At 38.6% G+C, this 72089-nt stretch overlaps 1 protein-coding gene across 1 annotated transcript; it reads right to left on the minus strand.

Annotated features, from left to right (window-relative positions):
• Positions 1-1698: 1698 nt before the first annotated feature.
• Positions 1699-36072, minus strand: B4GALNT2 (beta-1,4-N-acetyl-galactosaminyltransferase 2 (SID blood group)). Its single transcript, XM_020997268.2, has 9 exons — positions 35847-36072; positions 30244-30350; positions 18209-18246; positions 17670-17850; positions 16558-16644; positions 14063-14250; positions 11681-11821; positions 4550-4769; positions 1699-3478 (listed from the first exon to the last, which is right to left on the minus strand). The coding sequence occupies exons 1-9, from the start codon at positions 36011-36013 to the stop codon at positions 3267-3269; spliced, it is 1341 nt and encodes a 446-aa protein (XP_020852927.2). The 5' UTR covers positions 36014-36072; the 3' UTR covers positions 1699-3266.
• Positions 36073-72089: the final 36017 nt, after the last annotated feature.

A 72089-nucleotide genomic window follows, 5' to 3' on the forward strand; every position in this document is an offset into this window, starting at 1 on the left:
GGAGATCTGTGGATTCTTTCAATTTCTATTTTGCCCTCTGGTTCTAATATCAGGGCAGTTTTCCTTGATAATTTCTTGAAAGATGATGTCTAGGCTCTTTTTTTGATCATGGCTTTCAGATAGTCCAATAATTTTTAAATTTTCCCTCCCGGATCTATTTTCCAGGTCAGTCTTTTTTCCAATGAGATATTTCACATTGTTTTCTAATTTTTCATTCTTTTGGATTTGTTTTACAGTGTCTTGATTTCTCATAAAGTCACTATCTTCCAATTGCTCTATTCTAATTTTTAAGGAAGTATTTTCTTCAGTAAGCTTTTGGACTTCCTTTTCCATTTGGCCAATTTTTCTTTTTAGGGCATTTTTCTCCTCATTGGCTTTTTGGACCTCTTTTGCCATTTGGGTTAGGCTATTTTTTAAGGTGTTATTTTCTTCAGTATTTTTTGGGTCTCCTTTAGCAAGCTGTTGACTTGTTTTTCATGATTTTCTTGCATCACTCTCATTTCTCTTCCCAGTTTTTCCTCTACTTCCCTTACTTGCTTCTCAAAATCCCTTTTGAGCTCTTCCAAGGCCTGGGACTGATTCATATTTTTCTTGGAGGCTTTGGATGTAGGAGCTTTGACTTTGTTGTCTTCTTCTGGTTGTATATTTTGATCTTCTTTTTCACCAAAGTAAGATTATAGTCTGACTTTTTTGCTGCTTGCTCATGATCCCAGCCAATTACTTGAGTTTTAAACTCTTTGTTAAGGTAAGAGTCTGCTTCCAATGTGGAGAATGTACTGTCCCAAGCTTCGGGGTTTGTACAGCTGTTTTCAGAGATACTTGTAGGGACCTGTAAATTTTCAGTTCTTCCAAGGTGGTATGATAAGGGGCAAGGTGTTTACTCCTTTCCTGGCCTGTGACACAAGTACTCCTTTCTGTCCTGTAACTGTGAGGAGGGGTTTCCTCTCCACAGCCACTACAAGCTCCACCATGCCAGCTCCTCCTCACCCCAGCACTGCCACCCAGAACTGTGCCAGATAACAGGGCAAAGCAAGAGATTCCTGCCTCAGCACTGGCAAAGAGATCCCTGCAATCCCTCTCTGATCAGCCACTGGATTCCCCCTCGGTCTGTGGGCTGGAAGTTCGGGAAGCAGCTGTGCCCCCCTCCCCCCAGGGCCATGCTCTTGGGGAATAGAGTTGAGACCCCGCCTTCCTTTTTCTGTACCGACAGAAACAGACTTTTCCCACTGACCTTCTAAGTTGTCTTTGGCATTGGTGGATTGAGGAGTCTGGAAACCTCCGCAGCTGCCCGAGATTCAGTCCTCTGAGGCCTGCTCCAGGTTTGCTGTGGCCTGTGTGCCCACGCAGTGCTGCGCTTTGCTCCCAGCCACTGGGAGCTGGAGCCTGCGGGCTGGGAGCACAGCACAGTCTGGTGTGATACACCTTTCTGATCAATCATCCAGGTTGTCTTGGGCTGGAAATTTGTTTCACTCTGTCTTTTTGTGGTTTCTGCTGCTTCAGAATTTGTTTAGAGCCTTTTTTTATGAGTATTTGGAGGGGTTTGGGGGGAGCTCAAGCAAGTCACTGCTTTCACTCCGCCCTCTCTGCTCCGGCCCCCCCCCACCCCAGCCCCAAGAGCTGAGCACCCAGGACTGAGTATCTCCTTCTAGGATAATTGAAGGCTTCAGTCGATTCTTTGAGGGAACAAAGCACCAGAAATTGTTTTTTATTGGTCTAAGGGCAAAGTTCTTTTGCTTTTTCTAACAGATTTTGGAAAAGCCTTTATTTAAGAGTATGGCAACCACTTATTTGCCTAAGGTTTTTTAAAATTAAAGATATAATTTAAGAATTAAAAACTCTTTAAGAAGATCATCTTAGAACCAAGAAGGAAAAACAACTTTAAAAAGATTCCATGTCTTCCTGGATTAAGGAATCCTTTTACCACCCATGCCCCCATGAATCTAGAATAACTGAGAAAAACTCTCAAGAGCTGTACTTAAAAAGTCTAGAATAGGAGGTCTTAAACTGGGGGTCCGGAGATTTTTTAAAAATAAATAACTGTATTTTAATATGATTGGTTTTCTTTATAATCCTGCATGTTTTCTTTTATGCATCTAAAAATGTTATTCTGAAAAGAAAACAATAGATTTCACCAGACCACCAGAGGAGTCCATGAAACATGGAAAAGGTTAAGACCTCTAATCTAGATGATCCAGATGACAGATGGAGATTTCTCCCACTATTGCTGTATCAGGTCCAAATCACGATCAATGATCATCCCCCATTGTCAGCAAACTCCTTCCTCAGTTCTCTTTTGTTAGAGTAGCAAAAACATAGAGTTATTTCTTTCTCCTAGGTCAGGATACAAGGACAAAGATTCACGTGTGGCTTCTTGTGCTAAGAGCATCCAGCATCCTGCTACTTCATTTTGGAAATTGCATCATGGAAAAATCAAAGTGACTTTGTATAAAAACTACATCTGGACTTGGGGTCATTGAAAAATTTCTTAAGAATAACAATGATACTATCAGTTGATTTTTTAAAAAAGTACGCATATAATTACTAATATTCTTTCAAGAAGAAACCACTGCTTCATAAATTATTCAAATATGATAAAACTGTTTTTACTACATAAAATTATTATACTGTCTGAAATTGTGCTCAATGAATATTATATCAACCTCTATACCAACATAGTTGGGTTACTGGAATGTTGCAAATATGGGCCATGTAGCTAATGTCCGCCAATATTCTGTTGCAGTTATTCTATATTTTCTAAAAAAAAAGGATTCTTAGAACCTCTATGTTGTGAAGTATTGTTATTAGTATTAGCATTATGGCTGACATGTCAATAATTCTATCAACAAGTCTGATGTGGTTCAAAGGAAAGGTAACTATGGCTTTGAGCAAATCTGATCCTCATCTTTCTCATGTATAAGATAGGTATGATAATATTTTCATTGTATATCTCACAGTATTGTTGTGAGTAAAAAACTTCATAAATATTAAAACTCTATGTAAGTGTCAATATTATTGTTGTTATATTCCATATTACCTTGACCACTGGTAGGCTCACAGCCCTAACCAAAGATTGATCTTAACCTAATTGTCCTTCCTACCTAAGCACCCATTCCATGGTTCTTTTTTTTAATCAGTTAGTCTATTTTTCTAGCTGCCAACTCGAGCCATTTCACTACTGAGTGGTCTGTTCCATACCCTCTTTTCTATTGATTGGAGGTAAGTTACATGGAAGAGTCTCATTGGCCCATTCCACATTACCCACAACCTCACTTCTGAGTGTAGCACTGGAGATGGTTCTTGAAGTAGTGGAGGGACAACTTGAACTTGACCTGATCCTGAGTGTTAGTTCGGAACTTCTTGTAGGCTTTTTCCAGGGTAGCTTTATCTGGGTCAGAAGATTGGGCACGAGTCTGGTGATTCACAACCACATTTGAGCATGATCCAACACGAAGACTCCCTAGCCCATCGATGAAAAACTCTGTGAAGGGAGGGGAAATAGAGAGAGGGGATGCTGTGAGCTTTGTGCCAAAGGCCCCTGTAGTCAGTTCTCAATCCATATTAGCACTTGCTTTACCAGAGCCCTATGAAGAACCCTGGGAAATACTCCATGAGAAGGGTGAGACACAGTTCTGTTCTCAGGGATCTCTCCTTCTGAGGGCAAGACACAGCCTCCTATACTTATTCTTCCCACCTTTGAGGTGTAAGCTCCTAGAGAGAAAGTACTGTCTCTCCTCATTCTTTCCCTTCTCTTCCCCTACCTCCTCACTCTTCCCCTTCTCTCTCTTTCTCTCTCTCTCTCTCTCTCTCTCTCTCTCTCTCTCTCTCTCTCTCTCTCTCTCTCTCTCTCTCTTTCTCTCTCAAGAATCTCCCAATTCTGAAGGAGGAAGTTGGACACAAGCCACTGACAAACACAGACCTAGAGACAGATGTGAATAGATACTTCTTGTTGGACAGAGCACTATGCATTACGCCTGAGGAATGGGAAAGGGAAAAATGGAGACCAGATGGAAATGAGCAGTGAACTTGGATGTGGTGAACCTGGGAAGACTTTCTGAAAGAAGGGTGGTTCGGAGGGAAGGACAGGGTAGATATACTTCCACTTCTAAATGTTCTTTTTGAAATACAGTATTCTAGATGTGGATTGGTCAGAGAGGAGGATAGAGAGTGTCCCAGGATGGAAAACATTGTCAAGACTCAGAATGAGAAAGGGTGAAGAGGGAAATTAAAAATCATGGGATCATAGATTTAGAGTTGGAAGGGACCATAGATGTTCAACCCATCCCCTCACCTTCAATATTTCAGATGAAGAAACTGAGGACTGACAGATTAAAGGCTTTCCTAGGGTCACCTTGCTAGTGTCTGAGGTGGGATTTAAATCCATACCCTCCTGATGTCAATTTTGATGCCCTTTCTACTACATGACACTGCTTTAGTTTGAATTGGAATACTTTTGAAAACTGCCTGTGTTTGTAATAAAAGAGGGTGAACAAGCTGCTAAATGTGGTTTAATCTGAGGCTATGCCTCAGTCTCCCCATGCAGCCCCCTTACCTGTGTGTGCCACTCTCTGTAGTCGGGGATCAAATCCAACTCTTTGGAGGCTCTCAGTGTGAGCCAAGAAGAAATTGATAACACCACTGGTCACCACACAGCTGGGGAAGCCATCCAGGGCATGGAAATAGCCTGACCTCTTGTGTATGCAGTCCCCATCCTCACCTTGTTCCATCAGTAGCTTAAACTGGAATACATTCCCAGACACACTGCCACCAACCTGGGAAGGGGTAGGGGAAGAGATCAGAGAAAATCTGCATCTGATTTAATAACCAGTTCGCCTCTCTTGGGAAACTTTCTTGTGTGGTATTACCATGTTGAATTATTCCCCACTCCCACCCTGTCTTCCTTCCTCTTATATGATTCTACCTACCTACTCACCTGTCACTATACTCCAAGGTCTCTCAGTTTTCTTCCTCCCACTGCATCACCTCCCTTTCTACAGCCCATATCTTTCCTCTAGAAAAGCAAAACCTTTTTTTTTTCTGTTGCTACAACCACCTCCAGATTATTGCTGATTGCTTTTCAGTTTCAACTCCCTGGGGACTATCTCAGTACCCCTAGGTTAAGCTACAGGGACAAAGTTCCAAGGAACCATAGAGTGATAGAATCTCAAGGCTTGGGGAGAGCTCAGACAGTAACTGCTCCACTCTTCACCTAAGCAGCAATGACCTCTATAGCACCTCTGAGAAGCGGTCACTAAGTCTGAAAATTTGTATTGATGGAGAACTTACCACCTCTTGAAATAGCTTATTACATTCTACCTTTGGACTGCTCTAATTCAAAGGTTCTCCCAATACCAAGCCTAACTTTTCCTCTTTGTAGCTTCTCTCCATTGCTCCCAGCTCTGTAGCAAGCTCTGTTATCTGTAGCAAGAAGCCTTTCCTGCTGTCCCTTAATACTGGTACCTTCTCTCTGTTGATTTCCTCTAATTTGTTCTGAAAGGATTTCATTTGTACAGACCTGATTGCTTGCTGTCATCCCCATTAGACTGTGAGTTCCTTGAGACATGGGACTGGTTTTTTTATTTGTTTGTCTTTCTTTATATTTTTAGTGCTTTAGCACAGTGCCAGCATGTGTAGGAGGTTAATAAATGCTTGGTGACTTATTGGCTTACACTATGCTAGTTTGACCCCAGTGTCAGTCTTGTTCAGGCTGGCCTGCCTTCTGTTACATTAAAACAGCATTAGTGACTCCATTTTGTCTTTATCCACCATTTTGTAAAGCTAAGTTTCAGCTGCTTGTAAGTCACCTGGTTTTGGAGAAGTCATAACCCCCTTCCAAAGGTCACTTGATTTAAGGAAAGTCACAAAACCAATCATTTCCCTGTCATCTCACTGTCCCCTCCACCGATAAGAAACCAGGTATCTCAATCTCTATGTCCTTCACTCCCTCCAAATTGTAAATTAACTCGCAGAAACCAATGGTTGATGTCCTTGGTGGACTGAGAGCCTTGGATCTGATTTGTTTCTGCAACTTCATGTATTACTAAATAAGACATTATTTTAAACATGTTTTTAAAACTTTAGGTTTCAAATTTTCTCTCTTCCCTCCCTCCTCACCCACCCTCATTGAAAAGGCAAGCAACTCAGTATAGCTTGTACATGTGCAGTTATGCAAAACACTTCCACATTAGACATGTTGTGAAAAACTAACTCTATTTCTCTTAATCCTATCCTGCCCTCCCATTTATTCTATTCTTTCTTTTGACCCTGTCCCTCCTCAGAAGTATTTACTTCTGATTACCCCCTTTCCCAATCTGCCCTCCTCTCTATCATCCCCCTGCTCTCTTGTCCCCCTCTCCCCCTATTTTCCTGTAGGGTAAGACAGATTTCCATACCCAATTGAATGTGTATGTTATTCCCTCCTTAAGCCAAATCCTATGAGAATAAGATTCACTCATTCCCTCTCACCTTCCCCAGTTTCCCCTCCACTGTAAGAGACTTTTCTTTTCTGTTTTTTTTTTGTGAGATAATTTACCCCATTCTACCTCTCCCTTTCTTCTTCTCTGAGTATAATCCTCTCTCATCCCTTAATTTTATTCTCCAGATATGACCCCTTAATCTTCAACTCACCCTGTGCCCTCTATCTATCTATCTATCTATCTATCTATCTATCTATCTATCCATACATATAATTTTTTTCCTCCAACTACCCTAATACTGACAAAGGTCTCATGAGTTATAAATATCATCTTTCCATGCAGGAATGTAAACAGTTCAATCTTAATAAGTCTCTTATGATTTCTCTTTCCTGTTTACCTCTTCATGTTCCACTTGAGTCCTGTATTTGAAAGTCAAATTTTCTATTCAGCTCTGGTCTTTTCATCAAGAATGCTTGAAAGTCCTCTATTTCACTGAATGACCATTTTTTCCCCTGAAGGATTATACTCAGTTTTGCTGGGTAGGTGATTCTTGGTTGTAATCCTATCTCCTTTGCCCTCTGGAATATTATATTCCATGCCCTGCGGTCCTTTAATGTAGAAGCTGCTAAATCTTGTGTTATCCTGATTGTGTTTCCACAGTACTTGAATTGTTTCCTTCTGGCAGCTTGTAATATTTTCTCCTTGACCTGGGAACTCTGGAATTTGGCTATAATATTCCTAGGAGTTTTCCTTTGGGGATCTCTTTCAGGAGGAGATCTGTGGATTCTTTCAATTTCTATTTTGCCCTCTGGTTCTAATATCAGGGCAGTTTTCCTTGATAATTTCTTGAAAGATGATGTCTAGGCTCTTTTTTTGATCATGGCTTTCAGATAGTCCAATAATTTTTAAATTCTCTCTCTGATCTATTTTCCAGGTCAGTTGTTTTTCCAATGAGATATTTCACATTGTTTTCTAATTTTTCATTCTTTTGGATTTGTTTACAGTGTCTTGATTTCTCATAAAGTCACTATCTTCCAATTGCTCTATTCTAATTTTTAAGGAAGTATTTTCTTCAGTAATCTTTTGGACTTCCTTTTCCATTTGGCCAATTTTTTTTTTAGGGCATTTTCTCCTCATTGGCTTTTTGGACCTCTTTTGCCATTTGGGTTAGGCTATTTTTTAAGGTGTTATTTTCTTCAGTATTTTTTTGGGTCTCCTTTAGCAAGCTGTTGACTTGTTTTTCATGATTTTTCTTGCATCACTCTCATTTCTCTTCCCAGTTTTTCCTCTACTTCCCTTACTTGCTTCTCAAAATCCCTTTTGAGCTCTTCCAAGGCCTGGGACTGATTCATATTTTTCTTGGAGGCTTTGGATGTAGGAGCTTTGACTTTGCTTTCTTCTTCTGGTTGTATATTTTGATCTTCTTTTTCACCAAAGTAAGATAATATAGTCTGACTCTTTTGCGCTGCTTGCTCATGATCCCAGCCAATTACTTGAGTTTTAAACTCTTTGTTAAGGTAAGAGTCTGCTTCCAATGTGGAGAATGTACTGTCCCAAGCTTCGGGGGTTTGTACAGCTGTTTTCAGAGATACTTGTAGGGACCTGTAAATTTTCAGTTCTTCCAAGGTGGTATGATAAGGGGCAGGTGTTTACTCCTTTCCTGGCTGTGACCACAAGTATCCTTTCTGTCCTGTAACTGTGAGGAGGGGTTTCTCTCCACAGCCACTACAAGCTCCACCATGCCAGCATTCCTCCTCACCCCAGGACTGCCACCCAGAACTGTAAGCCAGATTGAAGCATGGGCAAAGCAAGAGATTCCTGCCTCAGCACTGGCAAAGAGATCTCTGCAGTCCCTCTCTGATCAGCCACTGGATTCCCCCTCAGTCTGTGGGCTGGAAGCTCGGGAAGCAGCTGTGCCCCCCTCCCCCCAGGGCCATGCTCTTGGGGAATAGAGTTGAGACCCCGCCTTCCTTTTTCTGTACCGACAGAAACAGACTTTTCCCACTGACCTTCTAAGTTGTCTTTGGCATTGGTGGATTGAGGAGTCTGGAAACCTCCGCAGCTGCCCGAGATTCAGTCCTCTGAGGCCTGCTCCAGGTTTGCTGTGGCCTGTGTGCCCACGCAGTGCTGCGCTTTGCTCCCAGCCCACTGGGAGCTGGGAGCCTGCGGGCTGGGAGCACAGCACAGTCTGGTGTGATACACCTTTCTGATCAATCATCCAGGTTGTCTTGGGCTGGAAATTTGTTTCACTCTGTCTTTTTGTGGTTTCTGCTGCTTCAGAATTTGTTTAGAGCCTTTTTTTATGAGTATTTGGAGGGGTTTGGGGGGAGCTCAAGCAAGTCACTGCTTTCACTCCACCATCTTGGCTGCACCCCCTAAATAAGTCAGTGTTTAGATGTAATTTCTCAGTATCTTTATCCTATCATAACACTTCTTTATCCATTTGTGTTCTCAGCGAACTGCAACAGGAGCCTGTGTTAGCACAGCAGGGAAGGACATTCAATGGAATTGTTTTTTGAGGAAGGGAGATGATATGGCTTTGCATTGGGAGTATGCTTCTTCAATATTTTTATCTCTTCTTCGTATATCTTGAGCTGGAGTATTTAATCAGGAAGAAGCAGTGGAAACTTTCTGACATAATTGAGATAAGACTTTACAAATCTTGCCAGAGTACTACCATGTGAAAAGAAGGCGGGAAATGAGGCAGGTAAGACTCTGGTCTAAGTTATGGAGGTGCTTGGGTCCCTGGACTCTTCATAATATTGTGTGTTAGAAGGTGTCCAAGGTAGTGAGTGGTATCTTGTATACCTGGTGCTGTAGTGATATCATCATCATCATAGCTAGCATTTATGTAGTGCTTTAAGGTTTGCAAAGCGTTCTACAAATATCTCATTTTATCTTTACAACCACCCTGAAACTTAGGTGCTCTCATTACCCTTATTTTACATATGAAGAAACTGAGGCAGCTAGAGGTTAAGTGACTTGCCCAGGGTCTCTCAGCTGGTGTCTGAGGCTGATCCTCCTGATTCCAGGTCCAGTGCTCTGTGCCCTATGGCCACCTAGTGGCCAACATTGCTAATGGTCCATTGCCTCCACTGTTAAACCTCTATTATGATCTTTCTGTGGCAACATCTGTTTCAACATTGAAACAGATGTTACACTATGCTCCCCAAATTGATTCCCTTGACCATTCTCTTCAGTAAATGCTCTGAAACCTTTGCACTTCTTTTGCCTCTAACTTCACTCTTCCCCACCACCCCCCTCCACATATTTAGAGCAATGATTTAACAGCTATTTCAATTAGAAGATTAAACCATATTCTGTGACCTCCCTGAGCATCCTCCCCTTGCCCACTTCTTTGAACAAATATTCTTTACCTGAAGACCTAGAATTTATTTTTAAAAATACTTTGATGACTCTTTTAGCATAATTGGTTCCCTTTATAATTCTATTTATTTTATTTTATGCATTCAAAACCATTATTCCTTTTTTTTTTTTTTAATATGAGGCAATTGGGGTTAAGCATACATACAGAGTCATACAGCTAGTGAGTGTTATGTATCTGCATCTGGATTTGAACTCAGGTCTTCCTGACTCCAGGGCTGGTGCTCTATCCACTGTACCACCTAGCTGCCCCCAAAACCATTATTCTGAGGAGTCCAGAGGTTTCACTAAACTTCCAAAGGTGGCCATAACAGAAAAGGTTAAGAACCTTTGCCTTAAAACTTTTGGGCATAGTGACTCTTTTTCTTTTTCTTTTTTTTCTTTTCTTTTTTTTTTTCTGGGTAGGCAATGGGGTTAAGTGACTTGCCCAGGATCACACAGCTAGTAAGTGTCATGTGTCTGAGGCTGGATTTGAGCTCAGGTCCTCCTGACTCCAGGGCTGGTGCTCTATCCACTGCACCACCTAGCTGCCCCCAAAACCATTATTCTGAGGAGTCCAGAGGTTTTGCTAAACTTTCAAAGGTGGCCATAACAGAAAAGGTTAAGAACTTTTGCCTTAAAACTTTTGGGCATAGTGACCCTTTTTCTTTTTCTCTAGTCACAGATGTGTGTCCTCACTAACTTGGATTCCTCTACTAGCACCCATAATGCTATTCCCTTTAACTTCCTTCCAAATCTTGCATGTTTAAGTCTTCCTAAAGCTTTCCCTTGACCTTTCTACCCCATCCAGCTACTGTTCTAACCCTCCTCTCCTTCACTGCAATGAATCCTGGGGCAGAGCTGACCTGAATTAGGTGAGTACCTCAAATATGCCTCACACCTCCATGCCAATCTGATTTCAGACTCCACCAACTTCTGTCTTAACCATTAGGCGTGTCCATGGTTACTGGACACCTCCCTTGTTGCTGTGCATTTACTCTTTGTCCTCAACCTTACCCTCTTCCACCTCTTTCTTAAGAACTGACAATCAAATCAACATTTTCAACACTATTCTGAAAGTCATGGTAATCTACTTCCTCGTGGCTAGATTGTCTATGCTGAAACTCTGATCAATACTTCTTGCCCCCTCATCTTCATCCTTGTTAGCCCTATTCCTATCTTCTCTCTCTCTCTCTCTCTCTCTCTCTCTCTCTCTCTCTCTCTCTCTCCTCTCTCTCTCTCTCTTTTTTTAGGCAATTGGGGTTAAGTGACTTGCCTAGGGTCACACAGCTAGTAAGTGTCAAGTGTTTGGTCTGAGGCTGCATTTGAACTCAGGTACCCCTGACTTCAGGGCCAGTGCTCTATCCACTGCGCCACCTACCTGCCCCTATCCCTATCTTCTCTACCCTTCCATCGTGCCCTCTGAAATTGCTGTTTTATTCTTAACAAAATGTCTTTTATACTATACCTGTCCCTTTCCTTGAAAATCTCTCCATATATAATTTTTATTTACTTATATGTTTGCATATTATTTTCCTCTAAATAGAATGTAAGCTCCTTAAGGCCAGGGACCATTTTGTTTTTGTCTTTGTATTTCCAGAGTCTTGGACAGTACCTGGCACATAGTAGATACTTGATAAATGGTTGTTGAATTATAATGCATTTATCTACATTCCATTTTAGGGATGGAACAACTGAGGCACAGAAAAGTTAAATTTCTTTCTCAAGATCTTAAGATAAGTATGTGGTGAAATCAAAACTCACACCCAGTTCTTCTAACCCCACCTTCAATCTAGGGTTTTCACCACCAAGCCAAAGCTAGCTGAATTCACTCACCTCCCACATTGTGTACCCCACCCCCACTTCAGTTGGGGGGGGGGGATGAAATAGTAAATATTTCTTACCACATCCAGCTCTGTTTTCTCTAGGACATCTACCAGTGCCTCAATCTTGGTTGTTTTTGTGAAAAGAAAGTCATCATCCACCCACAGCACATACTTTGTGGTGACCTGAGACACAGCCAAATTTCTGCCAGCAAACCAACCCTGTGAATGAGAGGGCACATGAGTCACAAGCTCAGGTTCTAAAAGAAAGCCTGGAGATGGGGATGATGACTGCAGAGTTCGGGTACTGGACCTTGGCTGAGTTGGAAAAAGAATCATAGGATCAGAGATGGGAGTGACTGAATCAGCAACAGCAGCAGCTACTTTCTCAGCCCACAGAGTATGAGGGGGTTAAACAATTGGGAACATCAGAGGATATCTAGCCCAACTCAACTATAGTTAGCTACATGAACATAAATATAGAATACTCTTTAAACAAATAAAGTCAGATTTAAATAACTGGAGAAATAGTCATTGTTAATAGGTAAGTAAAGCCAATATAATAAAAATGACAGCTTTATTTAACCTATTTACTCAACCTATTTACCCAATTAAATTGCTAAAAATTATTTTACTGAGTCAGAATAAATAATAACAAAATTCATTTGGAAGAAGAAGAGGTCAAGAATTTCAAAGAAGCTAAGAGAAAAAATGTAAAGAAGATTCAGCAGTACCAGATCTTAAACTATATTATAAAGTGAGAGAACTTCTGAAGTGTAAAATGGATAATTTCAATTATTTTAATTTAAAACTTCTCATGTAAATAAAACCAATGGAGCCAAGATTAGAAGGGAAGCAGAAAATTGGGAAAGGATTTTCATAGATAATCTTAGATAGGATATGATAGCAATGAACTACTGTTGTGATATGAGAAATGATGATCTGGTTGATTTAGAAAAACATGGAAAGACTTGGACCTACGAAGGAAGTTGCTATTCATCTTTAGAGAAAGAACTGACAAATAGAAATATGCATAGTGTAGTCTTACATATATGTATATGTAGATATGTGTATGTTCAGATAGATATATATATATGCCTATATCGATATGTGTATATATATATATTTACATTCAATTGTGGCGGGAGGGGGTGGGGAGAGGAATAAAAAGTACACAGCAGAGAACAAAAGAAAACCTAGAAGGAAGCACAGAAGAGCTGGGTTGCTTTGAAAACAATGTGTAGGATTTATTACATAGGTTTTTGAGAAATAGAAATTTATCATTTTATGTTGAATCGTCTCTTATGTTCTGCTGTGTATATGGAATTGTTCTTTTTTTTCTTTTCTCTTTTTGTATTTAAGTTTAAAATGAATAAAAAAATTTTAAATAATGAGCAGGATGCTTTCAGAAAAATCTGGACTCATATGAACTGATACAAAGTGAAGTGAACAGAACCAGGAGAATGTTGTACACAGTAACAGCAATATTGCATGAAGATCAACTGTGAATGACTTAGCTATTCTAAGCAATACAATGAACCAAGACAATTCTGAAGGTCTTATGATGAAAAACACCATCCACCCCCAGAGAAAGAACTGATGGAGTATGAATGGAGAGTGAAATAAAATTTTTTTAAATTTTATTTTTCTTGGGGGGGTTGGTCTGTTTTTTCATGACTAATATGGAAATTTGTTTTGCGTGACTGCACCTGTATAACCTACATCAAATTGCTTGCCTTCTCAATGAAGAGGTAGGGGAGGGAGAGAATTTGAAACTCAAAAATTTTTTTAATGAATGTTAAGCATTTTCATATGTAATTGGGAAAATTTAAAAATTTTAAGAAATAAAAAAGAAGAAAAGTCTAGCTAAAAAAAATTGTAAGGATTGTGTATAGTAGATAATCTGATATACGGATTCTCTGTTCCTTTGGGGGAGGGTTCTTTCACCCCAGATCCTTCTAACTCTTCTCAGAGCCCACAGGCAGGCATGGGATGGTCTTTGAGCTTAGAGAAAGGGTAACTGCTAAGGTTGGAGCTATGTCCGAGAAAGTAATGGTGCCATCCATTGTCAGCAGGAAGGAAAAGAAATAGAGAGGCAAGCAATGGAAATTAGTCAGGTTTCCATCTTGCTCCCCTGACACAGGTCTTCCCAGCATCTCTCTAGACTTGGATTAAACAGGCTGTGAATCCACAAAACATTAGATACCTTTAGTCAAACACCTGGACCAAAATGAATTCTATAGACCAAGAGGAGATTAGCCACATCATTAGTGCAGATTTGAGAGTGACCTTTTACTCAGACTATGAAGGGTGGGCAGAGAAAGAAAAGGACCAGGACTCAGGGTGAGAAACAGTCTTCAGCTCCCCCTATCTCTATATCCTTAACCTTCTACTTCCTCATAAAGGCAGCTCTATCCATGATGGGATTTGGGGATCCAAGGGTCTGGTGCCTTGGATCTGTACCTTTCCAAAGGGCATGATGTAATGCTCCACATAAATATCATCAATCTTTTCTGGCTTCTCACTGTCATCAGCCACAATCACAGTCACATCTGGGTAATACTCCCGAATACTCTTAAGTAAAATCTGGAGTTTGTGGGGACGAAGGAAAGTCTTAGTAGCAATGGTCACCAGGTTCCTGAGCTTCCTCTCTGGAGAAGGAAAAAGATAGAGAATTCAATGTCTTTTCTTATTCCTCTGCTGCACATCTCTTCAATAACCCCCATCCGGCTATGATGGTATAGTTGAAAGACCATTGGATTTGCCCTTACACAATATCTATCTCCCATCTCCATGCCTTTGTATTGGTTGTCTCTCATGCCTGGAATGGCTTCCCCCCTCACTTAAGCTTTTTAGAATCACTAGCTTCCTTCAAAGTTCAGGTCAAGTGTGACTTACACAGGAAACCTTTTTAAAATTCCCCATTAGAATATTAGCTCTTGGAGCTCAGTGCCTAGCACAGTACCTAGTACATAGTAGGAGCTTCATAAAGACTTGTTGGTGGTCTCTTTGTCTTCCCCTCAGTGCCCTGTCATCCTTTATAATGAAGTGTAGCTAAAGGAAGAATGGGCCAGCTAAGTGGTACAGTGGAGAGAGTGCTGAGCCTAGAGTCAGGAAGACCTGAGCACAAATCTGGCCCCAGACACTGACTAGCTGGGTGACCAAATCCCTAAAAAGTTGCAAAACTAAGCAATGTATGAAAAAAAATCTGACATTTTATGCAGTATCCCACCATTCATGGTTCCCCATTTCTACAAAGAAGTAAGGGAAGAAGTTGCCTTCTCATATCTCTTCTTTGGGGCCAAGTTTGATTATTATAATTCTGCAGTTTTCAGTGTTGATTGTCTTTGTTATCATTCATTCTATTTACAATATTGTAGTCATTGTGTATATTGTTCTCCTGGATCTACTTAATTCACTTTCCATCAGTTCATATGTCTTTCTGTATATCTGTATTAATTACATTCATTATGTCTTACAGCATAGTAATATTTCATTACATGAATGTATTATATATAGTTTATTTAGCCACTCCCCAATTGATGGCCATTTGCTTTCCAGTTCTTTGGTACCATATATGTGGGTCCTTTCTTTTTGTCATTGACCTCCTTGGGGTATATGTCTAACAGTGAAATCTTGGAATCAAAGGATATGGACATTTTAAGTCACTTTTTTTTTGCATCATTCCAGATTGGTTTCCAGAATGGCTGTACCAAAATACAGTTCCTCCAATAATGCACTAGAGTGCCTATCTTTCCACAACCCCTCCAACATTGACTATTCTTATCTTTTGTCATCTATACCAATTTGCTCTTTTGAGGTGAAATATGAAAGTTGTTTTAATGTGAATTCCTCATTATTAGTAAATTGGGAGCATTCTCTTACATGATTATTAATAATATACAAGTCTTTTGAGAAATGCTTGTTCTCTCCTTTGACCATTTATCTGTTTGGAGAAGCCTATAACTTTTTAATTCCTGATGGCCTATTTTGGTTCTCATGCTCCTCCATCTGACTGCCCCTATCTCATAGAAACAATCTCTTCACTTGGCTTTTGTGACTGCTCTCTGCTGCTTGTCCTCTTGCCTTTCTGACCATTCCTCATTCTCCTTTGCTGAATAACAACAACAAAAACAATAATAAGCATTTTACACATGCTAACTCATTTGATCTCCATTACAACTGTGGGAGGTGTGTTCTATTATTTTCACAGATAAGGAAACAGGGCACAGAGAGATTAAGTGACTTGTCCAAAGTCAAACAGCTAGCAATTGTCTGAGGCAGGTTTTGAGCTCTGGTCTTCTTGACCCCACCTACAGTACTCTATCTACTAAACCATCCATCTCCTTCCCCCCCAAGCTTGGGTGTCCTTCAAGGCTCTTCCCTGAGCCCCTTTTTCTATATTCTTTCCCCTTCATGTACTCTGTGTTCTAGCTGAGATGGACTACTAGCTGTTCCCTGCATGTAACATGCCACTTTTACTCCCAAGCATTTGCACAAGCCAGTCCCTATACTTGGAATGCAATCTTTCCCAACTTCCATCCTTCATATTCCTTCCTTATCATTCTTTAAAATTCAGGCAAGTGACACCTCATCCTAGAGGCCTCCCCTGATTGTTCTAGATGTTAATGTTATTTCTTTCTTCAAACAGACCTAGAGCGCTTTGTGAGGTCTCCCATGTTCCCTTACTCCCCATGATATATTCATGTTACATGTTGAATGTAAGCTCCTTGAAGGCAGGGATTATTTCCTCTTTTGCTTTTGTAACTTCCACCATCTAGCAGACTGGAGATTAATAGATCAATAAAAAAAATCATAAATGGAATCATAAAACTGAAGATAAACAGCAGCCTGCAAATGAGTTTAGATATTTAAACCACATGAACTAGAATATTTTCAAGCTGTTTCTGGGGTGCTACTCTACTATCTCCATGGAGTCAAATAGACAAAGGACTCACCTGGCCCAGGGTCAAACAACTTGGGGATGGTGGGCTGGTTGATATTCACAGGAAACTTAGCCACTGAGCTCCCAAATTCAATACTCACTGAAAGGAGAAAGAGAGAATCAGTGTAAGGTCCCTTTCGTTGGTCTTGGGGAGAAGGATCCTTCTACTGTTGTTCAGGGAAGTCTGATTGGTAAGGGAATAGAAGGTATGAAGAGTGAGCCCACGTCTGGGATTCAGGACTTCTAGCTTCTCTTTGTCCTTAATATGTCTTATGACCTTGAGAGGATAGCTTAACTGCTATAGGTCTGTGCTACAGATCATGGCAGAATCATCTCTTTCTTACTCATGCCTACAATCTACCCTTGTGCCTCGTTCTATGTATATCTGTTTTTCTATCTGGGCCATGTCAGACTGGGACCACCTGGAGATAAGGGACTCTTTTTCAGCATAAGGCTGTGCTCAATAAAAGGTATAGACCAATTCCATGCCTTCTCTCTCTCTCTCTCTCTCTCTTCAAAATTATAGCTAAGGTCAAAGAAGTCTGTGTATTCTATGGAAAGAAACCATGGAAATTCAGGATTAGTGAGTCTGATAAGCATTGTGGTACCATGGATAGTGAGCCAGCCTCAGGAATAAGAACATCTGGGTTTAAATCTTGTTTCTGTTCCTTTTTGACTTGTGACCTTGGGGAAGTCACTTAACCTCTTAATTCTTCAGGTATCTCTCAAAAACCATGTCATAGAATGGAAGCGTTCTTACCAGGCATTCCCTATGCCAATGCAATCACAGGGCTGGTTCAAAAATTAGTGAACACTGTAATATACTAGGGACCAAACAGGAAGATGTAAGAATGCTCCCCTCCCCCTTTGGCAGATCTTCACAGATATCATAATTCTTTCTCTCTACAGTTTGACCTGTAAGTACTGCACCTTGTGGACAATATGAAGTGGAAAGAGCCACCTGCAATACAGGTACAGTGTGACACACAAGCAGAAGAAAAACTATCTCCTCTCTCTACCTACTTAAATTGATACATATTTCTTCAAGAAGACAGTGTCTGAGAGAGCCCTAAATGGTGTCTTTTGTCTCCCAAAGGGTTCTGCGATCAAGTGATGGGCTCTCACCAATGTCCACAGCTCCTGACTGGTAGATAGTGCTGGTGTATGTCACATGCTGCAGGATGAAATTCAAGCGATTTTGGGAAGGGGTCAATATGGTCAGCTGCTTCTGTCCTCTACCCAGCACCTCATTGTCTGGAGTGTCAGCAAGAGTGTTCAGGGTCCCTAATAAGGCCTTCAGGGTGACCTGAGGGGGTGAGGCAAACAGACACTAAATTTGATTGTTGGACAAACTCCTTCCAAAGAGATGGGCAAATACCCAAAATGTTCTTTCAGTGGGACTTGCAGGTTATGGATGGATGAAGTAGCTTGGAAGCTGGAAGTTGCTGTACCCCATCCCACACTCACTGGAAATCGAGATATATAATGCTTTCTGAATCCTCAAAGCCACTTGGTTCATATCCGAATAGTCAACCTGGAATTTGGCTTTCTTTAGTACTGAGGCTGGTGAGAAGATGATAAGAGGGAACACTGGAAGAGGGCAAGGAACAAAGAGATAAAAGGGTTTGGTGCTATAGGAGGTGAGGAGGGATAATGATACTGACCTTGTATGATGGTGCTTCTGTTCCATCAAACTTCAGGCCTTGAAAACACAGAGAAGGAGACAGAGACATCAGAACAGGCACTATGGGCTCTTCAGACAGTTCCTGGTTCCACTTATAGTTAGACAGGGATGGTACTGAAGGATGCTCGGGACCAAGCACTTTTCTGATTGCACATAGGACTTCTCATTCTTTGAATATACCCTATATTTCCCATACCTTTGCTCAATCCATTCCCCTTCAATCTGGGATGGCCTCACTATTTCAATGAATATAAAAATCCTACTCATCTTCCAAGACTCCTCCCTCCCCCATCCCTTAAGCACTAGAGATTTTGGTGTAGAATGGAAGAAAAAAATGGCTTTGTATGGGAAAGAAAGAGAGAGTATCACTGTGAAGCTTGGTGCCCCAGCTGCTGTATGAGAGAAGTTTGATTTGAAAGAGCATGGATTGCTAGGACAATTTTGGAGACTACTGCATCCCAACTTGTGCACTGAGATCAAAAGAGCTACTGTACTGGATCTTAGTGCCCTCGAAAGCAGTAATACGAGCATCTGGAGCTGTGATGATAAGGTCCTGTATTAAATGTAAAATTCTGTATTATGCTTAAATGCTAAGTTTCTGAATTCCCTGTGGTTATTACAGAGGAAAAGAGTATGGGGCTTTGGGTGAGGCTCAAAAGGACTTTGAATTTGGATGCAGGGTGGGGGTGGGAGAGGAGGTGGAATGGGTAGGGTGGGGTAGGGTTAGTGAGCTATTGGTATGTCTATTGGCAATAAGGAAGTAGGAAGTGGTTCCCTATGAAATATTTTATGCAAGTCTATCCATGTTTTTCTAAGATCATTGAATAACAGAGTCAAATTTATAAGAATACAAATTATTCCCCAATTCATAAATGGTCAAAGGATATGAACAGGCAGTTTTTAGATAAAGAAATCAAGAATATCTATAATCATATGAAAAAATGCTCTAAATCACCATTGATTAGAGAAATGAAAATTTAAACAACTCTGAGATATCACCTCATATTTATCATATTGGCTAATATAACAGAAAAGGAAAATGACAAATGTTGGAGGAGATATGGGAAAATTGGGACACTAGAGCACCACTGACGGAATTATGAACTGATCCAACCATTCTGGAGAGCAATTTGGAGCTATACCTACAGAACTACAAAACGGTGCATACCCTTTGACCCAGCAATATCACTACTAGGTCTGTATCTCAAAGTGATATAAGGAAAAGGAAAAGAACAAGGATCTATGTGTACAAAAATATTTACAGCAGCTTTTTTTGTGGTGGCAAAGAATTGAAATTGAGGGGATGCCAATCAATTGGGGAAAGGCTGAACAAGTTGTGGTATATGATTCTGATGGAATACTATTTGCTGCAAGAAATGATGAACAGAATGTTTTTAGAAAAACCTGGAAAGACTCACATGAACTGATGCAAAGTGAAGAGAGCAGAACCAGAACACTGTACACAGTAATAGCAATATTGTATGACTATCAAATGTGAATGACTTAGCTATTCTCAGCAATACAATGATCCAAGACAATTCCAAAGTACTTATGATGAAAAATGCTATCCACCTCCAGTGAAAGAACTGATGGAGTCATAATGCAGATTGAAGCATACTCTTTAAACTTTCTTTGTCTTGTTGGGTTTTTTTGTTCATTTGTTTTCTTTTGCAACATGACTAACATGGAAATGTTTTGCATCACTGCACGGGTACAATTATACCAAATTGCTTATATTCTCAAGGAGGGGAAAGAGAAAGGAAGAGAAGAGGAAATTTGGAACTCAAAATTTAAAAAAATGAATGTTAAATTTTTTTTTACATTTAATTAACCATTAGCAGTGATACTCCTCCCCACCCTGAGTTGAGCAGAGTGGCCAACTTCTTTCCTCTCCCTCCTGCTTCCCTTCTTGGCAGGAAATAAAATCTTTCTTCAATAAGAGTTGGGGAAAAGAGGCAAAAGATGATTATTATGCCTTCCTTGGGGCTACATAATGATCCCCACATGCCATGTGGGGTAGAGCCCTGCTACATATCCAAGAATTAAAGTATGCATACAGTTGTTCAAGTCACTCCTCTGTTTGAAAACCTTAGAATCCTAAAATATAAAGTTAGAAAGGATCTGAGAAACTAAGTAGTCCCACTCCTCATTTTTAGGTGGAGAAACTAAGGTCTAGAGAGGTTAACTGGCCTGTTGAAAATCCCACCAGTAGTAAGGCCAGGATTTGAACTCAGGCCCTTTGTTTTAAAATCCAAGACTCTTGCTACTGCTCTATTCACACAACTTTCCAAGTCAACCTCACACACCTTTTCTGGTCACTCAGGATCCTCCTTTCTCAGTCTGTAAATTAAATCATAGGCAACTGAAAGTTTATTTGGCTTGAGATAACATCTTTGTCCTTATCTGGGTGTAAGAGTATACTTTATATTTTATAATATGTCTGGGCTCTCAAAATACTTAGAATGATGAAAGAGTCTCAGAAAAAGCATCAAGTCAGATACACAGACAAAGCTTCCTCTGAAAAGGTCTCATCTCATTCTCAGACCCTTCTGACCCTGACCCTTTGAAGCTGATGCAAAAAGTGTCTATAAGACACCAAACCTTTGGAGATGTGACATATAAACACACACACACACACACACACACACACACACACACACACAATTTTTTTCCCTGGCTGCTTTTCTGCTACACTGGGGAAGAGACCTAAGAAGCATGGCTGTATACCAACAGAGAAATTTTGCTTGGGGAAACCCAGACAATGAAATGGCACCTTTCTCAAGCCGAAGAGGCTCACCTCCAAACTGCCTACAGGCATAATAACCTTCTTATACTACATGCCATTCCCCATATACCCCCAATGGCAAACAGCACAACTCAACTGCAAGCAACTTTTGCTCTAGTATTGATTGAGCTCATAGTTTTCTGTTCCTTTCTGTACCCCTGACTATGGTGCTGAAAAGATACTGTAAGAGCAATGTTAACATTCTGGAGACTGATAACTCTTAATAGTAATAATAAAGAAAGAAAATTATAGGCCAATTTCATTAAGGAATATGTATGCAAAAATCCTAAATAAAATACTAGGTAGGAGACTAAAACAATATATTACAAAGATTATACATTCTGACCAAGTGAGATTTATACCAGGAATGCAGGAATGGTTTAACATAAGGAAAACTGTTAATATAATTGATTACATCAATAACAAAATCAACAAAAATCATATGATTGCTTCAATTAATGTAGGAAAAGCTTTTGATAAAAAATAACAGTCATTCCTATTAAAGACACTTGAAAGCGGGTATAAATGTGTATTTTCTTAAAATGATAAGAAGTATCTACCTAAAACCATCAGGAAGCATTGTTTGTAGTGGGGATAAGCAAGAAGACTTCTCAATACAATCAGGAGTAAAAAAAAGGATGCCCATCACCATTAATATTATTCAATATTTATGTAGAAATGCTAGCATTAGCAATAAAAGAAGAAAAAGGAATTAGAATGGGCAATGAGGTAATAAAACTATCTCTTTTTGCAAGCAATATAATGATATGCTTGGAAAATCCTAAAGATTCAACTAAAATGTTAGTTGAAACAATTAATAATTTTAGCAAAGTTGCAGGATATAAAATAAACATACATCAATTACGAGCATTTCTAAATATCACCAACAAAACACTGAGAGAAGAGATAGAAAGAGATAGCCCATTTAAAATAACTAGAGATTGTATGAAAAACCTGGGAGTATAATCACCAAAACAAACCCAGGAACTTCAGGAACATAATTATAAAACACTTTTTATACAAATAAAATCAGATTTAAATAATTGGAGAAATAGTAATTGTTCATTGGCAGAGTCAATATAATAAAAATTACAGTTCTAATTAAACTAATCTATTTATTCAATGCCATCACAATTAAATTACCAAAAATTATTTTACTGAGTTAGAAAAATAATAATAAAATTCATTTAAAAAAACAAAAGAATTTCAAAGGAATTAATAAAAAATGTAAAGGATGGAGGTTTAGCAGTACCAGATCTTAAACTACATTATAAGGCAGTAATTATCAAAACTATCTGGTATTGGCTAAGAAATAGAAAGGTAGGTCAGTGGAACAGAGTAGCTATACAATATCACAGCAGCAAATGACTATAGTAACCTTGTGTTTAACCAGTGAAGACTTTAAGTTTTGAGGATAAGAATTCATTATTTGGTAAAAATTGTTGGGAAAACTAGAAAGCAGTCTGGCAGAAATTGGGCACAGACCAATATCTTATGCCATTTGCCAAGATAAGGTCAAAATGGATACATGACCTAGATATAAAGGGAGATGTCACAAGAAAATTAGAAGAACATGGAACATATTACTAATCAGACTTATGGATAGGAGAATAATTTGTGAATAAAACAAGAGATAGAGAGCATTGTGAGGTGTAAAATGGATAATTTCAATTACGTTAAATTAAAAAGCTTTTGTACAAATAAAATCAATGTAGCCAAGATTAGAAGAAAAGTAAAAAATTGGGGGAAATTTTTATAGACATGTTCTTAGATAAAGGTCTCATTTTTCAAATATATAAAGAACTTTGTCAAATGTATAAGAATATGACTCGTTCCCCAGTTGATGAATGGTCAAAGGATATGAACAGGCAGTTTCACAATGAAAAAAATCAAAACCATCTATATGGTCATATGAAAAAATTCTATAAATGACTATTGAGTAGAGAAATGCAAATTAAAATAAAATTCAAATTAAAATATCATCTTACACTTATTAGATTGGCTAAAACAATAAAAGGAGAAAATGGCATATTGGAGGGGATGTGGAAAATGACACTAATTTACTGTTGGTGGAACTGTGACCTGATGCAACCATTTTGGAGAGGAATCTGGAATTATGTCTAAGTTCCTGGCAATACTACTATTAGGACTGTTTCCCAAGGTGATTAGGGGAAAAGGAAAATAACTTATATGTTCTAAAATATTTATAGCAACTTTTCTTTGTGGTGGCAAAGAACTGGAAATTGAGGGGATGCCCTTCAAATGGGGAATGGCTAAACAAATTGTGGTATATGATTGCGATGGAATACTATTGTGCTTTAAGAAATGATGAGCTGGTTGGTTTTAGAAAAACATGGAAAAACTTACATGAAATAATGAAAAGTGAAATGAGTAAAACCAAGAGAATGTTGTACATAGTAACAGAAATATTGTCATAAGAACAATTCAGTATGACTAATTCATTTTGAGTATCATAAATACTCAAATCAACTATAAAGAATCTATGAAGATGCTATCAACCTCCAGAAGAAGAACTGATGAATAAAAGTATGTGCATGTATAGTATGGTTTTACATATGTGTATGTCCTTTATACACACACACACACACACACACACACACACACACACACACACATATATTTGTGCCTAATGGTAGCCTTCTCTAGGGTGGGGTGTTGAGGGAAAGAAAAAAATTAAAAGCACAGAGCAAAGAACAAAAAACTTAGAAGGACCTACAGAAAAGCAAGGTAGTTTTGAGAATGATAAGTAGTATTTATTACATAGTTTTAAAAAAGTTAACAGTGTGAAATGGAAATTCAGGGTTTTATGCCAAATCTTTTCATGTTGTGCTGTGTACGTGGAAATATTCTTTTGTGTGTGTCTTTTTGTATTTAATATTTAAGTTCAAAATGAGTAAAAAATGTTTTTTATGGTAACAGTAGAGCCAGAATAAAAAGCCTCGATTAGGAGTTATTGGGCCAGACTATTTTCCTGCACAACTATAGCACATCAAATACCAAGAGAATGAGAGGGGGGGTATTTTAGTCAGGGCATTCAGTATAAATAGATGCTGCAGCAAAGGGCAGTGAATCAGAAAAATGTCACTATAACTAACTGAATTGCTTCACCTGTGCCTTCCCCATCTGCCCCTTCACTTCTGATTCTTTCTGGAGTGAGTTTGCCTTGAGCTACTTTTCTTTATCCAGGATATCTCTGGAGAGGGCATTCAGCCAGTTGCTTCTGGTTAATCTCTGTGGGATCAACTTTGAAATACTTATCTCTGACCTTAACATGACTATGTCAGCTGTTTTGCCTCAGTTCCAGTGGGTCAGTTTCCAGGCTTGTGTGCAATGTTACATTTCCTTATTTTTCAGTCTTCATTGATGCTTGACTTCAACTCATACCACCTTCTTTCAAGTTCTTTCATGGAAAATGAGAGGACAGATTGGAAAAGGGCTTATCTTTTTTCTCTCACCTTCGACTATTGCTTTTCCCTACAGGTGATGGAATGTTTCCCATGAACCCCTCAACCTGAGCAGAACTGTCTTCTGCTTCTGTGTCTGTCTGTGTCACTCTCTCTAAGCTTACTGTCTAACATCAATGATTCTCATTAGTCAGGTGGGTTTGTGTGGACAGGGTAGGCTTAAATAGCAGTAGGCTATGTCTTTTGGCTGTCTAAACATGTCTCAGCAGCCACTGAAGCTCCATGGTATCTCCTGGGCTTTTACTTGGTAAATTGGTGAATGATTCTCCTCACTTTTCACCTTCAGCTATTTTCTATGCTATTACTGCCCGACTTCCTGATAAAATCATGATTTGTTACTGGTGAATGCTTCTTATCCACTCTCTTCTCTGCCCTGCCCCTTCTTTTTTTCTGCTACAGATTGTTTCACTGGCACAAATCGGGACTTGGAACTCACAATGCTTCATGCCACTTACAAACAGCAGCAGTATCTGGACCCAGCTAGCTCACAATGTGTGATTGGTTTGAACCTCCCTTACCTCCTCTCCTCCTGTTGTCCATAGGAGTGCAGATTTATCAAGACCTTTTGGTCTTACGAGCTAATGAAGGGTATTGGCAGGCTGACCTAGAAGCCTGTAGTTATGTTGGAAGGACTAGTCAACATGGTTCACCCACTGGGGATGAATATACAGTAATTCCTAGCAGTGAACCAATGGTATTTCTACCCTATGTTGGAAGGAACTACAAACCAAATTGCCAATATTCATGGAGTTACAGAGAAACAAATGAGTTGCAGGGAAAAAATCTACCTCTGCTTCATTCACTATGTTAAAGCCTTTGACTGTGTGGATCACAACAAAATGTGACAAGTCCTCAAAGAGATGGGAGTGCCAGATCATCTTACTTTTCTCCTGAGGAACATGTATTTGGGTTAAGCAGTAGCAATTAGAACTGAACATGGAACAACTAACTGGTTTAAGACTGGGAAAAGGGTATGACAAGGATGTACATAGTCACCTTATTTATTTAATTTATGTGTGGAGTGTATCATCTGAAATGCTAGGCTGGCATGATCAAAAGCTAGAATTAAGGTTGCCAGGAGAAATATCAACAATATCAGATATACAGATGATATCACTCTGATGGCAGAAAGTAAAGAAGAATTAAGAAGCTTCTTGATGAGGGTGAAAGAGGAGAGTGTAAAATCTGACTTGAAGCTTAACATTAAAAACACCCCAAAATCATTGCAACTGGTTTCATCACTTCCTGGCAAATAGAGGCAGAAGAAATGGAAGTGGTGCCAGATTTTATATTCTTGGGCTGAAAGATCACTGTAGACAGCAACTGCAGCCATGAAATTAAAATGCGCTTGCTTCTTGGAGAGAAAGCTTCAGCAAATCTGAACAGTGCACTAAAAAGCTGAGATATCATCTTGCTAACAAAGGTTTGTATAGTCAAAGTTATTGTTTTTCTAGTAGTAATTTATAGCTGAGAGTTGGACAATATGGAAAGCTGAGTGCCACAGAATCAATGCTCTCAAATTGTGCTGCTAGAGAAGACTTTTGAGAGTCCCTTGGACAGCAAGGATATCAAATCAGTTAATACTTAAAGAAATTAATTCAGATTATTCATTGGAAGGACAAATGCTGAAGCTGAAGCTTAAATGCTTGGGCCACATAATGAGAAGACAGAACTCATTGGAAAAGATCCTGATATTGGGAAAGATAGAAGTAAAAAGGAGAAGGATATGGCAAAGAATGAAATAGATAGATAGTGTCATGAAAGCAACAAACATGAGCTTGAAATGACTTTGGGAGACAGTGGAGTATAGAAGGGCCTGGCGTGCTATGGTCCATGGGGTCATGAAGAGTCACACATAACTGAATGAATGAACAACAACAAATAAGTGGAATGGGCTGCCTTGGGAGGTAGCGTCTCATTGGAGGTCTAACAAAAGTTAGATGGACATTTATCTAGTTTGTTACATGCAGGATGTTTTTTCAGGGAAACACTGGATAGTTGAGCTCCCTTCCAACTCTGAAACTCTGGGATTCTGAGAAGGGATGGTGTCCATGTCAGTTAGAGTTCCTTAGCAAGCTAGTTGTACAGTATGTGGTCAGAAGTGTGTGATTTCTCAATGGACAGAGAATCTCTCATCTTCTTAAAAGTTCCTCAGAACCCAGCCCAGCCCTGATGACTTCCCAGGTGTCCTGGACTCTTGACTGAGTAGTGAATACTTTGTTGTCTGCTCCTTTCTTGGCACCCTTCTCTGTTTCAAATGATTTCTTTGAAAAATCACATCTTGAATTCTCCTAACACTGACCCTGTTTGATTCTCCACCCAAAGATCCTCTCTGTTACAGCTTGAATCCCTGGCAAAAGAACATGATTCAGGTCCTCCTGACTCCAGGGCCGGTGCTCTATCCATGCGTCACCTAGCTCCCTCCCCCCAAAAAAGGTAAAAGAACATGATTTGGATTTCTAAAAGCCCTGTACTACATTGCCGTGTCCATGATCCAGCAGGAGTATCAGAGTCAGGTGGAGCTGGATACTAGCATCTTCCTGGAGATAGACATGAGGCAATGCAAGATCTATACCTCCAAGGTCTGGGCTGCAGACAGCATGACAACGAGGAGCAGTAAGAGACAACAGAAAAGAGACCTATATTGATGAAGGACATAACAAGGTATAGGTGATATCAGCAAGGAGCTGAAAAGAAGGTACCTTCAATGAAAAGCAAAAGATAATTCCCTAAACCAAAACCAAAAGTAGAAACATGTTTTCCATGTGTTTTGACTTCTGGAAGTTTGTTCATTCCCCTTCCATTTATATGGTGAATGCTATATACAATTTGCATGCTATCTCCTCCATCAGAATGTGAACTTCTCCTGGGCAGGGACTGCTTCTGCCTTTCTTTGTATCCCCAGCACTTAGCACAATGCCAAGCACATGCTAGGTATTTAATAAATGATTGTTGATTGGCTGCTCATCCTCTAGCCCTACATAGTAAAAAAAAAAATGAAGTCTCCACGATCTCTAGGTCAGAGGATATCTAGAGATTTCCAGTGGGAAAGAATGAATGGGTTAATAAATGAATGAGTGAATGAACAATTATGAATTTATTATTTAATTCTCTCCATGAGCTTAATTATAATCTCTATTCAGATGACTCCTAGATCTATATATGCAGCCCAAGTTTTTCTCCCAAGCTCTGGTTCTATTTCAAAACCAATTAATTGGACATTTTGAACTCAGTGTGCTTTAAGCATCTCAAATTCAACATTTCTAAAACAGAAGTCATCATCTTTTCCCTAACATCTTCCCTTCTCCCAAACCTTTCCAATTTTTTAAGGGTACCATCATTTTTCCAGTTACACAGATTCATAACCTTGGAGCCATCCTTAACTCCTTACTGTCATTTACCCCACACAGCCAAATTTAGGCACTTGTATCCCTGAAACGCTTTTGAATATGTCTTCATTCACACAGCCACTCCTTTAATTTGGGCTCTCATAATCTCATAACTGAAATAGCCTCCTAATTGGTCTCCCTGCCTCAAGTTTCTATCTATTCCAACCAATCCTCCATATGGTAGCTAAAGTGATTTTCTTGAATTGTGGGTCTGATCATGTTATCTCTATACTCAACAAACTCCCCAGACTCTCTATTATATATAATATCAAATTTACCTTCTTCCGTTTGGCATTTAAACTCTTCACAATCTGATGCCATCCTATTTTTCACCTGATACTCCATCTTTTATCTCTATATCTTTGCACTAGCTATTCTTGTGCCTGTAATGCATTCTCTATTCATCTCCGCTTCATGGAATCCCTGGTTTCCTTCAAGATCCAACTTAAGTGATACCTTCTGCATGAGATCTTTCCTGGTGCCACCAGATTCTAGGACCTCCCTCCACCCCACAGGATTAACTTTTTGTCTTTTGTGTATGTATAAGAGAGACTATGTCTTTCTGAGAAAAGCAGTTGCTGAGTTGTCTGCATTGGGGCATAGGTCTGCACAGAGTTCAAAAAGATATAGTTGGAAGTTGAATCCGGCAGAGTTCTGATACATCAGTTGCTCATTTTAATGGGATGAACTGTAGAATACTGGACTGAATGAAGAACGCAGAATGCTTCAGCAAGCTGTATATGAAGAACTGAAGAATTAGATCACTTTTAGGCTAATAACAGGATATGTGGATGTAAGAATTGTTCTTTAATTATAGGACAAATATGCTTTGCCTGATCAAAGACAGCAGACAAAATTTCGATTACTAATCATAAGCTAAGGTGGGGTAATTCACAGAGAGGATCCAGACCACGAGTCCAGAAAGGTTAAAGAAGTGAAAGGACAGATTTCAAAATTGTGTTAGAAAACACAAGTCTATCTCTGTAATGGCACTAGATGCTAAGCCAATTAATTTGCCAATGAGAATCAGACTACTCTCTAAAGTTACCTGTTGCTGAAAGGAAGAAGGAAGAGATAACATACTGTGTTCTCTATTATGACTTGCTGCTGGGAAGATGGATTATAAGGAGGAGTAGAGAGAACATATTTTGCTATCTATTGTGATTTTCTGCTGAGACTAAGAGAAGTGAAGATAGAATACACTTCTCTGCATTGCTACTTGTTGCTGAGAGGAAAAAGAGAAGAATCCTGAGAATCAGAGATGAAGAGGCCTTTTCTAAATTTAGGGTAAAAGTCATTGCCTTTTCCTCAAAGAATGTAACACTGCTTTTGCTGAAGGCATCAGATAAGCCTGAATCTGGAAGTGATAGATATTACAGTGGCTATTGAGGAATAAGTATAATTGAAGAGAAGAACAGCTTGGAAGCAGAGAATCAAAGAAGTCATTCAGTGGATTGATCAGGGTGGCTGAGATGTTAGTCTGAGTGAAGTATTATTCAAGCATGGGGTAGATAAACTTTAGAAGTGGAAGCTTCTGTTAAATATAGAAGCTACATTCATCAAAGAACTCTTATGGAAAGTTCTTGAGACGAGAAGAGGGCACTAAAGTTTTCAGTTCCAGAGTTGTGTTATGTCAAACACATGGGTTTTCCTCACTCGCATGCTTCCCTGACGGGTTTGTACCTACTCTTCCATACAAGCATTAAGTATATTGATGGAAGAATGTGACCCAGGTTTATGTGCAAACTGTGATGTATTCATTATTCTTGCATTTGTGTTACATGAATAATTGTGATATTATTTTTGTTTCTTTTACTTTATTGTTAAGTGAATAGTTATAGTTACTATCTAATGGGCTATTATTGTAAATGGTTCAATTTATATACATGGAAGTACATAGGTGAGAGCATGAGATCTATGATGACTGTAGGGAATGTATTCCCTCACAAAAAGGCTACCTTAGGTGCCTGAGAGAATTTGAGCATAGCCTATAGTGGTCCTTCTCCGGGAACTCAGAATAAAGTTAGGTTGAGGTGAATGAGCCAGACAGTAGATTGAACATGGGGGTGAGATTCTATGCTAGAGGTAAACCACATCAGGTGTTTCCTACATGCATGGTATGTACTTACATATGTATGTTTTTTCCTTCATTAGAATGTAAGCTCCATGAAAGCAGGAAATTTTTTCTTTGTATCATTAGAACCTGGCCTGGAACATAGTAGGCACTTAATTAATGACTGTTGATTGATTGATTGAAAGTGGAGAAGTAAATGGTTAATTGTCCATTACTCAGCCTTGGGAGCAAGCATGAAAATAAGGGAGGGGAATGGGGCCGAGGAAATGGGCAGGCACTTACCTGGGATCAGAATTGTGTGAAGGGGCATCACCTCCACGCCATGGATAGGGTACCCAAAAGGGATATTTGGCTGGGCCACCACAGGTGGAGGGTGGGGCAGTCCTTGTCTGTAGAAGAAAAAGAAATATGAATGCAGTGTTCTGAGCTCCTCTTATCCCATTTGTTCTCACCTTCAACAAACAATTACAAAACATTTTCCATGGGCAGTGTGACTTGTGATGGTCTGTGGGAAGAGAGACAACATGAGGAAACTTTCCACCTGATGGCAGAAATGTGGTTCCTGCCTCTGGTGAGCTCCCACTGTATTAGGGGGAGACAGTACCTTCTTTTTGGAAGCATCTAATCTCATTGTAGGAAATAGGGTATACATACCAAATATAACTTGAGAACACACACACACACACACATATATTATTACAAGTATGTTTTGCTTTCCTGATTTTTTGTGTATAATAAAAGCTAGCATTAAGCATAAGTAGCTCTTTAAGGTTTGCAAAGAGCTGTATATATGTTATTTCATTTGATCCTCACAAGAGCCCTGTGCTATTATTACCCTCATTCTATGAATGAGGAAATTGAGGCAGAGAAAAGGTAAGTGACTTTCCAAGGATTACAGAGTAAGTGTCTGAGGCTGGATTTTGAATTCAGGTCTTCCTGAATCCAAGTCCTACCTTCTTAACTACTGAGCTGCCTCATGTACACATAGCTAATTATGTATACATAGTTAAAAGACAGTTATTCTCTTGGGAAAGAAGGGGTAGCTAGAACTACCTTCCTCTGGCACCACTCATCAGAAAGCTTCTGTTCAATCCCTGATCATCAGACCTACTTCCATTGCTCCTTCCCCACCCCTACCTCTAAGTCTTTTCTTACTGTCTTCAATTGCAGGACTCTAGTCAAACATCCCTTTTTCCTCTCCCTTGGAAATCTTCTCTGATATCCCCTACCCAACTTTGTTCTCCATTCATCTCCTCCCATATTCCCAGCTTCAATGTTTAGTAGAGAGTTTATCTCTTGTTTATCAGACTGGGAGCTCTGTCTGTGAGGGTAGGGACTGTTCCTCTTATTCTTTTATTTTTTTAAAAATTTATTTATTTTTAGTTTTCAACATTCACTTCCATAAGATTTTGAGTTTTAAATTTTCTTCCCCTCCTTTCCCTCTCCCCTCCCCAAGACAGCATACAATCTGATATAGGCTTTACATATACATTCATATTGAACATATTTTCATGTTAGTCATGTTTATGAAAGAAGAATCAGAACAAAAGGGGAAAATCATGAGAAAGAAAAAACAAAAAATCCCCCCCAAAGTAAAAACAGTATGCTTCAATCTGCATTCAGACTCCATAGTTCTTTCTCTGGATGTGGATAGCATTTTGCATCACTAGTCTTTTGGAATTGTCTTGGATCATTGGACTGCTGAGAAGAGCTAAATCTATCATATTTAATCATCACCCAATATTGCTGTTGCTATGTACAATGTTCTTCTGGTTCTGCTCACTTCATTCAGCATCAGTTCATATTTTATTTTTTGAGGCAAATGGAGTTAAGTGACTTGCCCAGGGTCACACAGCTTATAAGTGTCAAGTGCCTGAGGCAGGATTTGAACTCAGGTCCTCCTGACTCCAGGGCCAGTGCTCTATCCATTGTGCCACCTAGCTGCCCCAGCATCAGTTCATATGTCCTTACAGGTTTTTATGAAGTCCATCTGCTCATCATTTCTTATAGCACAGTAGTATTCCATTACATTCATATACCACAACTTATTCAGCCATTCCTCAATTGATGGACATCCCCTCAATTTCCACTTCTTGGCCACCACAAAAAGACCTGCTATAAATATTTTCATACATCTGGGTCGTTTTCCCTTTTTTATGGTCTTTTGGGGATACAGACCTAGAAGTGGCATTGCTGGGTCAAAGGTATGTGCAGTTTTCTAGTCCTTTGGGCATAGTTCCAAATTGTTCTCCAGAATGGTTGAATCAGCTCACAACTATATCAACAATGCATTAGTGTTCCAATTTTCCCATGTCTTCTCTAGCATTTGTCATTTTCCTGTTCTGTCATGTTAGCCAATCTGATAGGTATGATGTGGTACCTCAGAGTTGTTTTGATTTGCATTTCTTTCATCATTTAATGATTTAAAGCATTTTTTCATATGACTATATTTATTTATTTGTATATTTTTTTATTTTTTAGGCAATTGTGGTTCAGTGACTTGCCCAGAGTCACACAGCTAGTAAGTGTGAAGTGTTTGGTCTGAGACTGGATTTGAACTCAGGTCCTTCTGACTTCAGGGCTGGTGCTCTATTCACTGGGCCACCTAGCTGCCCATTTCATATGACTATAGATAGCTTTAATTTCTTCATCTGAAAATTGCCTATTCATATCTTTTGACCATTTGTCAATTGGGAAATGACTTGTATTCTTATAAATTTGACTCAGTTCTCTATATATTTTAGAAATGAGTTCTTTATCAGAAGCACTGGTTGTAAAAATTGTTTCCCAGCTTTGTACTTCCCTTCTAATCTTAGTTGCATTGGCTTTGTTTGTGCAAAAACTTTTCAACTTGATGTAATCAAAATCATCCATTTTGCATTTTGTAGTGTTCTCTGTCTCTTGTTTGGTGATAAATTCTTCCATTCTACATAAATCTGACAGATAAACTATTCCTTGTCTCTGAGTTTGCTTATAGTATCAGTCTTTATACCTAAATTGTGTACTCATTTGGACTATGTCTTAGTATACGGTGTAAGATATTTGTCTATGCCTGGTTTCTGCCATACTGTTTTCCAGTTTTCTGAGCAATTTTTGTTAAATAATGAATTCTTACCCCAGAAGCTGGAGTCTTTGAGTTTATCAAATAGTAGATTACTCTAGTCATTGACTGTTGTGTCTTGTGTACCTCATATATTCCACTGATCCACCACTCTACTTCTTAAACAGTACCAAGTAATTTTGATGATTGCTGCTTTATAATGCAATTTAAGATCTGGTATGACTAGGCCACCTTCCCTTGCATTTCTTTACATCAATCCTCTTGATATTTTGGACCTTTTGTTCTTCCAGATGAATTTTGTTATTATTTTTTGTAGCTCTATAAAATAATTTTTGATAGCTTGATTGGTATGGCACTGAATAAATAAATTAATTTAGGTAGAATTGTCATTTTTTATATTAGCTCAGCCTACCCATGAGCAACTGATATTTTCCCAATTATTTAGATCTGACTTTATTTGTGAAAAGTGTTTTGTAATCGTGTTCATAGAGTTCCTGGGTTTTTTTGGCAGGTAGACTCCCAAATATTTAATAATGTCTACAATAACTTCAAATGGAATTTTTCTTCCTATCTCTTGCTGTTGGGCTTTGTTGGTAATGTATAGAAATGTTGATGATTTATGTGGGTTTATTTTATAGCCTGCAACTTTGCTAAAGTTGTTTATTATTTCAAGTAGTTTTTTACTTGATTCTCTAGGATTCTCTAAGTATATCATCATGTCATCTGCAAAGAGTGATAGCTTTGTTTCTTCTTTGCCTATTCTAATTCCTTCAATTTCTTTTTCTTCTCTTATTGCTAAAGCTAAGGTTTCCAGTACAATATTGAATAACAGTGGTGATAATGGACATCCTTGTTTCACCCTGATCTTATTGGAAATGCTTCTAGCCTGTCCCCATTACATATAATGCTTGCTGAAGGTTTTAGATAGATGCTATTTATTATTTTAAGGAAGACTCCATTTATACCTATGCTTTCTAGTGTTTTTAATAGGAATGGGTGTTGTATTTTATCAAAAGCTTTTTCTGCATCTATTGAGATGATCATGTGGTTTCTGTTGGTTTTGGTGTTGATATGCTCAATGATGCTGATAGTTTTCCTAATATTGAACCAACCCTGCATTCCTGGTATAAATCCTACCTGGTCATAGTGTATTATTCTTGTGATAAGTTGCTGTAATCTATTTGCTAGTATTTTGTTTAAAATTTTTGCATCTATATTCATTAGAGAAATTGGTCTATAATTTTCTTTCTCTATTTTGACTCTTCCTGGTTTAGGTATCAACACCATATTTGTATCATAAAAAGAATTTGGTAAGACTCCTTCTTCACCTATTTTCCCAAATAGTCTATATAGTATTGGAATTAATTGATCTTTAAATGTTTGATAGAATTCATGTAAATCCATCTGGCCCTGGAGATTTTTTTCTAGGGAGTTCATCAATGGCTTGTTCAATTTCTTTTTCTGAGATGGGGTTATTTAAGTATTTTACTTCCTCTTCTGTTAATCTGGGCAATTTATATTTTTGTAAATATGTATCCATTTCACTAAGATTGTCAAATTTGTTGGCATATAGTTGGGCAAAATAATTCCTAATTATTGTTTTAATTTCCTCTTCCTTGGTGGTAGCTTCACCCTTTTCATTCTTGATACTAGTAATTTGGTTTTCTTCTTTCTTTTTTTTAATTAAATTAACCAAAGGTTTATCTATTTTATTGGTTTTTTCATAAAAAGCTCTTAGTTTTTTTAATTCAATAGTTTTCTTAATTTCAATTTTATTAATCTCTCCTTTGGTTTTCAGAATTTCTAATTTGGTGTTTAATTGAAGATTTTTGATTTGTTCTTTTTCTAATTTTTTTAGTTGTATGCCCAATTCATTGATCTCCTCTTTTTCTATTTTATTTATGTAAGCATTTAGAGATATAAAACTTCCCCTAAGAACTGCTTTCACTGCATTCATAAGTTTTGGTATGTTGTCTCATTATTGTCATTGTTTTGGATTAAGTTATTGATTGTTTCTATGATTTGTTATCTGACCAACTCATTCTTTAGGATTAGATTATTTAATTTCCAATTAGCTTTTAGTCTATCTTTCCATGGCCCTTTGTTACATGTAATTCTTCTTATTCTTTTTGTCTCAACAACCCATCACACACAGACACACCCTGCCACGGACCATGATTGACACAGTGTTCTGTCCATACAGGTATCATATCCATCAGTGGTGGTGAATAAAAATTGCCCTTGAACAGAACCTGAATATAGTTTGCCTAAATTCCCACACAAAATTCAAGTTCCAAACGGATACTCTATCCTTTTGTTATTTCTGTTCAGTCGTGATCCTATCTGGGGTTTCCTTGGCAATGATACTGTAGTGGCTTTCCATTTCCTTCTCCAAATCATTTTATGGATGAGGAAACTGAGGCCAACAGGGTTAGGTGACTTTCCCAGGGTCACATCTCTAGTAAATGTCTGAGTTCAGATTTGAATTCATGAAGATGAGCTCTTCTGATTCCAAGCCCAGTTCTCTGTCCACTGCACCAACTCTTTCCCTCACCCTCAAATGTTTCCTATTTTTCCCCCTCAGTTCCATCTTCCTAGCCTCTCAGATTGAACCGAATTCCCCTCACCAATGGCATATGACAAAAGAAGGATCACTCACAAAGCCAGGAAAAGAGGAGTAGAAGTGCCACCAGGAGTTGTATTCTATGGTGACCTCAAGAGAGATCTTGCCCTAGGATCCACTTGAGACAGAGACCCTAGAAAATCCTCCTAGGACACAGCCAGAGAGCTTTTTAGAGATTTTTTCATGCACATTCAGCATTACCTCCTTTGGAAGTGTTCAAATTCTGCCTTTCTTCTGATTTCCACTGCCTCAAGTTCACTCCTGCTGTAGGACTCCCGAAAGATGTAGTTCCCTGATTTCTTTTCACATTCACACTGACTTTGGGGAAACAACCTGCAGAAAGAAGGCAGACTGTAAGCATGGCCCATGTGGGTGAACTGGAATGGGGGACCCTTAGACTCACTCCAGTAAAACAGCACCCCATTACTTTTCCCTTTTGTTCCTGAAGATGGCCTAGTTAGATTAAAAGACTAGGAACTGAGTGATTATCTCCATGGAGATACAAAGAGATGTCAAGGCTAGAGATGTGGGAGGAGCTATGGGACTAGACTTATTGCTTATTTATCATGTGATGCCACTCTCCCTGAGCCAAGTCTGCACAGTTGGAATTCACCCCAAAGTCATTGCACAGCGAGGAAAAGAAAGGAAGAGGAAGGCAGAGAAACTACAGATATGGTTCTTCACATATGCAGAGAAATTCCAAGAGTGTGACGTGGCAGTCAAAAAAGCTAATGCAACCTTGGGCTGCATTAAGGACATAGCTCCCCCAAATTAGAGTTGTCTCAAATGGAATGGGCTCTTCCAGAGGTTGTGGCTTTTCCTTCCTTGGAGGTCTTCAAGCAGAAGGCTGGATGATCACTTGTAGGCTATGTTAAGTAGGGATTCCTTTTGTTCGTGGGGATGAATTAGATGGCTCTGAGGTCCTTGCAAGCCCTCAAATTTTCTGATTCTGTGGCTGAATCAGTACTCAAAGCTTTCTGTACTCTAAGTTTCTAAACTCAAATTTCTATAACTTGACACGGCCAACCCTTCAGGAAGCTTGACAGGTGGGGAGAGTCCTTTGTCTGGTTCTTTCTTGATTTCTCTTAAATTCATATTTAGATGGTCTTTATATGTCTTTACAACATCAAAGACCAATTATTTGATGCAGTTCTTGTCATTGCAAAAGCAGTTTCTCTATAGAGTCTATTTTGTTGGTGGTATATAGGAACATACACACACATATATGTAATTTTATATAGCAAGTCTATCTTGCTACTTTGCTAAAGTTGTATATATTAGTGCAATTAGATTTTTGTTGAGCGATTTGAATTTTCTAAGGATACAATCATGCCATACACAAATAAGGAGATATTTTAGCTTCTTTAATGTCCATGTTTATGCTATTAAATTTTTTTTTATGCTGGCTAGTAAAACATAGTTTAAAGCCAGGATATTTACTTTCATTATTTCTATTCGATGGTTTTTGAAAAGTTAGTGATAAATATATTTTTTAAAAATAACATGTTTGTTTTTGAATAATTTTTTTACCATTTTAGAACAGATCCTCCCATTCCCATATTTTTAGCCTTTTTAAACTTAATATAAATGACTGCTCTATTTTTATCAGACTTTCTCTGCATCTCTTTGTATAATCATGCCATCATTATTTTTTCTCTTATTGCTAAGATTTATAATGTTTATTTCCTGCTATTAAAATATCTTTGCATTCAAATTACAAAATCTATTTGGTCTTAACAAATTGTTTTTCTTTATTACTTAATCAGTTTACTAGTATTTTATTTGTTATTTTCACTGCTATTTATGATTGTAATGGCCTTTAGTTTTCTTTCTCAGTCTAACATTTGTCTAGTTTAGCAATCAAAATCCTATTTTCCTCATAAAAGGATGTGCTCAGAAAGACCCTATTTGAGAGAAGAGTTACTTGTTCTTTAGAAGTTTTGGATAATTAACTTGAGATTCCATCTAAACCCAGTTCCTTTTTCAGCTATGATTTTTTTTCATAAGCTTTGTGATTTCTCTTTCCATCAGGTCTTGATGGTCCTATTTAGTTTATCTACTTCTTTGACTTGTCAGTTATGATATTTTGTAGTTTTAAAAAGTCAACCATTTCTTTTAGGTTTTTAAATTATAACTATATGTGATTGTCCTTAGAATATAATAGTTAATAGTAATAATTAACATTTATGTAACACTTACTATGTGCCAAGCACTTCACAATTGTCTCATTTGATCCACACAACAACCCTGGGAGGTGAATATTACTATTATTCCCCTTTTACAGCTGAAGAAACTGAGATAAGGAAAGTGACTTGCCCAGGGTCACATAGCTAGTAAGCGTCTGAGGTTGAATTAGAACTCAGGTCTTCCTGATTCCTGGTCCAGTACTCTTATCAACTGAACCAGCCAATTGCCTTTCCTGGTGAATTACACATGGCATGTGCAGATATTCCTTGTCCTTCTTCTGATGGATCAAGGAGCCTCGGTGAGATACTTTTGTCCATGAGTGATTTTGGGGCCATTGCTGTGTTGACTTTTGCTAGCTAAGGACTTAGGAATCAGTGACTTAGGAGACACTAAAACTGAAACAGTTCAAATACAAAAAGATTAACTTGCTTCTACCTCTACCTCTTTTTCTTTCTTTTCCTTCCTGGAGGTGTGTGAGGCAAGAGCTCCTATGAGCTACTGTAAAGGAAAGGGGAAGCAACTGCCCTATCTCCCACATAGCCACCATATGTCTATGAACACAAGCCTCTTCTCCACCTTTTGTGCTCATTCTTTCCTGACCTTAGGTGAATGAGTATCCCTAGAGGAGTTCCCAGGTGACTAGTGAGACTGGACAGTACATCAAAGCTAAGAGGGGTCCCACTAGCTACAAAAGCCCTGGTAACAGCAGCCAAGGTCAATAAGTAGACCCAGCCACAGCCCAGCCACATGATTAACTAACCCAGCAGTGGACTGACCCATCAGCTGAGACCTGCAAAGGGACAAAGAACGTAGATTACAGTCATCCTGACTGTGGCAGAAATAAAAACATCCAAGATGATGCACTAAGGTCCCCTACTATCCAGAATGGTTAAGCCTTTTACCTTGTTTCTTGACACTAATTATGGTTGCTTACACCTCAACCCAAAGCACCTGGTTAAAGCACTTTGTAGTCAATTATTAATTTTTAAAAGCTAAGACATTTTACAACCAATTTGGCCCAGCCGCTAATACACTCTATCAATTTTCTTAACCCCTATAATTGTTCTACTTATGTTTTCTTACTTATCTTGCCTTGCCTGGTCTTGTCATAGGACTTTGTCCCCTCCCTTTTATCTATCACTTCAACCTCAACTTCCTAGTCCAGCTTTATCCTCTTTAATTCTTTTATATACTCATTAATTCTCCTTGCTCTTGCTTCTCTTACAGCCTGAGAGTAGAAACTGAACCAGGATCTGGGCCTGGAGATTGTTTTTCTTCAACTTTTCTTCATTTTTTCCCCCAATTTTATCAAGATTTTTGTCTCCTCGAATTCAACTTCTGCCCTACTCTTCTAGTTCAAACCCATTCAAGGTACTGAAATGATTTCTTTCTTCTTACTCAGCTCAAATCCTCTCCTCATCTCCTATTCCTTCCACCACAACCTTCTCCCATAGAAGCCAGAATGATAATCCTAGAAGAGATGAATATCAGAATTACTTAGCAGGAAACTACACCCAGCAGAGATTAAACACAGAGGAGACAATTAAATGCCACAAGACCAACAGTGTAACACCCACTTGAGACTATAGACTCATTAGTTACCAAGGGTCACCTAGCTACTCATAGAATAATGCACTCAGAAGCTGAGCCACATCCAGGCAGAGTCAGGCTCAGTGAGGGCTGCATGATGACATCACCAGAAGACGACGGTTATCCTACAGCACAAGAGACATGAATCTCTCCTGAATTTGCCCTGAGTATACACATTTCTGGCCAGCTAGGTGGCACAGCAAATAGAACACCAAACCTGGAGTCAGGAAGACTCATCTTCATGAGTTCAAATCTGGCTTCAGATACTTCCTAGCTAGGGGGCAGCTAGGTGGCACAGTGGATAGAGCACCAGCCTTGGATTCAGGAGGACCTGAGTTCAAATCCGGCCTCAGACACATAATACTTACTAGCTGTGTCACCCTGGGCAAGTCACTTAACCCCATTGCCTAGCAAAAACAAACAAAAAACAAAACTACAGATACTTCCTAGCTGTGTGACATTGGGCAAGTCACTTAACCCTGTTTGGCTCGGTTCCTCATCTGTCAAATGAGCTAGAGAAGAAAATGGCAAACCACTCCAGCATCTTTGCCAAGAAAATTCCAAAAGGGATCATGAAGAGTCAGAAATGAATAAAAATGACTGACCAACAACATATATTTCCTACTTGTGCACCCTTGTACATCTGTGCTTTGGCCAGGTGCTCCCATGAGCATTCCATCCCTGGAATTCTCTGCATCTTCACCTCCTCCTGGCTCTCCTGGTGTCCTCAAATCAAACCCAACCTGCTTCAGGAGGCCTTTCACATTCTCTTCCAATTCTAGTACCTTCACTCTGAGAAAACCTTTCATTTAAACTGTTTATATCTTATGCATACATAGTCATTTGTATGTTGTTTCCCCCATTAGAATGTGAGCTTAAGAGTCTGGCCAATATGGCTGATCTTTAATAAACCTTGTCTTTGGCTAAAAGAAGGCTTGAGTCAAATTCTTTCAGGCAGGACCCACGTGTTGTGATTTTGGGGTCCCAGCACCCCTAACATCTAAAATCCAACATTTTTGGTTCCCTGAGACCGGGAAAAACTCCCAATCCCAAATTCTTCTCCAGCCAAGACTAGAAGATCTCAATCAGGTTAAAGAAAAGCTGGGTCGATACTCTGAAGATCCCACTAAGTTTACTGAGGGCTTTAGGGACATGTTCTTACAATTCAAGCTTCTTTGGGGGTGATTTGCACATCCTCTTCTCCACTTGTTGTATTGTTGAGGAGAAGAGAATCTGGGAACAAGCCCAAAAATTTGGGGATCATCTTGCTACCAATGACCCCACAAAATACCCCCCAGGAACAGCTGCTGTTCCCACTAGTGACCTGGGATTGGATTATCAGAAGAGTGAGGATAGGGAAAAGAGAGACCACATGGTAATTTGCCTGTTAGAAGGGCTGAAAATGGCATTTTGAAAGCAAATAAATTTTCAAAAAATTGAGCAAATTACTCAGGGGGAAAAGGAAAACTCTGCCCTTTTCTAAGACTGGCTAGCAGAAGCTATCAAGAAGTATATGAATTTAGATCCTGACTCTATAGAAGGGGCAGCAATCCTTAGCATGTATTTCATTAATCAATCTACCCCAGATATTAGGAGGAACTGCAGAAATTGGCAATGGGACCCCAAACACCTCAGCCCCAATTAGTGTAGATGGCCTTTGGAGTCTTTAACAACAGAGACCTAGTTGCAGCAAAGGAAAAAGAATGCAGGGAGAGGGCTAGAGACAGAGAACATGCCCAATTCTTGGCTGCTGTCATGGCCAGGAAAAGACCTGAAAGTGCTTCTGGCAACTTGTGCAGTGGGGAAACCTGCTTTCTTTTCTTTCTTTCTTTCTTTCTCTCTTTCTCTCTTTCTTTCTCTCTCTCTTTCTTTCTTTCTTTCTTTCCTTCTTTCTTTCTTTCTTTCTTTCTTTCTTTCTTTCTTTCTTTCTTTCTTTCTTTCTTTCTTTCTTTCTTTCTTTCTTTCTTTCTTTCTTTCTTTCTTTCTTTCTCTAGGCAATGGGGTTAAGTGACTTGCCCAGGGTGACACATCTAGTAAGTATTATGTGTCTGAGGCCGGATTTGAACTCAGGTCCTCCTGAATCCAAGGCTGGTGCTCTATCCATGGCGCTACCTAGCTGCCCAGAAACCTGCTTTCAATGCCACCAGGAGGGCCACTGGTCCAAGGAGCGCCCTATAGGGCACCCTCCCCCAGAGGCAGCCCCCAGGACCAACACCTCCAGGACTGTGCCCAACATGTGACCAGGAAGGATGCTGGAGGAACAACTGTTCCCGAGGTTGGAGAAGTGGTGGAGCTGCCCCCCAGGACCTTGTCCTCCAGTCCTCTCAAGACTCAGAATGATGGGAGGGCTTGGCAATGCTCCCACTTTCCCCATCTCTCTTGCTGAGCCCTGGGCAAAAAAAATCAAGATCAAAGAGACTCTGGAATATACCTGTGAGTCTTTGGAGGATTTCAAGCTACTGCTTAGAAAGGCTCTGGCCATTCTTACTTACAACATCACTAATGTGAAAATACGTTTAATAGGAATGTATCTGTACAGCCTATATGAGATATCGTGCTGTCTAGGGAAGGAAGGTGGGGAGGCAGGAGGAGAAAAACTTAAAACTCAAAAGCTTATGGAAGTGATTGTTGATAATTCAAAATAAATTAATAAAAGAAAGAAAAAGAAAGAAAAGAAAGAAAGAAAGAAAGAAAGAAAGAAAGAAAGAAAGAAAGAAAGAAAGAAAGAAAGAAAGAAAGAAAGAAAGAAAGAAAGGCAGGCTCTGGCCCACTCCAGCGAACAGGTGGACAATAAGAAAGAATATTCACCAGTTGGCAAACAAGACAGTTTATGATCTCCAGGAAATCCAGCAATCTTTGGATTCCTTAGAAAAAGTGGTTCTAGATAATAGAATAGCCTTAGACTACCCGCTTGCCTCCAGTAGAGGTGTATGTGCTCTAGCAAACACATCTTGTTGCATGTATATCAACAACTCCGGGCAGGTAGAGATCTGCACTGAAAGTATTCTGGAAAAGGCTACTTGGATGCAAGACATCCATCCATAAAAACCTCACTACCACCAATCATCTTCTTCATGGAAATCCTGGCTCCTTTCTGTACTCGTCCCTATTCTTATTGCCCTACTGATTATATTCCTCTTGTGCCTGTTTGGTCCTTGTTTGCTTAACATTCTTGCCAGGTTTGTCTCCTCTAGGGTCAGAGCCATCAACTTCCAGATGACTACTCAGGCTATATACCAACCTCCGACCAAGTCCAAGGTCTCTAGCCCACTGAACCTGGCATCAGCTGGGTTCTGAAGTCTGACCCCTTGAACAGAACCCAGCAAGGCAGGGACAGCTCTATGCCCCTTGCCAACAGGAAGCAGTTTCAGAAGCTGAAACCTTTGTCCTTTACCCCAAAAGAATTTGGGTCCCATTTGTTTGAGGGGGGAGAATGATGGGGTATGGGCCCAAGAAGGCCCCCATAAAAACTCCTTCCTTGAACTTTACTTGAACCCTTTAACCTGATCAAGGAATTCTAGCAGTGTCCTGAGGTTATTCTTATACCTATTAACTGGCTTTTTCCTCATCACCTACGTCCAATCTCCCAATTCTTTATTAAACCAATTAAAGTCTAGCCCTCTACTGTTAAGTGACTTGCCCAGGGTCACACAGCTAGTAGGTGTCAAGTATCTGGTCTGAGACCAGATTTGAACTCAGGTTCTTCTGACGCCAGGGCCAGTGCTCTATCCATTGTGCCACATAGCTAACCCCAGGACCTTATTTTTTATAAGGTTTGATTCCAGATTTGATACCTGAACACTCTAAAGGGATATAATTAGTACAGAATCCCCAACCCTAACCCTAACCAAAACCCTAACCCTAACCCTTCTAACCTGAACCCTAATTGTGCTCTTACCCTAACCCTAATTCCGTTCTAACCCTAATCCTTTCTAACCATAACCCTCATTGCATTCAGATTCCTTTCTAATCTTTCAAACCCTAACCCTAATGCTTTCTAATTCCTTTTTAACCCTAACCCTTTTTAACCATTTCTTTCTTGTCTAACCCTAATTGTGCTTTCTGACCCTAACCCTTTCCTCTCCTTTCTAACACTAACCTTAACAATCACCCTAATTCCTTTCTAACCTTAATTCCTTTCCTTTCTAACCCTAATTGCTCTCTAACACTAACCCTAACTCTAAACCTAACCCTAATCCTTTCTAACCCTAACCCTAATTGCACTCTAACCCTAACACTTTCTAACCCTAATTGCGATTAAACCCTAACCCTAACCCTAACAATAACCCTAATTCCCTTCTAAACCTAATTGCCCTCTAATTCCTTTCTAATCTTAATCCTAACACTAATCCTTTCTAACCCTAACCCTAATTCCTTTTAACCCTAACCCTAACACTAACCCTAACCCTAATTCCTTTCTAACCCTAACCCTAATTATGATTCCTTTCTAATTCTTTCCTTTCTAACCCTAACCCTTTCTAACCCTTTCTAACCCTAATTCCTTTCCTAACCCTAACCCTAACCCTAATCCTAATGATTCCTTTCTAACCCTAACCCTAACCCTTTCAAACCCATTCTGAACCTAATTCCTGTCTAATGATTCCTTTCTAATACTTTCTAACCCTAACCCTAATCCTTTCTAACCTTAATGATTCCTTTCTAACCATAAATCTAACCCTAACCCTAACCCTAATTGTGCTCTAATTCCTTTCTAACCCTAACCCTAATTTCTATGATTCCTTTTTAACCCTAATTCCTTTCTAACCCCAATTCCTTTCTGACCCTAACCCTAATGATTCCTTTATGATTCCTTTCTAACCCTAATGATTCCTTTCTAACCCTACTTATGAATGCTTTCTAACCCTAACCCTAACCCTAATCCTAATTCCTTTTCTAACCCTAACCCTAATCCTTTTATTATTCCTTTCTAACCCTAATCCTAATTCCTTTCTAACCCTATGATTCCTTCCCAACCCTTTATGATTCCTTTCTAACCCTAACCCTAACCCTAACCCTTTCCTTTCTAATGATTCGTTTCTATAATTCCTTTCTAACCCTAACCCTTTCTAACCCTTCCTTTCCTTTATGATTCCTTTCTAACCCTGATGATTCCTTTCTAACCCTTTCTAACCCTAATTATCATTCCTTTCTAACCCTTTATTATTTATCAACCAGTGGGTTGATAGACCTTGTTTCATGAGCCAAAAATGATACATCTGCTAGATCTGGTATTTCAGCAGGGGTTCCCAGGTTGGTGAAGCATGGGGGCACCTCCACTGACTAAGTGGTCATAATATGGTCATAAGATGGTCACTTGCTGATGTTGGACAAGAGAGAATGGTCTAGAGGTACAAAATAAGTTGGGGGACTTTCCATGTCAGTAAATCGCCTCTGTCTTGTTAGGTTTGGTGACCATAATAAGGAAAAACAAGGGTAGAGGGACTCTGGTAAGCTTCCTATGATTAAGCAGGTGAATTTACAATCTGTAGCTCATAGCGATAGGGCCCAATATATAGAACTTATAACCACTACCCCTATGGAATCATAGCAAATGGATTAGTACTGATTGGAATACAGTAGGGGTCTAAATGAATTATTTCTCACACCCCTCCCCAGCTTTCTCCTGTTCTAATTAAAACACTAACCCAGAAACAAAATATGTCACCGAGCAACTCAGAAATAGTCATTCAGAAAAGTATGAAATACCTACTATGTACCAGGCACTGTACTAGGAAGCAGAGTAAAAGACAAAATAGTGGTAAACATCCTTGCTCTTAAGGAGCTCATATTCTATTGGTAGGAGCAGAGGTTGGGGATAGAGTTGGAGACAGTAATGGTGACAATATGAACATGCATTTATAGACAAAATAATACAAAGTAAATACAGAGCAATTTCTGGGTTGAGGTGTGCCCAGTGTGCAATAATACTAGCAACTGGGAGAATCCTGATAGATTTCATGTAGTCATTGGTACTTGAGAGAAACCTTGATTCTAAGCCAGGGATTCTAAGAAGTGGAACTGTGAAAAGAAAGCATTCCAGGCATGGGGGATGAAGGCATGGAGATGGGAGGTGGAATGTCATGTATGGGGGTCAGTTTGGTTGGAGTGTGTGAAGAAGAGGAACATGCAATAAGTCTGGGAAGGTAGACTGGAGGTAGATGGTGAGCAAAGGGGGAGCTTCATGGACTGTGTGGTATTTGAATTGGAACTTCAAGAATAGGTCACAGGCAGAGATTGGGTAGGTGGGGACATTACCAAATTAAGAGGGATGAGAATGAGTATTTGTTAAGTTTCTAATACACACACACACACACACACACACACACACACACACACACACACAGAGCCAGGCACTGTGCTAAGCTCTTTACAAATATCTCATTTGAGTCTCCTGAAAACCCTGAGAAGTAGGTATTATTATTATTACCATTTCTATCTTACAGTTGAAGAAACTGAGATAGATAGAGACTAAGTGACTTACTCAGGGTCACACAGCTAAGTCTTTGAGGCTAGAATTGAACTCAGGTCTTCCTGACATGAGGCTCATCACTTTATCCATTACATTACTTAGCTACCTCCTAGGAAACAAAGTTAGCCATTGGAACTGGAGAACAAAATAATAGAATGTGGTACTGAGTTCTATAGGAGTTCAGAGAAGGGATGGAGAATTCAGGGCAGGCTTTAAAAAATAAGTGTGCTTGAACTCAACTTTGCAGGATAGGTTAGGTTGGACAGGCTCAGATGAAGATAAAAGAAGGCAATTTTAAACAGAGTCTTGGAAGTATCAAGGCAGAAATGATTTCCCAGAAGAGTATTATACATATACATATACATATACATATACATATACATATACATATACATATACATATACATATACATATACATATACATATACATATACATATACATATACATACACATACACATACACATACACATACACATACACATACACATACACATACACATACACATACACATACACATATACATATACATGTACATATACATATACATATACATATACATATACATATATTATATGTATGGGGGATTAAGTATAAACAATGGAGCCACTCACTTAAGGGAGGAGATAAGAGAGGCATTTATTTTTTTTAGTTTGGGCTAGTCTCTTTAGAGGGTGGAGACACTTTATTGTCTGAGGTATAAAAGGCTTAACTCATAGAAAGTTGGTGCTGGATGTTTTCCTTTAATAAGGAAGGTTTTTCTGCCCTGTCATGGCTGACTACTATAGTGAATGCAGAAACAGAGGGAAGTAGCCATTTTGTTTGACTTACTACCTTTTATTGCATTTAATGGTTCATAAGTGCATTATTTCAGTTTTTGGCCTTATAGCATTTTGACCCTAAGTCTAAATTATTGGACTGGCATGAAGGGGACTGAGTAAGGGAAATCTGGTCCTTTATAAAGGATTTTGGATTTTAGGATTGCCTATCTATAATCTGTGACAAAAGCACCCTGATGCAATTTGCAGGGAATATATATTTTTTTTAATTGAGAAGAGAATACAGAGAATATGCCCAAGAGTAGCTTGATAAGACAAAGCTAGATCTTTGACAAGGTGTGAATTCTCCTGGCCCTGGTTATTCCCAGTATCCCTTTAACACTTTGTTAAGGCTGATCAATGATTCCTATCCAGATCATACATCAGGGCTATAATGATGTGACTTTTAAAATAAAGGATTTGAAGGCTGAAAGCAACTCAAAGAGGAGGGAAACACAGAGTTCGTCTTGGTTACTTAGAGAAGAAAGATGCTCATCTAACATTGCATTTGGAGTTAGAGCACCAGGATTTGAATCCTGATTTTGCCTTTTACTACCTCTATGATCTTGGGCTAGGCACTAAGCCTCTTTCATTTTCAGTTTTCAAATCTTCGAAATGAGAAGGAATTTATTGGCCTCTGAGGGCCCTTGCAACTATAAATCTATAATTTAAATCTATGGAGTGAATGAGCAGAACTAGGGCTCAGGAGAGAGAAGTGAGGTAAGGGGCAACATCTCACCAGAGTCCTTCATAGTTAAAGAGTTTCCTGCGTTCTTCCTGGGACAATAACTTCAAGGCAAAGGGAGGTGGAAAGTCTGACTTCAGTAGGTATTCCTGGGATTCCTGGAGATTTCTGAAGACTTGCAAGAGAAGACCACAAACCAACAAAAGGGAAAACACCAGTAACCATTTGAGATGAATCCATTGCCTCAGGGATCTCCAGCTGTTGAAAGAAAAGAAACAACATTTTACCTTACAGATTTGTCTACTCCTCACAGAACTTGGACTAGGTGTCTAATTGCACAGGGTCTGAGCAATGTAAATGACAAAGACTTAAGTCCTGTCCTGAGGGAATTCACAATCTAAGTCAGACACATGAACGAAAATATTGGGCACAGGAAAAATAACAGAACATCACCTTCCATCTGTCTGGAAAATGTGCACCCAGGACCTGGGGAGTGAGAAGCCCTGGGTATAACTGAAGTTGGGGACATTAGCACTAGCTCTAAGCCTTTTAATCCTTTACACCAATGGTGCCAAACTCAAATAGAAATGGGGCCACTAAACTATACATAAGGATCCCTATGAGTCATATATTGGCTTAGTTTTAAAATGTAATATTATTTATTTTTATTGTATTGCTTTATATTTCGCTAAATATTTCCCAATTACATTTTTATTTTTCTTGATTAATCAATCACACTAACAGCAAAAGATAGCAAAAATCGTATGGGTTATCTTTTTTTAAAAAAATTTAACTATTTTTTTAATTTATGGAATTAAGCATTTCCATAACACAGTACAATAAAAAAAAGGTGATTGCACATGAAACTGCAAATCTACCATGCAAAATTTGCTATTCCTTTCAAATATTCAACAAAATTATCATGTAAATTTCTTTTTTTCCCCCTTTTTTTTCTTCCTCCCCCACTCTAGAGATGGCTACCATTAGATATGTTGAGGTTTAGAGTTGGGAGAGCTGGTTGAGGTGTGAAAGAATTCACTTAGACCTTCTCTGTAGCCACTGGGAGCTTTATTTCATGAAAGCTTCATGGGCCTGAGGTTAGCAAGGAGCTATAGGAAAAGACCCAGGCTTATATAGACAGAAAGCTATACAGCCTGTAGGATAATGATATATTTTTAGAGTTTCATATGGGAGTTGGAGATTAGGATAAGAGCAAACAAGATGAAGAAGATGGTTGACACAGGATGAGGAAGATAAATGACAGGATAAGGAACACAAAATAAAGGAAACAAAGGCAATTCTTTTGGTGCAAGTTGTATAGCATTTCAAGATAAGGGGAAAAGGACTTCAGAAGTTCTCAAGTTCCAGGATCTCAAGGTACAGGATGGGCTACAGAATGAGCCTCAAACTCCCTCAGGGTTGGCACAGTAGATAGAGCTCTGGCCTTGGAGTCAGGAGAACCTGAGTTCAAATCCAGCCTCAGATAGTTGACACTTACTAGCTGTGTGACCCTGGGCAAGTCACTTAACCCCAAATGCCTCATCAAAAAGGCAAAAAACAAAAAACCTCCCTCAGGGGACCTGGTAAAGTAACCCTTAATATTACTTTTAATCCTAGGGTACTCTTTGTCCCTACATCAGAACAAATAGTACATATATGTATATATGTGTGTGTGTGTGTGTGTGTGTGTGTTGTATGTAAAATTATTCTGTACATACTTCTATGTATCAGTTCTTCCTCTGGATGCAGATAGAATCTTTCTTCATATAGCCTTTATAGTTAATTTGGGTATTTATAACAGACAAAATAACTTATTCACTCAAAGTCATTCTTCAAACAATATTGCTGTTACTGTATACAATGTTCTCTTGGTTCTGCTCATTTCATCCCAATTACATTTTAATCTGGTTGGGTAGCCTTTGCAAGTGTTGGGGGCTGCAGGCCCATATTTGACATCTCTGCTTCACACCTTAAAGCTGAATAGACATTTTCAAGGGATCTTTATATCTCCAAATCTTTCACCCCTTGAAGCTGATAAAGATTTGGTGGATTCAGAATTGCCTGAATGTGTGGATCCATTGAGATCATTAGAGCAATGATGTCAGCTTGGACAGAGGAAGCTCTAGTAGAGTACCCTAAGGATCTTGTCCTTGGCCTTGTGTTGTGTTAAACACATTTATCAATGACTTGGATGAAGGAATAGGCAGCATGTTTATCAAATGTGCAGCTGGAAGTCAGAGCGAACATGCAATGATCCAGAAAGGCTGCAATGGGCTCAAATGGGTAAAATCCTATTAGATGGGATTTGACAGAGGCAAATGTAAATATTTGGTTCAATAAATTGGCTTCACAACACACAGTAAAGGGGGAAAAGAGTACAGTTCATCTGAAAGAGATATGGGGATTTTCAAGGGCTATAGGTTCAACTAGGAGCCAATACTTTGCTTTAACATGACAGCCATATAAGCTCATGTGATTTTAGGTTGCATGAACACTGTGTCAAAATCAAGAAGTGAGAGTCCATCTGCATACTGCTCAGACCACATCTGGAGTATGGTGCTTAGACCTGGATGCCATATATTAGGAAGGATATTGGATGGTGAAAGGCTTGAAACACATTGAATGAACTGGGAGTACTTAACCTAGAGAAGAAAAGGCTTGGGGAGAACAAGAGAGCTGTCTTCAAATACTCCAAAGAACTGTTCTGTGGGCAAGGGATTAAGCTTTTTCTGTTGGCCCCAAAGGCAGGACTAAGAGCAATGGGTAACTGTTGCAGAGAGGCAGATTTAGACCTATATAAGGAAAACGTTTCTAACATTCAGAGCAAGCCTATGGGTTCCCCAGGAGATGGTAGGTCCCTGGAGGTCTCCAAGCAGAGGTTAGAAGATCCCTAGTTGGAGAGGTGGAAGAAGGAATTCTTGCTCAAGTAATGAGTTTGGAAGAGATCAAATAAGATTAGATTTGAGATTACATGACATTGCAAAACCTTAAAGCATTAAGTAAATATCTTCATCATCATCATTATATTATTATATAGCCCTGAATATTTTTCCATTTCAGATTCTGTGACAGAACTTGACCAATTTCAAAGAAAATCTCTACAACCTAGGCAAAATCTCCCATTCAATCTTCTTGAGAGTCCTGGAGCAGGCAAACAGGGAAGAGATAAATTATCATGGTTATACAGATGAGGAAACAGGTTCAGAGAGTCATAAAGCTAGAAAAAGCCTTTAAAGTCATTTAGTCTAACGACCTCACTTCACAGAGAAGGAAACTCATCTAGAACTAGGAACTGCGTCCCGGGGCTGAGCACGCAGCTCAAGTCTCCTGAATCCCACATACCAGGACTCTTGTCCTTGTCCCGTACTTTCCAGAGAGCGGAGCTGATGCCCATACCTTCTTCCTCTCTCCTCAGTCATGGACAAAGAAATTGGTTAGAGAGGAGGAAAAGACTGTTGTGAGGAGTGAGCCCATTGACCGAGGGGATATTTCCTTTTCTAGACATGAAGCGGAGGACCCTCTAAGCCAGAGGGCTCTCAGACGCCACAAAAAAGGGGGCGGGTGGTGGTAGGGGCTTTGTTTCGTCCTACCAGACAGCAGTTTCCTTCTCAGCTTTCTGAACTGGGCAGACGCGGGCGCAAAGGGTCTGACACGGCAAGGAATGAGTAGACTCTAGGTGAAATTCCCAAATTTAAAGTTCTCAAAAGAGCATTCCAAGTCGGACATACGAATAGACTTGAGCGCCCAGAACTGAACGTTACAGACAAAAGGAGAACTTCGAAACGGGCTGGAGCATTCCAGAAGGATAGTTCTTTGAGGAGTTGGGAGAGAAGACGGTAAGACTGTCTGTTAGCTTGGGCAAAAACTGGAGAGGTGCTGGATTCTCTTCCCTCCAGGTCTTATTTTAGTTCCCCGCGGTTCCAAAAGCGCAGCATCTGTCTACTCCAGAAAAAAACTGACTGGAGCTAATGTTGACCCATCATCACCCACATCCCATTCACCAACGTAGTGGAGGGGCGTAATGGGAGAAGAACAGGGAATAGGGCAGGGCACCTCGGGGCTAGTCCTTACTACTTACTGGTGGTTTTGATCTTCGTCAAGCCATTTCCCCTCGCTTGGCTCGGTTCCTCCTCTAGAAAATGAAGGCTTGGACTAGTTGATTTCTAGAGATACCTTATAGTTGTAAATCCCGAGATTCTTAGAAAAGACAGTCACTTCTTCTGTAGCCCACGCTTCCTCCCCCAATTTTCTCCTATCCTCCTCCAAGCCCCACGCCGCCCACATACCCACTCACCCACAAAAATCCATCAGGAATCCGACAGACAAAATGAATCTGAGCCACCTCGGATCCAACAGTGCTAGGTCCTCACTCACTTAGTTCAGGCTCCGCCCTCCTAAATCCCTCCCCTAAAAACACCTGCACCATTGGGCTCCGTCTATTCTCCCTATCAATTTTCCTCCTGCCTCCCTCCCCTATTCCGGAAAGAGCGCCTTCCTGCTCCCCTAGCTAGGACGCAGACTCCTCCTGGGATGCTGGCAAGGTCCGAGGATGAAGGGAGAAGTAGGAGGAGGAAACCCGCGGACGGATTGGTCTCTGTCCTAGGACAGCAGGAGGTTGTGGGAGACCTTAAGGCGATATCTGCTGCCCTCCCTGCTGTTCCCGATTGGTGCCCAGTGCTGCCTGACTACCCTGGGCAGCTCCGTCCAGGGGCCAGGAAGGTAGACTGACAGATGGTTCCTGATGGGTTCTTTCTCTTTGAATATAAATGAGCCGGGCATGGCTGCCTTGGGAAGCCTGAAACCTGGCCGCTGCCACTCCTCTGCTCCCTCAGCCTGTGGCTCCTGCCCAGCTTTTTCTCTGCCCCTCTCTGACTGGACTTTACCTCAGACTAGTCAAGGGGATGAAACAAACTGGAGTGATGCCTCAGGCAGCCGGATGAGAAGAGTACAGGGCTGAGAGTCAGGAGATTCCGAGTCCAGCTCCAGCTCTGCTCCCTTCTCTAATGGGCCATGTGGCCTTTTGCAAGTTGTCTGACCAGTTTCCTGATGGGCAAAACCTGCCTACCTCACTCAGGTGGCTGTTGGGGTGATATAGGAGGCAAAAGTGCTTTGCAAAGTTAAAATCTGGTAGCAGTACAAGGGGCCTCCATCATGTGGCCCTGCTTTTTCAGAGTATGGAGGCTATAGAAGATAATGTTGATCATATTTTCTGGAGTCCTGACCATTAAACCTCACCCAGATTTTCCCTTGGGGAATTTCTAAACATTAGCTCATCTAAGTCTCTATGAATGTGGGTCAGAGTTCCCAGATCCAGCACTCCATTTAACAGTTTGGTACACAGGAAGTGTAGAAGACACATAAACTACTCAAAGTAGCCCAGTAACAATTCATACAAATTCTGCTACCTTTATGGTGAGTCTTGCCTTTTCCCAGGGTCCTCTAATACTCCAGATTCATAGTACAACTCTTGTTTGGGCTCCCTTTCTAAAGAGAAACAAGATTGAAGTGGACAAACAGGCAATGCCCTGACATTCTAGGGGTATTTGGATTCCCCTTAAGAAGGTAAATACATTTGGGATTTTGGGACATCTTCCTCAAACCCCCAGTGGATGTGGCAAGTCATGATAATAGTGGAGAGCAAAATTCAGGTCTATGCTTCATCATATTGTGGCTTAGACTCAATCTCTTGCTGTTCAGTAAGTTTCAGGGGCCATGTGCATGATCTTTACTCGGAAGGAACTAGGGAACCACTGAAGATTTTTGAGCAAAGGAGTGATGTGACAAGATCTAGGCATGAAAAAAAATGTATATATGTATGTGTGTGTGTCTGTAATGGATTGGAGGGGGCAGAGAGTGGAGGAAACAATACCTATAAAGAGGTTACTCGAGACAGAATTATTGGTGACAACAGGGCTCGTTTTAAAATTGAAGCAGTGATGACAGAGAGGAGGGGTTGATTTGGAGATATTATTGAAAAGGAATCTATAGAACCTGGGAATTAATTGAATACAAGAAAGGAGAAAGAAAGAAGAGGCAAAAAACAACTCCAAGATTATGTATACTCAAGTTCACATTAGAATTATCATTGATTTCTCATTCTCCTTTTTCTTTATAACCAATAAGTTGCCAAATCTTATTCATTCTGCCTCCATAATGTCTTTCATATCCCTACCCTTCTAACTATAATGCATAAAAAAACCCTAAGAGACAGAGTTTCTGGGTAATTAATAATCAATTTATTGTGTATGTATAGTTGAATACAAAATATATACAAAATACTTTATTGGGAAATTAGCAATTAGGATAGGTTTCCTGCAGGAAGTACTTGACATAAATTTTTGGACATCAACAATGTGGGAATTTGCCTTGCTCAATCATGCATATTTTTTTCAAAGGTTTTGTTTTAAAATGGAAGAGGGTAGCCGAATGCATTAGAAAATAGAATATGTTGCTTATGAGAAACACCTTTGAAAGATAAAGATTTACATAGAATTAAATGAATGGTGGGAGCAAAATCTATCACGAATTCCAAAAAGCAGGAGTAGCAATCATAATTTCAGATAAGGCTACAGAAAATATAGACATCATTAAAAAAGAGATAAGCAGGAAAATAACATTACACTTAAAAGCACCGTAGATAAGAAATCAAAATCAATACCGAATATATTCCTACCAAATACCTTAGCATCTAAATACTTAAAAAGAAAAAGTTAATTGAATTTGGAGAAAGACATAAAAAGTAAAACTACAATAGTGGATGACCTCAAGATACCTTTTTCAAACCTATACAAATCTAATGAATAGATAAACAAGAAAGTTAAGGACCACAATAGGACTTTAGAAGAATGAAAGGTGATAGATCTTGGGCAATTACAGAATGAGAATAGAAAGAAATTTACATACTTTTAAGCATTACATGGCACCTTTACAAAAATTGATAATGAATTTAGGCATAAAGACCTCATTTAAAAATGTAGGAAAGCAGAAATACTAAACACATCATTTACTGATAGTAATAGCATAAAAATTCAATAAAAGGCCTTTGAGGAAAGAATAAAAAAGTAACTGGAAACTAAATACATAATTCTAAAGAAATGTTGGGTGAAAAAACAAATTATTGAAATAATAGAAAATTTTATCAAAGAAAATGACAAGAATGAGACAATACAATAAAACATATGGGAGGCAGCTGAAACACTTTTTTAGGGGAAATTTTGTATCTCTAAACACTTACATCAATAAAAGAAAAAGAACAAATCAACAGATTTGGTACAACTAAAAACACTTAAATAATTACAAACCAAACACCCTTAAATAAGCCAGAAAGAAATTATAAAAATTAAATAAATGATTAATAAAACTGAAAGTAATACAACCATTGAACTAATGAATTTGAGATCTGATTTTTTTTGAAAAACTAATAAATAGTCTGATTTTTAAAAGAGAGAAATCAAACTTCCTATCAAAATTGAAAAAAGGAGAATTCACAACAATTGAAGAGGAAATAAAGGAAATTATCAGAAACTATTTTAACTAATAACATGCTAACAAAACCGATAATTTAGAGGAAATGAATGAATACTTACAAAAATATAAAATATTCAGGTTAATAAATGAGGAAATAGACTATTCATATAACCTAATACCAGAAAAAAAATTGAGCAAGCTATAAATGAACTCACCAAGAACAAAACTATAGGACCACATGGATGCACAAGTGAATTCTAGCAAACATTCAAAGGACAGTTAATTATAATATTTTACAAACTGTTTGCAATAAGAGGAAAAGAAGGCAACCTTTCAACCTCCTTCTATAATATAAATAAGATTTTGATACTTAAACCAGTGAGAGAAAAAGTAGAGAAATAAAATTATAGACCAATATCCTTTAAAAAAGATGCAAAATTTTTGAATAAAATGTTCACAAATAAGTTATAATAATGTATCAGAAAGATTGCACACTATTACCAGGTTGGATTTATATCTAGAATTCTTAGTTCAACATGAGGAAGATTACAGATAGAATAAATCATGCTAATAACATAACATTAAAACCACATGATTCTATCAGTAAACGCTGAAAATACTTTTGATAATATTTATCACCCACTTGCATTTTAAAAAACACTAGAAATATATAAATAGAACTTTCTTTTATATAGTAAATAACATTTTTCTAATACCAAGAGCAAACATTATATGCAGTAGGGAAATGCTAGAGGCCTTTGCAACAAGATCAAAGGTAAAATAAGAACTTCCATTATCACCAGTATGATTTAATATAGTGCTAGAATTGTTAGTTGTAGCAATAAGAAAAGAAAGAGACATCAGGGGAATGAGCATTGGTAGAGAGGAAGAAAAATTATTGCTTTTTGCAGATGATATGATTTACTTAGAAAATCCTAGAGTGTTAAATATAAATTAATTGAAATAGTTAATAAATTTATCAAAGTTTCAGGATATAAAATCAACCCACATAAATCATCAGCATTCATTTATATTACTAACAAAACCTATCAAGAAGAGCTAGAAAGAGAAATTCCATTTGAAATAACTACAAAAGGTATAAAATATTTCAGAGTATATCTATCAAGTTACATCCAGGAAGTAAATGAATCTAACTGAAAAAAACTCTTTGCAGAAATAAAGATTTAAATAATTAAAGAAATATAGGTTAAGCCAATATAATAAAAATAATAAAACTACTAAAATTAATTTACGTAATTCATTGCCATGCCAATGGAACTACCAAACAACTTATAGAACTAGAGGAAATATTAAGTTCATATGGAAGGAAAAAAAGTAGAGAATATCAAGAGTAATAATGAAAAAAGTGACAGCAAAGACATTAGGTGAAATTTTGAAAGTTTTTGCATAAAAACTAAGAACTAAATGAAACTACACATAATTGAATAGAAAGGGAACTGAGCCAGCTCTAAAATTGAGTTACAAGATGAAGTCAGTATGGTTCACTCAATTCCCACTACCACTTGCTATTTTAATTACCTCAATTCTCCCTTTTGATTCATGGGGGAGAAGGCCAGCCCCCCCCATTGGATAATTTATTTATAAGCCAAATCTATAAGGTTTTTAATATATTCATAATTACAATTGCATAAGTCAGAATACAGATCAAACTACTTAGAGGGCTCAGCATGGACTGATTTTGAGAGAGGAGATTTACATGTCACCAAAGTAACCAAGAAAATTCAGCACAAATGTAAATACCATGAAACAAAAAAACAAATCTATGAGAATAATTTTGATATCCCCACTTAATTTAATCAGTATATACTCAGTTCATTGTGATTTAAGAGTATTAGTCATCATAAGTAAAACATAGGATAGAATTAAGTTTGAATTAGTTAACACTTCTGAAATAGGAGTTATGTAAGTTAGAACTAATTAGCCCATTAAGTATTAATGATTATATTGCTTTTAAAGGTTTATACTAACTTGGGTATTAGTCTTGCCCTGCTCCACCCTTATGAATATATTATGAGAGCTGTGTTCCAAAAAACTAGTTTCTCCATTTTCTCTCTTCTTTCATGCTTAATGTTCAAAACTCTTGTGGAAAGCCCCAGAGCTCTAGTGACTAAACATTGCCCGAACGCTGGTGATTGATGGACATGTCCCTTGGTCAATTATATAGTTTTCTCCTCTTCTGGAATCATGGATTCTACTATTTGTAGTAATCTCTCAATGCCAATAAAAACTCAAGGAGTTCAGGCAGAGGGATCCTTGAATGTAGAAGAAACTCTTGGATCCAGCTACCTGGGGACTACCTATCTCCCTAATAAATTGAACATATTCTCAGAGTTCTGCCTCAGTTGCATTTGTTGAGCATTGGATTTTGGGGGGGGCAGGGACACAAAGCAATATGATAATGATCATCAATATCGTATAACATCAAGTCTCCTTGTAACCTACTCCTAGTGTCCATTTAATCATTTCATCTTGTCTTGAGTCCCAGATGATCCATGTAGTCACCCAATCCTTAGAAATAGCTTCTCTTGTACATTCTGGAATAGGTCTCATTCTCAGGGGAGCTCTGAAGGGTGCTCTGTTTCTCTGGATCCAAATCACTTGTAGAGATTCCTTAGGTAATTCTGTTGAAATCTGCCAGTAATAAGACTTAATAGAATTGAGTACAATCTCTTAAATTTGGTTTTCCAATAATTAGTTCATGTGGTGAAAACCAGTCCAAACCTTGTGGAGTTAAATCTATTAATGGAAGAGCTATAAGAACTTCAAATTAGGAACCCACAATTCACCTAAGCCTTTAGAAATTTTTAGTTTTGCATATACCACTTGCTGTTTCTATCTCTATCTAAATCCTGTACCTAATAAAAGAATCTTAAAAAACATTCATGTGGGTCTAACTTGTAAAATGAACTCTTCTGTCTTTTAAAATTATCAGACAGATACTTTTAAAATGGGAAAATTATTTCACTTTTTTTACAATTATCAGTGCAATTTAATATATCAAATCCCTAATCCAATTTTGAGAACTTGCTATTAAAACATACTCAAAGCCTAAATTTCCATATTAGATACATTTGTAAGTCAATCATACACATATGTATATATCCTAGAAAATAGTGTAACCCTGTTATTTTCTCAAAATCTACTATTCCATTTAATTAGAAAACTTTTACATTATGTCTTCATCTTATTACTTTGTCTAATTCTCCCTTTAAGAGAATATCATCCCTATATACCACAAATACAGATTGAAATTGTAAGATTTTTCATACTTGTATCCTATTATAGTAATTTAGAGATGTTCCAGTATCAATCTATTAACTAATCAATTTAGTATTGTTCTTACATAATGTATACTGTTCACCTACCCTGACTGCAGAAATTTGCTATGAAAGGATAAAAGAGGGACATAGTTACAATAATGTCAAGACTTGTCCCCTCAAGGGCACAGACTGAGCTGACATATACCACAATGGGGCAGGGGGCAGGGGGAGAACTCTGTTAGTTCTGTTTGATTCAAGTCATATCTGGTAGCCAGTCATGTAGACACAGGGTATCAAAAGCCTGTATTAGGATTAACCAGGTGGGGAAATTTCCTGTTCAGAAAGGAAATAGTACAATTAGGGAAAATGAGTCAAAACTATCCTATTTTAGGTCAAGCCACATTTTGTCCCCTCAGCTTTTCCCAGGGACAGACATCCACCTGTAGCTGTTCTCAGACTGCAGCATTTGCCATCTTCTACCATTGGTTTCATGACAATTCAAACAATCATCCCTGTGATCAAAACCTAAAACAACAGTAAACTATAGTGCCAAGAATTTTTACCTCGAGTAGCAAAATTTCACTAACCACAACTTTGGATTTAAAGATCATTAATTTCTCATATTTACCTAACAGTTACATTTTCATTCAATCTTTATTTATAAATTAAAACTAACCATGTTCTGGGGCTTCAGACGTACAATAAATACTTGATAGTTGACTTATGTTAACGTATTGATGTTATGTTTTTAAACCACACTATACATTTTCATAAATTTTATAAGTGGTAGCCAAAAATTTTCAAGAGAAAGCTCATTCTCCTATTACAGCAAACTCATTATTATTATCTGTTTTAAAACAAAATATATTCCATTAAATATTTAACAGTTTTCAAATATCCATTTTTATCACATTCTTTTAAAAGCTCAGTTTATAATCTAACAGCATCTAAATTTTAAAAAGTTATTTTCCTAACAGCATTTCTGATACAATGATTTCCCAATTTCCACAATATAAGACAATTTAGAAAAACAATAGCATGCACGATGTCATTTAAAACATGAGACAAAATTTACTACTAGTCAGATTGTTGTGCACAACTAATTCAGCTCGCCACTAGAGCCAGGATCCTATACTAACTTTGAAGGGATAAGGCCAGCTTAACCTTCTATCTCGAATGTGCATTGATGAGGCGGGAGACAAGATGGAAGCAACTCCATTTATTTTTAGCAAAGCACTTACTTATATAGTAAAATAACAGGAACTCTTTCTCAAGTTACAATGACGTATAGACCATGCTGTGCTCAAGGACAGTACATGCACATCCTGTGCACTTACCTGACTCCAATCCCAGAATAGACTGCTAATGACCATACAATAACCAGGGGAGCTAAAGATTGTTGAAGATCATACAATGGAGCACCGAACCAGGTGACCTTTGCTCAAAGATCAGCACCTGAGAGGGGCCTTCACCCATCAGTGAGACCTCTTGAACAGCCTCTACATCCCACAGATCTCCAACAATTCCCCTTTTTTGTTTTTGTTGGAGACGTAGCATATGAAGCTCAGTCCCAAAGTCCTTTATCTGATTAGCTATGCACCTGAGCAAACACGGTCCAAAACACAGCATGGCCAGCAATAGCGAACATAGTGGCAACAAAGAAGACAATAGAGATATAAACCAATGTCCAAGGTAATTAAAAGGATTACGGATTTTATCTATCCAATCAAGTATACTTTGGGCAGTTTTATCTGGCATCAAATCCTTATCAGCCACCTTTGCAATATCTTTAGCAATTTCATATGTCATCAATATCCACTGCAATAGTAGAATTTCCAAACAGCCCATTTAGATGCCTACATATTCTTTGCCAATCCCATTGGGATTTATTGTATTTAACATTGGTAAGGCAAATGAATTCATACCTATAATCACATTTCAAATGTGTTCTATATTCTAAAATATCCAATTCATCACCTATTTCATAATGGTTTCCTTCATTCCCTCAAGCATATGGTAAATTTCATCATCTATCCTTTTTTGTGTTTGAAAACCTTTAGATACATTGCGAGCTAATTGATTCATAAAATCAGCTTGAACCATTTCATTTCTTGCATAGATATAGATTGAGATAAAGATACAGAAGCAGTTATGATAGCTATAAGTGAAACAATTCCTAATACTACACATGAAATACATCTCTTTTTCCTAGCAACTGCTAATTGATTACTTTGGTCTATTATTCCAAAAATATGATCAGAATGACTCATACCAATCTTTGCTTTTCACAGGCACCAAGGCAAACTTTTGTTGTGTAATAACAAAAATAATTTGGTCTCTAATCTTGGTTCCTATACATTCAGACACCCTGCAATTAATACAAGTGACATTATATTCCCCTGAATCCACGGCCATTATATTAACATTCTGTGCTCTTCCCCATATAAATGCATGATTACCAGTCAAACAAGCTCGCGTCATATTATCATGGAAGGTCCCTTGCAAATTCGTGATGTTTATGGGCCTATGCCTTCCACAACTGATTTTCAACCCCTCTGTCATGAAGGGAAACCCACTGAGGAAATGGAAACCCGCCAAAAGCCCAAGTATGATTGTTTTTCTCCCTAGTATAATTGTGCCAGGATTGTAATAAAATTCTTTTGTAACACAACACAATGACGTTCTGAAGTATGATAAGATAACCAAGGAGGATACCCTAAGCTCTTGCTAATCAGTGTCACACGATAGCATGGCTTTGAATTACTTGGACATCTGATAGGGGTCACACTGTGACCCTAAGATGCCCATGTAAGTAACCTTATAAAATTGAAAAAGACAACAGTATAAGGAGGGGGTGCTGTGTTATTAAACACATACCCATCAAAACGGGTGGTGACATTAAATAATTGTAAACACGTGGAGTCTTTGGTGTCATTGCCTTTTGTAACACAAATAGGCGGCACCAAAGCCACACCAGTAAAGTTCATTTTTACAGTGTGTTGAGACCGTTCTTAGGTGATATGAAATGAAATTCCTTGCCAAAACCTGTGGAGGCATTTCCTTGCAGAATGACCTCAGGTATTGTCTCTCCCCATGTAACTAGTCTGGGCCATGGTGGTTTTGTCACAAAGGCCCATCGTGTTGTATTTCCTGTCTCTGCTGCTGCTGTATTCTGCATCCCTGCTGATGATAACGACAAGAGGCACAGCTTGGTTAAAAGTTCTTGTAGTGCCTTCTTCTTATTCTTGGCTCCTTCAATTTCCTGGCCGTGTTTTCTCTTCTGCTTGCCTTGTCCCTTCTGAATGGATAATGGACATCCTTCTGTTCAGAGTTCTCCATCACCTGTGAAAATAAGAACAAACCCTTGCCCCCAGGTTAGCACTTGCCCTGGACCCTGCCAGACACCGTCAACGTCTCTCCACATAACTTTCATATTATGTTTAGGAGAAAGGAATCTGTTTGATTTAGTGGTGTCACTAGTACTGTTGTCATTTCCTGCCAGATATTTCATTGCAGGAGAGAGGTTACAACTATCGAATTTTAAATAATTTATAGTGTAGAGTGCAGTGTTCAATTGATGCCAAGGGGATCCCTTAGCTCCCCTTTTTTGTTTTGGAGCACCATTTTCAAGGTACGATTGGCACGTTCAACTATGGCCTGACCACGAGGATTATAGGGAAGGCCAGTAGTGTGACTAATAGAGAACTCAGTACAAAACTTTTTAAAACCTTGCGAAATATATGCAGGACCATTATCAGTCTTTAAGCATTGAGGTGGGCCAGTGAAGGAAAAACAATGAAGCAAATGATTAACAACATTGCAACAGCCTCACCCGCTTGAGCAGTATCAAAATAAAGCCTGAATAAGTATCAATAGAAACATGAACATATTTTTGTCTTCCAAAAGGAGAATAATGAGTAACATCCATTCGCCATAAGGTGTTAGGTGTAAGTCCCTTGGGGTTATGGACATCAACACGGAAAGGGGGTTGAAAAGGCACACAAGTAGCACAGCCCTTAACAATTTCACGTGCTTGTGATTTTGTTATGCCATACAAAGTTCTTGAAGACGTAGCAGGTAAATGTAATTTATTATGACTATTCCTTGCTATTTCCACATTCATTGTTAAAGACCTATCAACAATATCATTACCTTGAAAAATTGGTCCTGGGGCAAGAGTGTGGGAACGAACATGCAAAACATAAAATTTTTCTTTCCAATTTTATATCATAAGTTGTATAGCATTAAGCAGCTGATATATATTGTTACCAGTATTTTTTTATTACAGCAGTCTCTATAATATTCATTGGCTCCTCATATTTTTGAAATGTGCAATAGACAGCATATAATTCATTCTGTTGTATGGATATAAAGGGTGTTTCAATCACATATAACTCCTTTCTTTTAGGGCACCAGATAGAGGCCTTATTCATCTTAGTGGCATTAGTAAAGACATTAATCCTGTGTACGGGTTCACCTGCTGTAGAAAATGGAAGGTGTATGACTTCCGGATGTGTGTCACATAATGTTAAACACCTGTTGTCAATTTTATGTATTAAGTCCCCTATCAAGGCCATGTAATTACTTAAAGTATTTTTGGCTGAGATGGTAAATATACTCATTCTAAAAGCCTTTGTTTCTGATGTATCACTGCTGTTGAAGAATTTGGGGTGTTCAGTATAGAAGCTTCCACACTTTCATGCCTATCAATTCCGTTTGTGTGTGCTCCAACTACTTGCTCCTGAATATACAACAATGTGTGTTTCGCCTCAGGGGTCAGTATTCGGGGTGAATCTAATTGAGGATCACCTCTAAGGCAATCATATAAAGGTATCAATTCATAATTTGGAATGCCTATCTGTGACCGAAGCCACTGTATATCTCCTATAAATTTCTGAAAATCATTAAGTGTTTTCAAATTTTATAGGTCTATTTTTGGAGGATGTAGAACTATTTTTTCTTGAAGTATCTAGTGACCTAAATATTGATATGGAGGATGTTTTTGAATTTTTTCTGGGGCTATTTGAAGCCCATGACCTTGCAACAAATTTTGTATTTTTAACAAGATTTCTTTCCAACACTTCAGGATTGGGATGAGCACATAAAATGTCATCCATGTAATGTATCATTTTTAGCTTTTTGTAATGGAATAGTAAAAAAGCAGTCTTTTAAATCAATAACTATCAAAGGCTAGGAAGTCATAAAGCATCGTTAATTTTCCTGACTTCTTTGCAATAATAAAAACAGGTGAATTTTAAGGAACCCAAACAAGCTCATTGGATTTCATTTTGTATTTTGTCATTTTTATGGATAGAAAAAGCACAAACAGTGGGCGGGAGAAAATAACAGCTCTCAGTAAATATAAAATATCATGCCCACAAATTAGGGGGAAATGAATTGAGTTTTAGCTATCTGTTATCCTAGTAGTTTAACTTCATCTTAAAATAATTGATTAGTGGTGATTTATTAGGCAAGCTGAAAGTAATTAATATCTGTAAAAAGCCATATGAAACTTATTAAAAATTATCAAGGAATCTTGATTAATTTGTAACATTTTGGTGGTATATCTGCAGACTGCAGAACAATATACCCAAAGTAAGCAAAGGGTGACACCCTCTGTACCCTTTCAGGGGTAATTATAAATCTATGAGACTGAAAGGCTTGTTGACTGAAAAGCTTGTTAAAACTTGGGCATTAATAAGGAAAGTTTGGTGGTAGTAGGACAACTGCAAAGTTTATCATCTATACAATAAATTATTTTTGTCTGGGAATATTTCTGACTAACAAGTTTAATAGTGTGATGAACAAAATTTTGGCACATGGTAAGAAACATTCCTCCTTAAAGGATCATAATAGGGAAAAATGGGAAGTACTGATTTAATGATATGACCATATCCAAATTCAAGCTCAAAACAAAGTTAATTATAGTTCTAAGAGTCTTTTACCTCAAGCAGTAAGTTTCACTGGTTATGGGTTAAAGCCAGATACAGTTAATTATTTTCATAGAAGTGTAATAATCAATAAAGATTTACTAGGACTCACATATATAAGAAATTTTACTTAACATCCTTTCTTTCCCACATTTAAACTTGTCTTGGTGAAAAAGCCAATTATTAGAAATCATTTATATAAAGTTGCAATTTCTCAGTAAACTAAATAAATTGTTTAGGAACTCAATAACATAAACAAATTCTTCTCTCAGAGCAGACGACCTTGACACAGTTGGTAGGAGCTTTTGGCAAGCTTACAAAGTTAAGGGAATTGCCTTGTGTCCCTCCTTTACACTCAGAAGTAATTAAGAATTCTAGGTCTTAGCTTTAAAACAGTAACTTCAAATAACTTAGTTAACAATTTTGTTAATTTCCATGAGTGATAGTTAAATTATTTTAGCTCTAAGCTCTTCTTTTAATCATAGATAAAGATAGAAATACCTGATTTTCTAAATGCAAAGTCATCAGCCTCACTTTCTCCTCCAGAGCCATCTGGGTCCAGTGGCCAGATATCAGTCAGGATGACTTGGAGATAGCCCTCCTTGAATGCTGAACTGTGGTACTTAGGAACCAGGAAGGATTACAGACTCAGTCCCCTGGACCAATTAAGTTTTGAAGCTAGTTTTATTATCTTTTAGTGAAAAACCAGCCTCGCCCATGAGGCAGAGACTTTATTAGATGTTATTTTGGTCACATCTCACATATCTGATTAGTTGCCAAATCAATTCATTCTTACCTCCATTATTAAGTGCTCACTATGTACAAAGCCTTGAGGTAAGTTGTGGGGATACACAATGAAAAACAATAAAAGTCCTGCCCTCCATGAGCCCGCATTCTAATAGGGAAGACAATCCATGTAGAAGGTTTTCTAGTAGAACTTAACTGTTGCTGAGTTACCTAGTTTCCTAGCTCAGGTAAGTTATTTATATTAACTTGCACTGACCTAACCCCTGCTCACAGTTGAAGTGGAGGAACTCAATGGGAAGTGTAAGTTGTGGAAGATAGTTTCTTATTACAGGAGGATTAAAGGATTTTAAAATTGGAATGGACTCCGTTATAGAACATCTACTTCAATGATGTTCATCCTCCTAAACCAAGAGCCCCTAGAACAGCAGTGCCCCTGGACCGTTGGTCCTAATTCCAGCCAATTCCCACACCCATCTTCCAGAAAAACAACCCTTATGGAAACATGACCCACCAACTGCCTTTGCAGGTGCTGTAGCCCCTACCTCCTCAGCATCCATAGCCACAGAAGATCCAGAAAAGAGTTTTTGCCACCAAAGTCATTGGCATCATTGAATGAGCCAATGGATATGTTTTTAGCAATGGAAACAAAACTAAACAAACTGAATTCCCACTTGCCTGGCTGCTGTACCCTAAGGACTACAGGTCATTTCTATCTGCCTTGCAACTGAGGCCTCCTATACAGGTTGTTTCCCCTTATTGGAATGTGGACTCCTTGAAAACAGGGGCTATCTTGTTTATCTATTTGTATCCCAACATTTAACAGACTGCTTTATGCATAATAAGCTTTTACTACATTTTTTCTCATTCATTCATTTTTATAGATGAAGAAACTGAGTTCAAGAGAAACTATGGCTTGCCAAAGTCACACTAGCTAATAGAGCTGGTATTTGAACCCAGGTATTCTGTGTCCAAAATCCAGTGCTATTTGCTAGGAAGAATGGGTAAAATTTCTGGCAGGCAGATTTACTAGCTCCTACAAGGCAATTCAATTAAACAAGCATGCTTTTAAGCACTTTTCATGTGCAAAGCCCCATGCCAAACAAACACGCAAGTAAGATGTCCTTGCTATCATATGAATTTTATTTTTCTCTTTTGTGTAAAATTGACATAATATTCAACAAAATTACTCCTTTTACTTTTGCATGATTATCAGTGCCCTTTCAAATTCTAATTTAACCCACTAGAAAGTGAAGTGGATTTCAGCACCATGGACCCTTTCAACTATTTCAGCACATATTGCTGCTCAGTTGTGTCTGACTCTTCATGACACCATTTGGGGTTTTCTTGGCAAAGATGCTGGAGTGGTTTGCCATTTCCTTCTCCAGATCATTTGACAGATGAGGAACTTAGCTAGTTGTAACTGTGGGCCTGTTTGGGTGGGTAGGTGGGAAGAGCACCATTTATTTCACTGTTATAGGCTCTTTCCCCAAAGAAATCCTATTACTTGGTCTAGAAGAGGAGAAGGGATGACATAAATTTAATCAGAAATTCCCCAAGATGGAATGGCTGTAAGTAGTTTTGCTACTTTCCACTAAGCAGACAGAAAGGGAAGAACTCACTGTCTCAGATTTAAGTCAGTCAAGTGCCCCATGTTATTGTTCTTATTATTTGTCCTTCGTTCTCAAAAAGGACCATGACATCAGGAAGATGATGCCATGACTTGCAAGTGAATTGGATTTAAGTGAGGGAGGGCTGTGCAAGGTCACCAGCCTTACTCTCTCCTCTGGAGCCATCTGGGTCCAGTGGCAAGAAATAGAACAGGATGACTGGAGATGACCCCTGCCCCATGGTATAGTGTAGTGACAGAGAATTGCACTGGGTGTCAGGAAGACCAGTTGTATGAACCCAGCCAAATGGCTTAACCTCGTTTTTCTTAGCAGCAAAATGACATTAGGTTCAATGACCTTCAAGGTCTCTTCTATCTCTAAATCTATGAACCTGGAAAAGGGATTGATTGGGAGCATTAAAAATAAAGCCTTTAATGAAGGTGTATTCCTTATCTGCTAGGATCTTGGCGAGCTGCAGCTGGAGACCACTCCATGACACTCTATCCCAAGGGATAGAGGTAGTTAAATGTAGGGTTGTGGCAAATATTTCCCTACCCAATCAGGGTTGTCCACATTTGGAGGAAGATAGTCACTATCTCAGGTTTGAGGCAATATATTTGATGCAAATGTAAATTTGCATTGGGAAATCCCGCCAAATGAAGATAGAGGAACCAAAACAGAGAGGTACAGAAAGGTTTAATATCCAAGGGGGGAAAGAATAAACAAGGATAATGAGGAACTGGTCATCAAAAGTATGTCCTGGCAACATGTACCTGTACCTGTTGCCATACCCAGAGGCTGTGAACTTGCTTGTCAAATTTCACTATGATGTTGAATGGAGGAGCATGTACAGTTTTTATGTGACTTTTTACTGTTTGCTCAAAGCGTATTGAAGAAAATGCTTTTCACTGAATTCTGAGCTAGAACTAAGCATGCATACAAGCAAAAGTCACTAATTAACTAGATAGCTCTGTTTTTTCTTCCTGCTGTCCCTTAGTTGTAATTCACTGAATTACAAACAGCAGACAGGAGAATGCCTATTTGAGGAAATAAGAATAGACAAAGAAGAAACTATATGACGACTTTTTGTAGATGATATGATGGTTTAGTTAGAAAACCCCCTGTGCCCCAAAATCAACTTGAAAATTAATTGAAATAATAACATCAGCAAAGTTGCAGGAGATAGAACAAATGAACACATAAACATTACTGTGTATTACCTACCAACCAACCCTGCAATAAGAAATGGAAAGAGAAATTCAATTTAAAATAACTACAGAATGTACAACTTACTTGGAAGGCTATCTAACAAGATGAACACAGGTACTAACTGTATGAATACAACTATAAAACATTGTCTAAGGAAATAAAAATAGAAAAAATGGAGAAATATTAGTTGCCCATAGCTAGACTGAGCCAATTTAATAAGAATGATAGTGCTACCTAAATTAATTTACTAATTCAGTGCCATAACACTACAAAAATAATGATGAAATTCATCTGGAAGAATAAAAGGTCAAGAATCTCAAGGCAAGGAACTTTTAAAAAGTGGGAAAGAAGGGGCTTAGTGGTACCAGGTTTCAAACTATTCTACAAAGCAGTAATCATCAAAATAATTTGATAATAATTATGAAAATATAGAGGTCTATCAGTGGAACAAATTAAGAATACAACGTACGGTCACTTAACCCTGATTGCCTCACTAAAACACACACACACACACACACACACACACACACACACACACATACACACACACACAAACACAATGCACCAAGAAAATGAACTTGGTAGCTTAGTTTTTTCTTTGTTTTTTTGGTTTTGTTTTTACAAACCCAAAGAGCCCAGCTACTGGAATATGCAAGAAATAGTTATTTTTCTCTTGTGTTAATAACTAATTATTGAATCAGAAACAAGGTTTTCCCCTTTTTCTCCTCCCTCATCCAGAAACCAACTAGTGTAGGAAATCTTAGGCAGAGATTTCCCCAGGCCAAGATCTAATCAGATAGTAAAAGAAATTATAAGTTTAGGCTAATAGGTGCATTCCTGGAGCTTATTGCATTTACTTGGACAGGTCTGGGAAAATGTGGATTCTCCCTTTTGTTAGACAGGTATGGAAATTGATAAGTCTCTTTGACTAAGATTTGGGTGACCCAAGTCATGTACCCCAAGACCCTCATTGTAATATAGCCCACCCTCTCACTGTAATATCCATTCTCTCATTGATTGTTAACCAATCAGAGTTAGTTGTCATCCTCAGAAACACCTACTCTTTGAAGGGCATATAAACTGTGATGGCTAAATGACCATCCTTTTATTAATAAACTTGCTGGCCTTATTAATAAAATGATTAAATTACCCAGAAACTATATCTCTAATGTCACAGGTAAGAACTCATTATTTTACAAAAACTGCTGGGAAAATTAGATGGAAGTCTGGCATAAATTAGGTGTAGACCAACACTCACACTATATACCAAGATGTGCTTCAAATAAATTTATGACCCAAACATTAAAGGCCATATCAAAAATTAAAAGAGCAAGAAAGCAATTACCTTTCAGATCTAAGGATAGGAAAAAGGGTTCACGACCAAAGAAGAGATAGAGAAGAACAAAGACGATAAAACTGACAATTTTGATTATTTGAAAATGCACAAAATTGTGCCTTATACCTGCATCTCTTTTTCCACATCCCTACTTCCTTGCTTCTCTGGCTTCCTTCAAGTCTCAGCAGAAGTCTCATCTTCTGCAAGAAGCCCTTCCCATACCTCCTTAATCTTAGTGCCTTCCCTTTGAGACTATCCTCAATTTGGGGGCCATCTCCAGTCATCCTGATTTATATCTGGCCACTGGACCCAGATGGCTCTGGAGGAGAAAGTGAGGGTGGTGACTTTTGCACAGCCCTCCCTCACTTAAGTCCAATTCATTTGCAAGTCACGGCATCATCTTCTTGCTATCAAGGTCTTCAAGAATGAAGGACAGGGGCAGCTAGGTGGTGCAGTGGATAAAGCACCAGCCCTCAAGTCAGGAGGACTTCAGTTCAAATCTGGCCTCAGACTGAATATTTGACACTAGCTGTGTGACCCTGGGCAAATCACTTAACCCCAATTGCCTTAAAAAAAATAAGAAGAAGAATGAAGAACAAACAACAATACCATCTTCAGTTTAATCTTGTACATATCTTGCTTTTACATAGTTGTTTGCATGTCATCTCCCCCATTAGACTGTGAACTCCTTAAGAGCAGGGATTGTGGGGGATTTTTATATTTCTTTGTATCCCCAGTACTTAGCACTGTGCCTGATGCACAATAGGTCCTTATTAAATGCTTACCGACTAAGTAAAATCAGAAGGGAAACAGTTACTTAGAGGGAATATCTTTGCAGAAAGTCTCTGTGATAAAGGTCTCATTTCGAAGATACATAGCAGAATAATTTAGATTCATAAGAATACAAACCACTTCCCAGTTGGTAAATTGTCAAAGGATATGGCAATTTTTGAGGGAAGAAATACAATAATTAGAGAAATGAAAATTAAAGTATCTCTTAGATTACACCTGTGGTAAGAGAATTTCTGGCTTCCTTACCAACATTCATGTAAGATGAGTACATAACTAGCTAGAGTCTGGATAGCAACTATAGCTCTGGTGTTAACCAGCCAGTTTTCTGCTTTACCTGATGTAGATCTTCTCCTTCGGTCATCTAGTCTTTATCTCCTCATATTATTCTTTGAAATTTCATTATAATATCATTTTGATGTAATCAAACCCTACATAATGAAGACTAGAACTAATACTCTGGCCTGGGAAGCACTCACTGAAGCCTGTGCCCTGAGCATACTGAACCACAGTTCTTTATTTTAATCTCTGCATCATTGACAGATGATTGGCAACAGTATCTCATGATCAGACTCCTGGACAATTTTGTGATACACTTCCTACCCATCAGAATGGCAAAATTGACAAAAAACCAAAATGGCAAATGTTGGAGGGGCTGGGTAAAAACAGGCACATTGATGTACTGTTAATGGAGCTGTGAATTGATTTAGCAATTTTGGAAGACAACTTGGAATTATTTTTCAAAAGTTATTAAATTATGAATAACCTTTGTCCCAGGAATATTACTAGTAGGTCTAACCTAAGGAGATCAAAGAAAAAGGAAAAGGTGCTTTAAGGACAAAAATGTTTATAGCAGCTGTCTTTGTTGTAGCAAAGAATTGAAAACTAAGGATGTATCCATCAATTGGGGAATGCCTGGACAAATTATGATATATGTGTATTGAAATACTACTGTGCTGAAATGAAGAAAGACATATTTTCAGAGAAAGCTGGAAAGACTTGTCTGGACTGCTATGGAACTGAGTGAACAGAATCAGGAGAACAATTTATACTAGAACAATGATATTGTGAAAAATGAACAAGTTTGAAAGACTTAAAAAACCCTGTCAACTCATTGATCAATCATGATTTCAGAGGACCTGTGATGAAATATGCTAATTCATCTTTTGACAGAGAAATGATAGACTAATATGCAGAATGAGACACATTCTTGAATATGGCTAATATGGGAATTTGTTTTGCCTGACTAAATTTGTTTCTTATAAGGGTTTTCTTTTTCTTCTTTTCAGTAGCAGGGGAGAAAAGATGAATGCTTGATAATTGAAAAACAAAATTTTATTTAAAAAAGAAGACCAGTGTTGGTGGATCTCAGAGTGTTTGGAGAAGAGTAAAAGGTAGAAAGATTGCAAAGATAGGAAAGGGTCAAATTATGAAACAAACAAACAAACATAGCTTTTTATTTGATCCTAGAAGTGGATGGGGAACCACAATAAAAGTTCAGAGTCTTGTTATACAAGAAAAAGACCAGAAGTATTCCAGCAGCCAAGAATACAGGAAAGGAGACTGAGCAGGATAACTTAGAAGAGGAGAAAGAAAAGATAAGATAGAGACTCGAGGAGAGAGGGAGTCAGGATGAAAGAGGACAGTGGGGATTCCAAAGAAAATCTTTGCTGTGTGGGAACCTAGGAAAGAGTGATCCCTTCTGAGGTCTGACACTTCCTGTAGAGAAAAGTTTTGCACCAATCATAGACTGTGCCTAGAGAACCGACAAGAAAAGACATTTATTCCTCAATGTCCATTTGAGTTGATAGAGGTAGGGATGCAGCTTGGACTGAGACTAGAACAAAGTGAAAAGAATGAGACAAATTTGCATTGGATGAGGCATGAAAATTAAGACAGAATAAACTGACCAGAAGGGTACAGTCACATTAGCAGCTGGAGGAATCACTGACCCGCAGGTTCTGAGGGAGCAAAGCTCATCCAGTCCACATTCCATTCAGCCATCCACCGCTGGCATCTTACCACTCGGTCTCCTCCCTTTTTTCTCACCCACCTGTACTGGCATCTTCCTAAACTAATGTCCAAAGACCATGTCTCACCTCCTCCTCTAACATCCTGTTAATCCACTCAATTTTGGAACTCATTAGAGCTGGGGTGTCCTGATGGGTGACTGAGTAAGCATGACTGGTCTTGCAACATGCTTCATATTTCAACCATCTACCCTGGGCATCTTGCCATATGCCCTGCCACTTCTACCCTTCTCTATCTGGAAAACAATCCCCGTGAGACTGCTTCTCCCATATCCTGAGACCAAGCCCTACTCTGGGG

Source organism: Phascolarctos cinereus, unplaced genomic scaffold, assembly GCF_003287225.1.
Source record: "Phascolarctos cinereus isolate Bilbo 61053 unplaced genomic scaffold, phaCin_HiC Scaffold_5;HRSCAF=322, whole genome shotgun sequence".
Classification (NCBI taxonomy): Eukaryota; Metazoa; Chordata; class Mammalia; order Diprotodontia; family Phascolarctidae; genus Phascolarctos; species Phascolarctos cinereus.

Bases quoted from the DNA above. Each gene is read 5' to 3' on its own strand.
- B4GALNT2 (XM_020997268.2), bottom strand. From the start codon at position 36,013: ATGGGCCATGCTTACAGTCTGCCTTCTTTCTGCAGGTTGTTTCCCCAA. The intron at 16,645-17,669 runs GTGAGAGCCCAT...TTCTCCTTTCAG, and splicing joins GTCAGGAGCTGTGGACATTG to TGAGTATTGAATTTGGGAGC. The intron at 3,479-4,549 runs GTAAGGGGGCTG...CTCCCTTCACAG, and splicing joins ACAGAGAGTGGCACACACAG to AGTTTTTCATCGATGGGCTA.